Consider the following 68,582-nt stretch of genomic DNA (forward strand, 5'->3'; position numbering starts at 1 on the left):
TAATGTAACCAAGAGGAATTGCTGAAACCCAGGTGGGGACTGAGCATGATAGTGGGACAGGAGGAAAGTCAAGGGAAATAGAGGAAAGAGCTGGGAGGCAAAGGGCATTTATAGAGGTCTAGATAAAGACATGTATATGTACAAATATATTTATATATGAGGATGGGGAAATAGATGTATGTGCATACATTTATAGGTTTAGTATTGAGGTAGCAGAAGGACATTGGGGCTCCACTCAAGTACTCCCTCAATGCAAGAATACTTTCTTCTCTTAAATTGGCATTCTATGATGCTCACCTTCCTGGCACAACCGCTGAAGACAAAGCGGGTGAATAAGCAAATGTGGTGAAGAAAGCTGATGGTGCCCGGCTATCGAAAGATCTAGCGTCTGGGATCTTAAAAGCTTGAAGGTAAACAAGCGGCCATCTAGCTGAGAAGCAACAAAGCCCACATGGAAGAAGCACACTAGCCTGTGCTATCACAAAGTGCCAAAGGAATCAGTTATCAGGCATCAAAGAACAAAAAATCATAACATTGTATGCTTACCTCCATGACACGATTGCTGAGGACAAACGGGTGCATAAGCAAATGTGGCGAAGAAAACTGATGGTGCCAGGTTATCAAAAGATACAGCATCTGGGGTCTTAAAGGCTTGAAGGTAAACAAGTGGCTATTTAGCTCAGAAGCAACAAAGCCCACATGGAAGCAGCACACCAGCCTGTGCAATCACGAGGTGTTGAAGGGATCTGGTATCAGGCATCATCAGAACAAAAATTTTACCATAGTGAATGAGGGGGGGAGTGCAGAGTGGAGACCCAAAGCCCATTTGTAGGCCACTGGAGATCCCCTTGCAGAGGGGTATCGGGGAGGAGACGAGCCAGTCAGGGTGTGATGTAGCAACGATGAAAAATACAACTTTCCTCTAGTTCCTAAATGCTTCCTCCCCATGCACTATCAATTCTACCTTGCAAGTCTGGCTATAGCAACCAGGGGATGTACACTGGTACAGATAGGAACTGGACACACAGGGAATCCAGGGCGCACGATCCCTTCAGGACCAGTGGTGTGAGTGGCAATACTGGGAGGGTAGAGGGAGGGTGAGTTGGAAAGGGGGAACCGATTGCAAGGATCTACATGGGACTTCCTCCCTGGGGGACCAACAACAGAAAAGTGGGTGAAGGGAGATGTCGGACAGGGCAAGATATGACAAAATAATAATTTATAAATTATCAAGGGCTCATGGAGGGGGGACTGGGGCGGGAGGGGGAAAATGAGGACCTGATGCCAGAGGCTTAAGTGGAGAGCACATGTTCTGAGAAAGATGAGGGCAATGAACGCACAAATGTGCTTTACACAATTGATATATGTATGGATTGTGATAAGAGTTGCATGAGCTCCTAATAAAACTTTTTTTAATTACCTAAAAAAATTCTGTGATGATACATCAGGTTTCATTGGCTCGTTTTCAAAAGTAGATCACCAGGCCTTTCTTCTTAATCTGCCTTAGTTTACAATCTGCTGAAACCTGTCCACTATTGGTGACCATGCTAATACTTATTACTAGTGACACACAGCTTTAGCCTCGAACAACATGCAAGCCACCACAGTACAACCAACTGATATACGGGGGGTGGAGCTCGTTGCCAATCCAGAGTCAGGCCTTCTCTGACAACCTTTTACAAATTTGTAAACTCCATCCCTCTTATTCTGGTTTTTCAGTTCATGTATTTTATGTCTGCTCTTTCACTGATCCAAGCCAAGGAGTCCTGGTGCCAGTGAGTAAAGTGCTTGGCTGCTTACTGAAAGGTCAATGTTTCAACCCTACCAGATACGCTAGAGGAGCAATATATGGCTGGAACCATTCTACTTCTATGGGATTGCTTTGAGTCAAAATAGACTGAATAACAGTAAATTTTTTGGTTACCATCTATGGCTGTGGTTACCATATTGGACGTACAGGTATAGGCCATTTCCATCATTCCAGAAAATTTTAGTGGGTAAGGCAGTATTCCTAGAATGAGTCCTGTCTCAACCTCTGCCACAACCTTTCTGACTCAGATCATCACATGCTTCTAACTGGATTATTGCAGCAGCTTCCAGTCCTCCCTCCCCACACCCCGCCTCAACCACCACCCTCCTGCCTATCCCCAAGAATGTAACCAAACCATGTGACTTCTTTATTAAGCACCGTTCACAGGCTCCCATCACGTGATGATCTGGCCCCCAGTTCTGCTCTAATCTGTCTCAGTTTCTCCTTTCACTCCACTCTAGTCACACTACGGCTTGCATCCCTCTCCGTGGAACATTCTTGACCCCAATATCTGCATGGCTCACCCCTTCACATCTACTCACCAATGTCAGATTCTAAGACTACCCTTAGTAGATTCCACCCCACCTCCATCTCCCTTACCTTGGTTTTTCTTTCTTTTTTGTCTATGTTCTTTCACCACCAATCCAGAAGGTAAGCTTCTTAAAGCCAAGAACATCGTTTGGTTCAGTGCGGTATCTGTAAACCCAAACCAGCTCCCTTTGCTCAGAACTTATCTCCAAAGTAGAGATGTACTGGCTTTTGATTTTAGTTTCAGTCCTGCCAGCTCCCTTAAGCCTCTGTTTGATAAAGAACTTGGGAAATTGGAAGCTCGGGGACTCAAGAGAGGGACAGAAGACAATCAATGGTGTAAAAGGGAGCCCACAAGCTTTGAGAATCTTCTCTCAAAGAGGAGGAGCCCCTCAGAGGTTAGGGGTTCCACTAATCTCTATCTGACCAGAAGGCTGGTCTTTTTTCTTTTTGTTAGGATTTTGAGTTTTGTTCCAAATTTTTCTCCCATTCTACCCAGGGCTTTGTTCAATCAGAGAAGTTGTATTATATGAAGAAGCACATGTGTGGCACCAGGATTGGAGGAAGGCTTACTAACAACCTGCGATGTGTAGATGATACAATCTTGCTTGCTGAAGTGAACAGGAATTGAAGCACTTGCAGATGAACATCGAGGGTTGTAGCCTTCAGTATGAATTACAACTCATGTAAGGACGACCAAAGTCCTCACCAGTGAACCAATAGGTCACATCATGATCACTGGAGAAAAGGTTGAAGTTGCCAAGGATTTTGTCCGACTTAGATCCACAATTAACGCTCGTGGAAGCAGCAGTCAAGAGATCAAAAGATATTGCATAGGCACATCTGCTACACAAGACCTTTTTGGAGTGTTGAAGAGCAAGGCTGTTACTTTGAGGACTAAGATGTGCCTGACCCAAGCCATGGCATTCTCCATTGCCTCATGTGCCTGTGAAAGTTGGACACTGAATAAGGAAGACCGTAGAAGAGTCGATGAATTTGAATTGTGGTGCTGGAGACGACTACTCTAAGTACAACGCTAAAAGGATAACCCAAAATCTGTCTTGGAAGAAGTAGGGCCAGCGTGCTCCTTAGAAGCAAGGATAGTAAGACTTCATCTTTCATATTTTGGACATATTGTCAAGAGAGACCAATCCCTGTGAGGAGGAGATCATTTTTGGTAAAGTAGGAAGGCCCTCAGCGAGATGGATCGACACAGTGGCTGTATCGGTGGACTCAGGGACAGTAACCATTGAGAGGAACAACATGCAGGGCCAGGCAGTGTTTTGTTCTGTTGTGCACAGGGTCTCTATGGGTCTGAGCTGACCCAATGGCACCTAACAACAACATCTAGGACCTTCTATTGTGATCCCTTCCAAAGCACTCGGCAGTGGTAGCCGGGCACTATCTAGTTCTTCTGGCCTCAGGGTTATGGAGACTGGTGTCTCCATGCATCTTCAGTTTCCATCACTCTTCTTTCCTCTAGATAGGAAGACACTATGAGTCACAAGCTTTGAAGACCCCAGCTGGGACTCTCCAAAACAGGATACCGAACATTGCCATTTGGCTTAGATGCCCTCTTTTCTTCCACCCCTGACACCTGTTTTTTGAGAGTTAAACTGTGACTTAAGTGCTGTCCATGAAATGATTAATTCAAGCTTCTTGCCTTTATGAAAATTGTGCTTATATTGCAGATCAGGAAACTGAGGCAAAGAAAACTCAGTTGCTAAAGTCACATAGCTAGTCTGGGGTCCAAACCCAAACCTGCCCAATGCCATTGAGTTGATGCTGACTCACAGTGGCCCCATAGAGAGAGAACTGTTCCTTAGGGCTTCTGAGACTGTTATTTTAAAAAATCATTTTATTGATTAAATACTTGTACAATTCATCACAATCTATACGTCCATCAATTGTGTCAAGCACATTTGTATATCTGTTGCCACATCATCATTCTCAAAACATTTGCTTTCTACTTGAGCCCTTGGTATCAGCTCCTCATTTTTTCTCCTCCCTCCCCATTCCCTCCTCCTGCATGAACCCTTGATAATTTATAAATTATTATTATTTTGTCATCTCTTACACTGTCCAATGTCTCCCTTCACCCATTTTTCTGTTGTCCATCCCCCAGGGAGGAGGTTATATGTAGATCCTTGTAATCGGTTCCCCCTTTCCACCCCACCCTCTCTCCACCCTCCTGGTATCGCCACTCTCAGCACTGGTCCTACAGGGATCATCTGTCCTGAATTCCCTGTGTTTCCAGTTCCTATCTGTACCAGTGTACATCCTCTGGTCTAGCCAGATTTGCAAAGTAGAATTGGGATCATGATCGTGGGGGTGGGTGGAAGCATTGAGGAACTAGAGGAAAGTTGTATTTTTCATCGTTGCTGCCCTGCACCCTGACTGTTCATTCTTTATGGGAGAAAATAACCTCATCTTTCTCCCTCAGAACAGCCAGAGTGGCTGATGGCGTTGAACCTTGGAGTTTGTGGTTTGCAGCCTGATCATCACACAGTGCCCCCCAGGGCTCCTTTGAGCTCAAGCACACCCTGTGGCATCACGCTAGTTTGACTCACAGTGATCCTATAAGACAGAGTAGAACTGCTGTGTTGGGGTTTGAGACTTTAAGTCTTTGAAGGAGCAGACCACTAATCTTTCACCTGCAGTGACTGGTGGGTATGCAGTGTTGGCCTTGCCGTTAGCAGCTCTGTAAACTATGTGGAGGCCCTCTCTGACCTCCTCTGACTTCCCCATTGCCAGGGCCGAGGTCAGACAGGGCTCCACCCTCCATCTTCCTTTTGGCAATGACTAGTACACAGTGGGCTGCAATCGGTGTGGTCAGCAGTTCGAAACCACCAGCAACTGCAGGAGAAAAACTGGGCCTTCTATTCCCGTAAACAGTTCCAGTCTCGGAAACCCACTCTGAGTCCTCATTGACTTGACGGCAGTGAGTTCAGGTTCCTGCCACAGGAGCCCTGTTGGTGTCATGCTTATTTGGGGGGCTGTGATCCCAAAGGTCAGCAGTTCAAATCTAATAGCGGTAGAAAATGTTTGGGAAATGATGATGGCAACATAGGTACCAATATGTTTGATATAATTTTGATGTATGGAATATTATAAGAGCTTTAAGAGCCCCCAGTAAAATGATTTTACAAAAACAAAACAACAGCGGCTCCCTGGGAAAAAGATGGGGCTTACTACCCTGTCCCATAGGGTCACTAGGAGTCGGCATCGACTCCATGGCAGTGAGTTTGGAGCTTGGTTCCTGCCACAGCACTCTACTTTACTTCTGAATTCAACAGTTTAAACGTGAGTTGTCCTTCTATCCCCAGATAGGATCTCAGATACATTCACCAGCAAATTCTGGCACCATCTCCAGTATTTATTTGTCAATCCCGCCACCACCATCCCCCACCCCTTACAAACAGTGGAAGGCGTTATTGCCAGGGGCTCTGTTTTTGCCTCGTGTGGTCTGGGTGTGCCTCTAAGTATGAGTATGCTTATTTACAGATTCTCTCCAGCACAGTCTCGGGCTTGTGCACACAGAGTTTGTCTGTTTTGAAAACCAGTGGCTCATCTGGGAGAGGTGAGTAACACTGGTGCCCTGGAAGTGGCCCGGCGCCAGGGTGAAAGCATGTGGGTTTCCGGGACAGCCACCTGGTAGTTCAGGGGGGTTAGACAAGGCCTTTGCCTTTTTGTGCCTCACACACTTCATCTGCCCATTGAGAATCATGCCACCCAGGTGCTAGGAAGACAGCTAGAATTGTATGGGTCCACTTACACCCGGGACGTTTGGTCCTGTTTCTGCAGTGAGTTCAAGTGTTTGCAAATAGCTGCTAAAGGCACTGCTCATGCAGATGATCACCAGCACTCAGTGGACTCCTGACCCTTAAGCACAATGCAATAGCAACCCCGGCCAAACTCCCCCAACCACTGACTGCAGCAGCAACAGGAAAAATAAAATCTGCGTATACGTGGACCAGCCCACTTCAAACCCTTGCTGTTCAAGAAGTATCCATGTTTTCAGGATACCCAACAGCCCCCTGCCACTCTCATTACCCAAGCCCAGCCCCTCCGCCCCAGGACCCTACAGCCAATCACAGGGCTTCCTGGACGTGTGGGCCTGTGCCCAGGTGGGCATGAGGTCATCTGCAGCACAGAAAACAGTGTGTTTCTAGCATCTTGCCAAGAGGTGTCATGTTTCCGTCTTTTGAATACCCCCTCCGATTTGGATGCCCACTCCCTGTGGCCGAGTGCAGGGCAGGGTGGGGAGCGAGGGTCAGCACCGGAAACACTGCTCACTCTGCGGCTCTCAGCTGGTCGCTCACACCGTATCACCCTCCTCACGCTCTCTCCCCATGCTTCTTGCAAACACAACCGCACCTCACAGGTCATGAGGGACCCTTCGGGGACCCTCCATCCGCTCTCTCCCCCTTCCTTTGCTCCAACGCTGAAGTGTCCTGTTCCATTGAAAGGGAAAGATAATCGATAATTTCTGGATGGTCAAACGGATCTTGTTCAATAAAAGACGTGAATACCACCCAACCCGTGAGCAGTTACTCCTTGCCAGAGTCTTTACGCATCCAACTAACCCCCAAACAGTTGGTACTTCATGTTGCCCCGTCTTTGCTTGGTTAGTGCGTCTAAAGAAACAGCAGTCCTACATTAACCTGTAATTAATTAAAAGCTATTCAGGAGACTTATGGGAAGATGGCACCAGGAGAGAAAATCATCCGTTTTTTTGTCAGGATCCCTGTTAGACCAGTGACTATATGGTTTTTTGTTTGGGGTGTGTGTGTATTTATCTACACAAGATAGGCAGGTTAGGCAATCTCACAGAGACAGTGACTAGATCGACAGTTCCTGCAGGGCATGGGAAATGGCGGGTAGGAGGTGGGAAGTAAGCGGTGAGCCAGTAAGGATGGGTTCAGGGGAGTAGTAAGAGTTCTAGGGGATGTAGCTTTTCTGTTCATGTTTGATCAATCAAATTATATCTGAGAGAATTACTGAGAGGCGAACAATAGGTAAACATGATAGTGGGGCAGAAGGGAAAAAAATTAAAAATGTGTATAATTGTAAATATATAAATATATGTGTGTTTGTTTATATATGTATATATGCAAATGCAACAAGGAAGCAGATGGACTGGGCCTCTCCTTAAATCTTACCTCAGCACAAAAATGGTTTGTTCTAATAATGTGGCACTGTATGATACTCACCTTCCTGACATGATTGCTGAAGACAAAATGGATGCATCAGCAAATGTGAAGAAAGCTGATGGTGCCTGGCTACTAAAAGATATAGCATCTGGGGTCTTAAAGGCTTGTGGTTAAACAAGTGACCATCTATCAGGGAAGCAATAAATCCCACATGGAAGAAGCACACCAGCCTGTGTGATCATGAGATATCGATGGGAAAAGGTATCAGATGTTCAAAAACAAGCAACCAAGTTCATGTGAAGAGGTGTGGATGTAGTGGAGACCCAAAAACCCACCTGTAAGATAATTGGACAGTCCCTCACAGAAGGGTCACATGGAAGGCATGAAGAATTCAGGGTGCAGCATAGCACTGATGAAACACATAACTATCCTCTAATTCTTTAATAGTTCCTCCCCTTACTATTGTGGTTTTTACTTGTTTACCTCATTAATCATATTAGATTTGCATAGGTTCATTTATATATTTCAGATTTTAAAAAATAAGATCATTTGATACATGGAAGCCTAGATAGATAACCCTTCAGAAACAGTAACAGGAGTAACAGTTCCCTGGGCATATGGGAAGACGAGGTTGGGGGAAAGGAGGAATGGGGAGTTGATAGTATAGATGACTGTATAATCCCACTCGATGGGATCGAACAACAGAACTGTATGTGAATGGATATATTGGATGTGTAAGATATGGCAAGAAATAAATAAGGGTTCCTAGGGGTAAAGTGGGAGTGGGAGGGGATTAAGAGGAGCTGATATCAAGGAGTTCAAGAAGAAAGAAAATGTTGTGAAACTGCTTGTGATAATAGAACTATGGAATGTTATGATATCTGTAAGAGCTTCTGATAAAAAGTATTTTTAAAAACATTTTATTAGGGACTCATGCAACTCTTATCACAATCCATACATACATCAATTGTGTAAAGCACATCTGTAGAGTCTTTGCCCTAATCACTTTCAAAGAATTTGCTCTCCACTTAAGTCCTTGGCATCAAGTCCTCTTTTTACCCCTCCCTCCTCGCTCCCTCCTTCCTCATGCGCCCTTGATAATTTTTAAGTTATTATTTTGTCATATCTTGCCCTGTCTGATGTCTCCCTTCACCCCATTTTCTGTTGTCCATCCCCCAGGGAGGAGGTCACATGTAGATCCTTGTAATCGGTTCCCTCTTTCCAACCCACTCTCCCTCTACCCTCCCAGTATCGCCACTCATACATCTGGTCCTGAAAGGATCATCCACCCTGGATTCCCTGTGCCTCCAGCTCCTATCTGCACCAGTGTACATCCTCTGCTCTATCCAGGCTTACAAGATAGAATTCGGATCATGATAGGGGGGCGTAGGGAAGAAGCATTTAGGAACTAGAGGAAAGCTGTATTCTTCATCATTGCTACATCGCACCCTGACTGACTCATCTCCTCCCCTAGACCCCTCTGTGAGGGGATCTCCAGTGGCTGACAAATGGGCTTTGGGTCTCCACTCTGCACTTCCCCCTTCATTCACTATGGTAAGATTTTTTTTTCCTGATGATGCCTTATACCTGATCCCTTTGACACCTTGTGATCGCACAGGCTGGTATGCTTCTTCCATGTGGGCTTTGTTGCTTCTGAGCTAGATGGCCACTTGTTCACCTTCAAGCCTTTAAGACCCCAGACACTATCTCTTTTGATAGCCAAGCACCATCAGCTTTCTTCACCACATTTGCTTATGCATCTGTTTGTCCTCGGCAATCATATCATGGAGGTGTGCACTCAATATGATTTTTTGTTCTTTAATGCCTGATAACTGATCCCTTCGGAACCACGTGATCACAGGCTGGTGTATTTTTCCATGTGGGCTTTGTTGCTTCTGAGCTAGATGGCTGCTTGTTTATCTTCAAGCCTTTAAGACCCCAAACGCTATATCTTATGATAGCTGGGAACCATCAGCTTTCTTCACTACATTTACTTGTTCACCCGCTTTGGCTTCAGCAGTTGTGTCAGGAGGGTTAGCATCATAGAATGCCAATTTAATAGAAGAAAGTATTCATGCTTTGAGGGAGTGCTTGAGTAGAGGCCCAAGGTCCTTCCGCCACCTTAATACTAAACCTATAAATATAGGCACATAGATCTATTTCCCCATCCACATATATATTTGCATATGTACATGTCTTTGCCTAGACCTCTATAAATGCCCTTTACCTCCTAGCTCTTTCCTCTATTTCCCTTGACTTTCCTCCTGCCCCACTATCATGCTCCGTCCCCACCTGGGTTACAGCTATACCTCTTCGTTACGTTACCTTACCTAAAAGGACTTTTTAAAGAAGAAAACTAGACATTGCTCATGAAAAAATAAAGTGAAAAGATTATCTACAAAATAGAAGAAAATATTTGCAAATCATATGTCTGACAAGAATGTAGTATCCAAAATATGTAAAGAACTCTTACAACTCAACAACGAAATGGGGTAAGACTTGAATAAACATTTCCTCAAAGATGTCGTATAAATGGTCAATAAAAACATAGAAATATGCTCAATATCATTAGTGTACCTCCTACCCTTGGACCACCCCCAGTGATTAAGTCTTCCACATACATCCTCCTAACCATCCATTCACTCAAGCCCTCTGAATGTCAAGAGAGAGAGTAGCCCCAGATTTGGTCTCTAGAACCACCTCTCTGGACCGACAGCTCAGCCCTCCAGGTCTCCCACTCTAGGCCCCACAATTCCCCTGGTGATCATTCAGAAAGCATGGTGGCCCATCCAATGTCCTTTATTGGTTTTACATAAGGACTCCTGCATTCTTATACTGAGGCAAGAGTTCTTGGAGTTTGGGCCGAGGTGGTATAATACTTTGGACTATCCTCAGTGGAGGCAAGTGTTTTGAGGGTGCCCTAAAAATGGGGTAGCTAGTTTCAGTAGGCTTGTTAAGGTCAGACAAATTAAGGATCACAGACTTCATGCTGGAGGGCTTTCTCTTCTTGGACCGTTGAGGGATGAACATTGACCTTTGGCGAGGCTCCACCAGTAGCCGCACCAGGTCTTTCCGAAAGATATTCCAGCTGTTCTCCTGGAGGAAATGTTGGCATATTTCTTCATCACTAAAGGGCAGACACAGAGGCTTAAGGTCCCTTGCCAGTTCCTTTAGCCCCGGTCCCAACCAACCTAACCCGCCACTCTTTCTAATCCCAAGAGGCAGTGTGCTCTCTCTACCCACATGCCTTTCCCCAGACTCTTCTCTCTGCCTCCACAACTCTTCACCTCAATCTGCACCGGCCCATGCAGTGGCTGCGAGCCACCAGTGGCTACTGCCTTTGTCTCTTTAGAAAACCCTGTCTAATACAACCAGGAGCTGGTCTCCTGACACCATGTCCAAGGTATGTAAGACTCGCCATCCTTGCCTCTAAGGACCACTCTGGCCATACTTCTTCCAAGATGGATTGGTTCGCCCTTTTAGCAGTCCATGATACTTTCAATATTCTTCTTCGGTCTTCTTTATTCAATATTCATCTTTCATGTGCATATGAGGCAATGGAAAATACCATGGCTTGCGTCAGGCGCACCTTAGTTTTTGAAGTAAGAGCCTGGCATTTCAATACCCCAAAAAGATCTTGTGTGGCAGATGTACTTGTGCAGCAGGTTTCTTTTGGGGGATGATGAAAATGTTGTACAATTGATTGTAGTGATGGTTGCATGAGTCAAACATACTAAAAACCATTTAATTGTACACTTTAAATAGGTGGACTATATCAACAAAACCGTTGCTAAAAATTATGTATGTGGCTTACGTTATATTTCCAGTGGACCAAGTCACCCTAGAACCCGGGAGCTCATTAACCATGCAGAAACGTGCTGGATCTGAATCTGCATTTGAACAAGAGTCCCAGGTGAGACACAGATGATACATATCCAAGCCCCACCTGAATCCAGGTGAAAGACAGAGATAGCAGGATTCCTCCTAGACTTACTGAGTCAGAATCTGGGCACGAGGCTCTGGGATTTCTTTTTAGTAAGTGTCCCGATGGTCCATTCAGATCTCACATTCAACAAAGGCTTACACTAGCACCTGCCAGGTACTTCAGACAGTGTGGAAAACATAGACATGGTAGTGTAGGACGCCTATGTATTGTTTGGGAATCCTGATCAGCCACGTTCCAGTCATCCTTTATGTGCCAGCTTATGTATTAGATTTCTGGGAATCCTTTTCTAGGCTCTCACACGGCTATCTCCTCGTTATGAGGCCTTCAGGATTTGTACACAATACCTGGTCTTATATTTCTCGGTGGGGCATCCAGTCATGGTGACTTTTTTGCTGCTGTGACGCTGGAAGCTCCGCCTCTGGGATTTCACGTGCCAGCAGGGCCGCCATAGCAGACAAGTGTTGCAGAGCTTCCAGACGAAGAAGAGCTGGCGATCCACTTTTGAAAATTAGCCAATGAACCCTTACGGGTCACAACAGCACAGTATCCCATTGGCTTGCCTTGGGCCCATCATCAGAATGGGTCAATTTCTAGGAAGGTCTCATGGTTAGTGAAGTAGAGGGCCAACGGGGCATAGGAAAGTCTTGGTGCGATGGAGTGGTACAAGAGCCACAAGGATGGTACTCTAGCTCCACCTCAATCCCTTCCCTAGTCGCAGGGGAGGATGGTGAAAAGGGAGTGAAAACAGGCTCAGCACACATTGGCTTATTCCCTTCTGAGACTGCGGTAAAGGAAGGGGGCACCATACTCCCGCATCGAAGGAGGAAAGTCTAATACATTACTAACACATCAGAACATTCTTCAGGCGAAGTTGACCTGGACAAAGTCAACTTTGAGCCACAGAGATCAATTTAGAAAAGAATCCAGAGGTCAGAATGGACCACAAATAGTCTTCTGAATCTCGGTGGCACGCTGAAGCCACTTACTGCCAATGCACGAGAGCTGATTATTTGCATGGCATCTCTCTCAAATCCATGTCGATGGCATCATGTTGGTAACTTGAAATTGGCCATAATGGAGGTATTTATACCACACAAAAATCAGCAAGCATTACAAACGAGGCTTACCTACCACCCTCCTGGGCAACGCTGACCAGCACACCACTGGATAACCAAAAGCTCACTATCATGGAGCCAGTTCTGACTCATAGTAGGGCAGGGGTCAACTGCCTCTGCGGAGTGCCGAGACTGTGAGTCTCTGTGGGAGTCGAAAACCTCTCCCTTCTCCCTTGGAGCAGCTGCCCTTGAGGAGAGCAGGCCGATGTGTAGCCCCAGGACTCCATCGCTGGCTGGATCGCGTCCACTTAGAGAGTTCCCTGACACCTAATGTCTTACATGACAAATAACAACTCACTCTGACTTCACACGTACCACGTGCCAACTACGTGACACTCGTTCACTCGTTTAATCTTTAAAACCACCCCATTTTACAAGGCGGAAGCTTGGGTTCCAAAAGGTTAAGGAACTTGCCCAGGTCTCTGAGGGGGCACAACCGTGTGATTACATATTCTTAGGGGGTCATTTCTTTTTCTGAATAAAAATCCAAGTTAAGCAGGATAGGATGCCACACCACCTTCTGATGCTGATGGTCAGACTGACTGATTGTCTCCTGTTTCACCAGCTGCATGCAGGGGTCTCAGTGCCAGCACCATTCCTCACCTGAAAAGTTCATCTGTCCCTGAAGCCTTTAAAACTCCAGTCCATGATGCCCATTTAACCCTGGTCCTTCCACGTTTTCTGGTTTTCTGTGATGAGTATGCCCCATCATACATTCATTTGGCATTTATGGAGAAACTACCAGTAGACGTACAAGGTCCTGGTGATGAAAGGCAGAGAAAGCACAATTCCTGCCTTCAAGAGGCTATTAATCGTGTGTGGCCAAAGAGCGGCAGAAACAGGTAACTATGAATAGCAATACCCCTCTCAGGTGACATTTTGTGCTCTGGTTTTTAGGATCCTCTTCATGTTGGGTCCTCACGGACCTCCCTCCACTTCTAAGGAACTCGGCTGTCCATTAGATTTCACATGGTATTTATTACCTGTGCTTTGTAGAGGGCTGAATGTTTAGGCTACCCAGCTGTGTTGGACAGGGTTCTCTAGAGAGACAAACCAGATTGCTAGTAATTATATATAAATATATTTATAAAGATAGACATATAATATAAGAAATGAACCGTTAAATTATATACAGATAGATAATACAAGAAATTAACAGTTAAATTATAAAGCAGTGAGACACTAGCAGTCCTTTAAGGCTTGAGAGCCGCCAGTTGCCAGTCCCTTTCTGTAGAGAGAGCTGGGCTACATGTACCCAGGCAGCAAACAGCAAGGCAAATCACCAACTGTCACCAACTGTCGGTCCCCAGCTCCAGAGACAAACATTCCAATCCTGTGGGATTAAAGGGACCTCAACTTACAGCGACACAGTCCACAGGCTAGGCATCCTACAGGTAGTGTACCCCTTTAAATTGAGTACACAGAATAAGCAAGGCGAGGCTCACCGAGCCATTTATCCCTCCGCCCTTCAGTTAATTCTACTTGTGTTTATCGGCCAGGCCAGCCCATGATATTCACAGGACAGGTGATTCTGTGACTTTGAGTACGTCACCTCTCCTTTTCTGGACTTCAGCGTTCACATCTAAGATGTGAGGGATTTGAGTTAAATAGATGATGGATGTGTTTTCTGCTTGCCTTAGCAGTCTAGGAAAACCAGGAGTTCAACAATTAATGAATATGACAGAACTCCATCTGTTAGCATTATATATGATTGCAGCAAAGTGCTGACTGGGCAGCAAAGATGCCAAGTGCCCAAACATCTGCCACCCTCAAATCTATGTAAACCTTTTCAGAATCCCAAATCAACCAACATTAATTAAGACCCACCATGTGCCAGGCACGATGCAAGGAACAAGTCACCTTAATTTCTTTTGGTGCTCAGTGGGTGTAAGTAGTCATTTTCTGTATTGGTAGTACTTGGGGATTGAGAATCAGAGAACTGAAACATCTTTTAACTGGAAGGCACCCCTGGAATTTTCCATTTTTCTTTTCAAATGGTCTCAGTTTTGTCCGGATCCACATACCATTTGCTCTGTGATCTACTAATGATTTTTCTTTAAATTTGCTCAGTTTCTTTTACATCAATACTGACTTTAGCTTTGTACCAAGCAACAGGGTCTGTCCAACGGTGGCTTTGCTAAGTTGGTCATGCTGCTTTTGTAATTCACACCAGAATAAATAGCTGTTGAAACCAAAGGTGTGAATTGCATACCACCTAAAATAATCTTTTCAACTTTCTGTGGAATATATTCTAGACTTTGTAAAACACTGATTTAGCCTGATCTCCCTGTTCCACGCACTGAGGTCTGAAGCCCAGAGAGGAGAAATGACCTGGCCAAACTCACACAGAGCTCATCTCAAATGAGTTTATGTGCATGTTGGGCCTAGCGACAGTCGCCTGTCCGCCTGCTTGTCTTGACACCTGCTCTTTCTCGGTCACTGGAATCACTGCTTCCCTGCCCCGCCGGCAGCACCGTGTCTGATGCCTACCTCACCACAAAGACAGAAACAAAGGGGCACAGAAAGAACGGAGAAGGGGAGGACCCAAAGCCATATAATTAGTATGAGCCCCATTATGAAAGCCATAGAGACATGAATGAATCAGACATATTTGGTACCTGTCCACCCAGACACAGAAAAAAAAATACCGAAAGGAAATAAAAAGCTAACTGAGATGGCTGGAGGATTGCAGATGATTTTGGCTTTGACCTTTTTCGCTGTTCTGCATTTTCCAGCTTTCTGCGATGAGTATGCCCCATCATTCATTCATTCATTCATTCATTCATTCATTTGGCATTTATGGAGCAACGACCAGGAGACGTACAAAGTCTCGGCAGTGAAAGGCAGAGAAAGCACAATCCCTGCCTTCAAGAAGCTATTAACCGCGGGCGGCCAAGCAAGGAGCGGCAGAACCAGGTAACTATGAAACAACACGGAAGCAAGCGAATCTTAAGAGCAAGAATTACCAGTCGTTGGCTCACTTAAACCGTGGACACAAGAAGACCCAAGCCTACTGCCATCACTTCACTTCCGACTCTCAGAGGCCCTGTGCGCAGAGCAGACGGTCCTGTGGGTTTCCGGGGCTGTGAGTCTGTCTGGGAGCAGAGTTCACATCTTCTTCGGGGGAAACAGCTGGTGGTTCCCAGCTGCTGCCCTCTCGCTAGCAGTCCAATGTGCAGCCTACGGTGCCACCAGGAAAGACTGGCCCGGAGAAAGGGGCATGAGGTTTGGTTCAGGAGAGTCAGCGCAAACGAGGCAACTCTCAGGGAGATGAGTGGGCACGGTCGTCACAGCCGTGCGCTCGCAGACAGGTCACCGGGAAGAAGAGTGGGACAGGACCCCGATCCATTGCACACCAAGGGCCGGCAACCAACACGCACAAATGACCGATGAGAGGGCTGCCTACAGTGCTCGTCCCAGTCTGGAGTCGGACAGGGAAGGGCTTTCTGGGAGGGACGGATCTACCCTGGGCATTGCCATCAAGGTCACGAACCACAACACGTGCAAACTGTTTCCTGGAAAACGAGTCAGCTCTGTAAACTTTCACTGAGGCCACAATCAAGTTTTTTAAAAGAATGATGAGGAGCGAACCGGAAGAAAAGGGACACGATTAGGGGATGGCTTTCCAGGCAGAAAGGCCAACACGGACAGAGACAGTAAGTCTGTGCAGGGTCCCGGAGGGGATCTGCACAGGGTGCTAGAGGGGTGAGAGGTAGCAAGAGGAGTTGCAGGGGCGGTCTGGGGGGGGGGGCAACAAGCTTAAACCACGAGAAACCAGTGAAAGGCTGTCAGCAGGAGGTTAACATCGCCAGATTTGGGATTCGGCAAAATTACAGTGTGCCAGAAAGATCCAACAAAGAGGAGACGGAGGCAGGGGATAGGGGGTGAGGCTGTCCAGGAGTTGAGGCTGCAGGCCCCGAGGTGAGGAAGTGCACAGTAGCGTCCACTGAGCGGGCGGGAAAATGAATAGGGCTTCATTTATATTCCTCTACGCCTCGCTGCTTAAAGTCCAGTTTTGTATGTTTTCTAATCTACCAGGAGCCCTCGTGGCATGGGGGGGGGGGGTGTTCCACGCTGGGCTGCTAACTGTAGACCAAGAAGGGGGCCCTGGTGACATCATGGTCGCACACTGGGCTGTGTGATCTGCAAGACCAGCATTTCAAAATGACCAGTCATTCCTGCAGAGAAAGACGGGCTTTCTACTCCTGGGAAGAGGTGCAGTCTCGGAACCCCCCAGGGGCAGTTCTACCCTGTCCTGTAGAGTCACTTTGAGTCAGCTTGGACTCCGTGGCAGTCGGTGTGAATGAGTGAGTGATTATGAATGTGGCGGCTGTGAACATCTTAACAGAGTTCCCCGAATTTTGGTTGCATAAATTTCTAGAAACTAGATCACTGCCTCCAAGGACAGGAACAGTTTTACAGCACTTGAAACCTTGTACTAAAACGATCGATAGGTTTTAGGGAGGGAAAAAGAAAGGACATCATCCAACAACTACTCAGTTCATCTCCCTCTCATCAGCAAGAGGTATGATCACTTGTTTCCTACTTTTATCATTTGTTTCCTACTTTGACTAAACATCGGGGGAATAAATCTGTCATCTTGACAGAATGGGGTGTATGTACCTTTCCAGTACTGACCTGGGGTACTCCATATAGTTCCTTGCCAATTTTTCTCTGGTCTCATTGTCGATCAGTTCTTCAAATTTGTCTGTCTTCACCCGTATCACCTCAGCTCCCAGGCTCACCAGGATCAGGGTCCGATTGTCCCGGGTGATATTGGGGAGGGAGATCAGGTGAAGGCCCTAGAGAACGGAAGTTACAGAAAGTTAGATCCCAGAGACCAGCCCGTTCAATCGCCAGGTTTTCCAGATGGAAACAATGAAGTTCTAAACAGGAAGGGCATCCTTCTGGGGTCACTTCAGAAGGCTCAGAGGAGCTCAAGTAGAAAATGTTTTGGAAATGATGATATCAACCTATGTACAAGTGTGCTTGATGCAACTGATGTGTGGATTGTTAGCAGAGCTGTAGGACCCCACAATAAAATGATCTTAAAATATTTTTTTGTAAAGGCGGCAGCAGAGGCTCATACAGACATGGCCAGGACTGCTTTTGCTACCTGACATTGCAGCTGACTTCCTGAATTAGAAGACTTCCTAAGGCATTTTACCTACAGCCTACCTCCACAGGGCAGGCTCCACTCCAAGAACCTTACGCAAGCACTCTCCAGAAAACAGCATTTCACGCCTGTTTCCATTTCCTAGGGCTGCTACAATCCAGTACTCCACAACAAAAGGGATGTATCTCTCGGTTCTGGACACAAGCAGCCCAGAATCGGGTGTTGACAAGGCCACGCTCCCTGCAAAGATTCTAGGGGAGGACCCAGCTTCGGCAGCTCCCTCGTGGAATTCCTCGGTTGGTAGCAGCCATAATCCCTGCCTTTGCCATTGTTGTCATGTGGTTGTCTTCTTTTTGGGTGTGTATATCTCTGTGCTGCTTCTCTGTTGTTGTTTTTTTAATCATTTTATTGGGGGCTCGTACAACTCTTATCACAATCCATACAGCAATCGACTCAGGCATGTCTGTACATACGTTGCCCTCATTCTTTTCTAGACATTTACTTTCTATTGTCTTCTCTTTTTTTAAGGAAGGACATAAGTCATAGTGGATTAGGGCCCACCCTGCTCCAGTCAGCCGTCGTGCAGACTCATGACATCTGCAAAGACCCCGTTTCCAAAGAAGATCGTATTTCTATATCTCAGGGGCTAGGACTTCAACATATATTTTGGGGAAACACAAACTCAAAATAGGCTTTGCCCAATGTCCAATCTCAATGCTTCTGTGTCAGCCTATTTTCTCTTCCTTTGGGGCCTACAACACAATCGCACCACCTCGTCTTCCTCTTCTAGCCAATCTAGAGTCAGTTCTTACGCGGGGCAGCCCCGTGTGTGTCCCAGTGGAAGTGTGCCCCACAAGGCGCTCAATGGCTGACTTTTCAGACGGAAATGACCAGATCTTTCTTCCCAGGGGCCTTCAGGCAGACTTGAACCTCCAACTTTTCGGTTTGTAGCCAAGCTTGAGATCTGTTTGCCCAAGAAATCACCCAAAGATTTCTCCTTCTCTTTACACCCTCCCTTTTCCAGGTCTGCCTCCAGTCCCCCTTCTTTTCTGCAGGCCTTTGCTCACAAACAGGTATCTCCACTGAGCCTCAGTTCGCTCTCCATCCCTCAAAAACTTCGGCAGCCCCTGGCTCCCTTCTCCACAATTCATGCTGTTCCTTCACTCCTTGGCCTGGATTCCCACTCGTTAGAACGATGAAGGGTGCAGAGAGCCACAAGCATACCCATCTGTTTCACAGAGTTGATCTCTTTTAAGCAGCACCCAGAGATGAAGCAGAGCCAGGCTGAGAGCCCCTTGTTGCTGGACTACCAATCCAGAGCACCACCAACCTCGCAGTTATTGAGACTAGGGCAAGGAGGAAAGAGGCAGCTCGTGGTCCCAAACCTCTAATGTGCACCTGTGGACCCCCCTACACCTTCTTCACTTTGGCTCAGCTACTCATCTTCTAGGACACACGTGCCTCTGGCTTGGAACCTGTTGTTCAGAGTCTGGAGAACTATTGCCCCAGATCATTGCTCTTTTCATCATTCAGGTCCTAGGTTCAATGTCACCTCATCCGAGCAGCCTTCTAAGGAAGCTTACACCCAAGCCTGCTCTCTATACCATGTCTAGTGGCGATGCATACTTTTCTGCTTATGTGGTTATCAGTCACCCCCTGACCAGATTGTCAGTTCAGCGAGGACAGGAAGGATTTCAGCTTCCTGGCCCACCCTGGGGCCTCATGCCATGCCGGAAGCATGGTAGGTGATGAATGAGAATCGACATTGACAGCTGATCCAAGTGGATTTCCTCATTCTCTGGGGACACAGATGCAGAGAGGTGAGGTGACAGCCTCAAGCCTACTCAGCTAGCCAATCAGAAGCAAAGTGGGATGGAGATAGCCCACCTCCTCATGACTCTGGCTTGGACACCTGTCTCTCGTCTTGACCATCCCTGAAGCCCTTAGCCTGTCTGCTCCCTGGACAAGGCTGGCTCCTCTTTACCTCCTGGCTCAAAATGTGGGTCTATCTACTTTCAGTCCCAACTTTTACTGGGTCTAGCACTGATCCAGCTCCACTTACTAGCTCCTAAAGGCAGGGAAAATGTGTTCTACCTGCTGCTGGTCACGGGTGACTGTGCATTTCCCCCCACAAACGAAGCCAGCTCCTGGAAACCATTAGTGAAGACATGTCATGGAGACCGCCACTGATATTTTCTCCAGAGGTGTAGTGTCGATACTTGCTGAGAGGCTTCTACGTGGCAGGTCCTGTGCGGTGAATGACACAGCCAGGTTCTTGCCCTGAAGCATCCTTCTAGGGTTGCCCAAGCCCTACAGAAGCACGTCCAAACCCCGTGCTGGCGTCCCAGGCCCTGTTACACAGCCCTGCCTGTCAGTACTGCTCCATCGTACACCATCTACCAAATTGAGCAGCTCCATCCCTGCCCACGACTCTGCCCGGCACACCTCAGCCTCCTCAGCTCCTCCACCTTGCAAGACAGGAGACTTCCACGCTGGGGCCACGTGCCTGTCCCCGGGCATCACAGTTCCGTTCTGTAACTGGAACGAGGTAGACCGGAGAAAGCTGGAAACTACATCACATGAGAGCAACTGAATGCTCACAGGATGTTTTGCCTGAACAGGAAAACAAGTAATGGGATATTGGCCCTTTGCCTGGTTCCCTAAGTTCTGAATGAGAGAAGACAGCATTCTTCAAATATCTCCGGGCATCACATGGCAAAGAAATTAGTTCTTGTTTGTTCAGGGGGTGGGGGGTTGAAGGGAGGGGAGAGGGGAGCTGGCTCCAAGCTGCAGGAGGCAGAGTGTGACTGACCAAAAGGGATAACTTCAATTAGCTCTGACTAATTGAAGGCCAGGCTAGGGTGTGGGGGTCCCAGAGGGCCTTCCTGCCTCTGCAGACACACAGTCCAGGGCGGCAGGCGTGTGGAGACTCACAGTCCAGACAGAGGACCATACGGAAACCACGGGAAGGGCCTGGGTGAGAAAGCAGGCTGCCAGAGGCAGGATGACAACAGGGAGGGCGGAAAAAGGACGGCCCTCCCTGGAGCACACAGAGCCCCATTTCCATTTGGTAGGAAATCTCCCTGCCCCCCACCTCTGCTGACTGCCATCTGCTCACCCAGTCAGGCCCAGCCCCCGTCAGCCAGCTTCAGTTATCACGGCCAAGTTTGTCTCAGCCGTACTTACCTTTCACTACTGGGTTATCTATGTGGGTTTTGTTTTTTTTAATCACTTTGTTGGGGGCTCTTCCAGCTCTTATCATCATCCATCCATCTATCCATCGTGTCAAGCACCTTTGTACATATGTTGCCAGCATCGTTTTCAGAACATTTTCTTTCTACCTGAGCCCTTGATAGCAGCTCATTTGTCCCCCCTCCCCTCCCCTTATCTATGTATTTTTAATGGACTTTATTTTTCAAATGTTTTAGATTTACAAAAAATTTTCACTTTCACCAAATGTATTTTTTCTGTATTGGGATCCTACCCAGGATCCCACATGGCACTAAGTCGCCATATCTCTTTAAGCCCTGCTTGTGGGGCTTTCTCAGACGGCCCTGTGCCTGTGACTGCTGAGAGGTGTCAGGTGTTTGGTAGGAGGCAGCTCGACTAGAACTTGTCCAGTGGTTTTCTCAGGAAAAGACTGGGCTTAGAGCAGTGGTTCTCAACCTTCCTAATGCCACGACCCTTTCATACAGTGCCTCATGATGTGATGACCACCACTACCCCCCCCAATCATAACATCATTTTCATTACTACTTCATCACTGTCATTCGCTACTGTGATGAATCGGGAGACCCCTGGGAGACCTGCTGGCTTAGAGGCTGTTGTCATTGGTGGGGAAATCACAGAGGCAAAGGGCCATTCTTAGGAGGTCACATCAAGGGTACATACTACCAACATGATGTATTTACTTATTACCTGTTTTATTGTGAATTAGGTGGAAGTGTACAGAGCCAATTCCACTGATACTCCTCCATCGTAATTCCCTCGATGATTCATGCCTGCTGGTGTTGACCTTGACACAGCCGCCTGAGGAAGTGTGTGTCAGGTTCACCCACTGTAACGAGACCTTTCTATACTGCACCCTTCGGGAGGAAGTCACGATGGAGGAGTGAGTCATGCTTCCGCTCCTTGAGGACAGAGTAGCTATGGAAACCATTTAGAGTTCTTGCATGGGAGATGTGTCTCTTCTCGCTAATTTATTAATGCATTCAATAATTTACTCAAGTCAGTAGGGACTCATGGTTATTTTACACTTGGGGCAGAGCCCAATTCTTCTAGGGACAAAGATGAGGCCTTCGACTCCTGTGAAGAGTGGCGGTCTCCAGGCCCCCGGGGCAGGGCCACTCTGTCCTCCAGGGTGGCTTAGCCTCAGCACTGACAGCATGCCCCTGGTGGCAGTGAGCCGAGAGAGTGACAACCCAACACTAGCTGATTCTGTTGCTCAATGTGTTCTCGTTGCTTCCTGGGCCTTTGGGCACACTCCCAGCAATGTTTGTCTGTTTGTTGAGCACATGTTACTTTCTGATCCACAAACTACTCCAAGTTCATCCTGAGTATTTCCTGAAGCCTTCCTGGACAGGGAACCCGGCATTGTTTGCTTGGGCACCGGTATTAGCAACCGAGATCTGGGCCCTAAACGTACTCCTTGTTACTAGAAAGTCACTTGCTTAAGGCCCCCTCAGCTGATGGAACAAAAAGCACACATGTTCACTCTATACACAAATCCACAAACATTTCTATATGTAACAATCTGTATCTCTATTCAGCTAAACATGGGTTCAAGCTGATGCCTCTCACACGAATCTGTCATCCTATGAATCATTCTAGTTTCCTACCCCAATTTATCTGTGAATTTATACTCCAAAAGTGAGCAATCCGGTTCCCACCATCTGTCATACATTTGTTTAACTGATCCATTCTGGAACGTATAGACAGCGTATCAGGATTGCTAACTTGCATGCACGGTGGACACAATTTTATCAACCAGAGCACGATGTTTATGTGGCTTCTCTTCTGTCCATACTCTCACAGACCCGACTCGTTCTCAAAGTGACTCAGGCCGGCATCCCTCTCTTTCCTCACTGTCCGTGAGATGCTTCGTGCATTTGTACTACAGAGAGATTCTCCTGTTAGACCTCATTCATTCCTGACATTCTCCAGCCCAACCTCCTAAGAGATTTATTTATTTTCCAAAGTCACATTCATTAAGGTTAGCCTTTTGTGCTATATCGTGCTACGGGTTTTGACCATGCATAATGTCTTGTGTCCACCATGACAGTGGACAGAAACGAGTTACATTCCCCAAAGTCCCTGGAATGCTACCGATTCATCCCAAACCCTGCCTGAACCCCCAGATCCTAGAAGCCACTGGTCGTTCTCTCTAGTTTGGCCTCTTCCAGAATGTCGAAGCAGAGGCAGCCTTTCCAGGTCAGCTTCTTCCACTCAACAGTGTTCATTTACACTTCCTCCATGCCTGTTGGGGGCCCGTTCCTTTTAATTGCTGAAGAATACGCAATTATTTGGAGGTACCACAGTCTGTCTCTCCACTCCACTTTCCATGTGAACTTTGAAATCAGTTGATCGGTAGTCACAGAGCAGCTTGCTAGGATTTGATTGGCAGTCACTGAGTCTACGAACAAGGCGGGAAGAAGTGCCATCATAACAAAATTGGGTTTTTAATGCGTGAACATGGGAAGCTTCATTTAATAAGATTTTCTGTGATTTCTTAGCACTTTATAAGTGTCTTCAAATGGATCTGTACGTATTTTATAAGATTTCTGCTGCACTTACGTATTTACACTTTTGTGCGATCATAGATGATGTTGTATTTTTAATTTAGAAAGCCAATTGTTTGTTGCTGGTTTAGAGAAAAACAATCGACTTTTGAAATGTGAACTTTGTCTCCTGAGAGCTTGCGGTACCATTTAGTAGTTCCAGGAGCTTTTCCGGTCAATTTTGAGGGTTTTTTTATATAGACATTCGTGTTATTTGCAAACAAAGGCACTTTTCCTCCTTTTTACTCAATCTGTGTGGCTTTTATTTTCTGAATGTACTACCTAGGCTGTGCAGTACGACGCTGGACAGGAATGATGGCCCCGATTACTTTAAAGCACATCCTTGAGATCGTGTCATTGTGTCTGTCAATATTCTCATTGTAGCTTCTAATGCAAACACGCTTCTCTAAAAACAGAACCACAATATCGTTAGCACCTCTGAACAAGTTAAGAATGTTCTTGAGATCAAAGAGAGAGAAGGGGTGTTTCTAAACCCTTCCTCTCATCCCCGAGCACCCCAGCCTTTTCACACGACATCAGGACCCAGGTTCTCCGGATGTGCACTTACCACGATCTCGCCTTGCTCCACATTGTGGATCTTCATGTAGGCCCCCACACAAGCCTCCTTGACAAGCCGACCAGTTGTGGGATCAATCACCGGACATTGAACCGGATGATCATTCTTACATCTGCAATGTGACAGCTTGTTAGAGAGCACTCATCTGTAACACAGTCAGCCCCCACTCTTGCACCCTTCGACCTTGCTATAATTGCTTATTAGTTCCAGGTAATGCCTCCCACAGTCTTGCCCTCTTTAGGGAATGTGCACCTCCCCACAAAATGAGGAAGTTCAAAATCAAGCCCTGGAAGAGCCTGCCTGTGGTAGGAACTGGAGAGGTTAAATAGGGAGCAAACTCCAGAAGGTGGAGCTCTGGCCCCTTTAAATATGAGGATGGCTGACAGGTCCCATGCCGGTCCTGATGAGTGAGAAGCCGGGCTAGCAGAATTAAGCTCAGCAAGAAAAGAGAATTTCAAATACAAATGGAACAGATGTGGGGTTTTTTTTCTTTTTTTTCTGGCCAAAGACTGGGTTTGTGCCTTCAGGTACCCAGCAGACGCTGGGGCTCTTGTCAGGAAGACAGAGAGGAGGAGGAGGAAGTCATACATTCATTTTTACAAACAGCCTTCCTTCCTGCCCTTTCGTTCCTGTCGAAGGTATTCTCTGGTGCCTTCTCTGCTCTCTATCCCGGTATAAGGAAGGGATCTACTATTGGGAGCAGGGTTGGGTCCAGGATTATCTATTGGCTGAGCATGCTGCTGGACTCGCTCATAGATGACGGTCACCTTAATTCCCACCCCATCGGATGCGGGCCTTTATTTTCCACTTCTGGGTCTAAGCGCTCTCTCCTCCTGCATTGAGCCCCACAGACACACTGGGCACCAGGCCTGTGCTCACTCCAGCTCAGAATAACTGCAATTGCGTCGTCAAGGCCTGGATTCCTTAGAAATAATACCCCGGCGGGGGAAACAGACAACTCGGACGACCTGAGATGCTCATTATGAGGCGGGTGTCACTGGCCAGAGAGCACTAGCACTACATGGGGATGGAGACAGTGATGCTAGTATTAGGATCGTTAGGATAGTTCCACTTCAAATTTCATAGGATGGGGTCGGGCTGCTTTGGCCACAACACTGAGCTGTCCCTAGACTGGTCCCCGTGGGTGTCCTTTCTGGCTCCCTGGCCTCTCCAGGAAGGGCAAAAGAGCAGCCTTTTATGTGCACCTGCTCCGGGCCAGTCATGGCAGTCATACCAAGCAACACGACCGAGCACTGACGTGCTGCTGGGCGTGACTCCTGGCTCTGCCACTTTCTACCTGTGTGACCTTGAGCAAACAATCTCTCAGCGTATCTTGGTTTTCTCTCTTGAGACATAGTGTTAATAACAGGAGCTGGCTTGGGGGATGGTCTAGGATAGGTGCGGGGCTGATTGTACAATTGCCCTGGACACGGTCGAACGATTGAATTATTCAGTTGTATGATATGTAAACGTGTGCCCCAAAAAAGGTTGAAAAAGAAATAAAGAATAGTACCTAGCTCTCACTCCAAATCAGCAGCTACTCCTACAAGAATGATAATAATAATAATTAGAAGAAGAAGAAGCAGTAGCAGCAGTAGCAGCAGCTGCAGCAACAAACCTTCCTGGAAATCCAACTCAAGATGGGGGAGGGGGCCTATCTGTCTCAGAGAAGGCGATCACATTACTGTTGGTGGGTAAATCAGAAGGAGCAACTTCCCACTGGGAAAAAGTGCTTGACAAGACTTACAGAGAACCTAAGGGGAGAAGATACCTGGTATGACACTCCTCATTGGATACTTTTAACCTAGTTTCTATCCAGCCCTGGGTGACCTAGGCCATACGCGATACATGACTGGGACTTTAGACGCTGTCCTTTCAAGCCACTCAGCATCACTTCATAGACCACACCAGAAGGATTCGATGTGGAGCTGGGCTTTACCTCAAAAGCACCTGTAGCATATTTATGGAACTGACACACACTCTTGGACTTAAGGCTCAAATTCCCTTGTGTAAGTAGAAGCAGGTGACTGCACTCCCAAGGTTAAAGGATGGGCAGCCATTGGGTTTTGGTTCAAATCCCATGCTTTGAGGGTGTCAAATGCATACTTGCTTGGGACCACCATATCTTTATTATTTTAATGCCTCCTTGTTTTCTTATGATTTTCTTATGCTTACATTAATCTAGTAGGTATAATTCTGCCTTTTTGAATGAATGTTATTGGATGTTCTGCCCATCACCAACTCCTATTGTGTGTGTAAATAGTCACTTAAGAGTTTAATCTATATAAGTCAACAATTCATGTATTGCAGTCTGAAGCTGACCTATACTTGTGTAATTCCCTTTTCTCAACCATGTTTTAAATTCAATACCATTGGCTAAATTAATGATGCTATTGATAGAATTATTTTATGCTCCAGAAGGATGATTTAAAATGGTCTCTATCATAAAGTAGTAATGATGTATCTAAAATGAACCAGACACATATATAAACCATAGATATATAAATGGATTTGGGGCTGACATTTAATTATAGTCCAAATCTAAGAACAGCTCATTGCTATGATATGGCCCTGCTTAATGCTCACCCTCATGAAGAGATCACTGAAGCCATAAGGGTGTTATAGCTATCAGAAAGAATAGTGTCTGATATGATATGCATATTAATTATAAAAGAGATGAGCAAAAAAAGGAAAGAAAGAATACATAGTGTCTGGGGTCTTGAAAGGTTTGTCTTCAAACAAGCAGTAAGTGAGGCATCACTGTGTCCAAATAAAATTACACTTGCTTATGTGATATAAGGATTATAAGTAATAAACCCAAATCCAAAAGAAGGAATGTTATCAAAGCTTAAATTCTGGGCACCTGGTTTGCAGAAGGCTATGGATGACAGTGGAAGCCCACAATCCATGTGCAGGACCCTCATACGAATCAAGTCCCCAGTAAATCCCCTCTGCCCATACTCAAGGGTGTGAATGTCTTTGCTGCCAGACAGAGAGCATTGTATAGTCGATTGAGGCAGTTACGTTAAAATGCAATACCTTATCAGTTTAAAGCTAAGTTTTTAATATGTCCTGCCTTCCCATTGATAGAGGTTTTTTCTATTTTAATATTTTGTCTAGTTGTTTGTTTGTTTTGTATGATTTCATGTGATTGTGTTTTGTTTTGCCTGGCTTTCTTGAAATCCAGGAGAGGGGGATCTACAGAGACAGGAAGCAGAGAGGGAGACAGCAAAGGATGATGGAGAAAACGGGGAGCTAACAGTGAGCATGAGAAGAAAGTTTTCTGAAATCAATTGTGGTGACGACTGCAAAACTCTTTCTAATATGACGAATTCAGTTGTGTGATCTGTGACGCGTATGCCAATAAAGCTATTTTTAAAAAATAGTATCTATCTCGCAGGATTCTTGTGAGGGTTAAGCTAGATCATTCTGTATGCACCAGGCACAGAGGAGTATTCGACATGTACAGCAGTGCTCACCACTGTCCTGCCTAATGGCCAGCTTGAAGCAGCCATGAGACGTAAGAGGCTCGTTCCTTGCAGGTTAGGAAACTAAGGCTGAGAGAAGTCAAACCCAAGGGCAGAGAACGAAAGTAAGGTGCCAGGTCAAGGTCTGAATGTGAGTGGAGTGACCCCAAAGCCGAGGCTCTTAGCTTCTGGGCTCTTACGGCCTCTCTTTGATGGGTAGAATTTTCTGAAGAAGCTCCGAGTCCGAGGGGCCAGTGATAAATACAGACGGTGTTTCAGAGCTGGAAGATCCATCTAGTTCTATCTTCCCAAATGGGATGCTCAGACCCTAGCAAAGGAAGCATCTGGCTCTGTGAGTTTGTGAGGTCCCAAGTGGTAAACCTACGTCCTCTCTAGGCTGCCTTATGCCCACACCCCATCCTTTGAGGCTGACCTGGGTCATCCCTCTGCCCCCTGAAATTCTGACCTTTAAGTCACAGTCCCCTTCCCAGGCAGAATCAGCACCACTTATCTGCCAAGAGCTGAGCTTACATGATTTTTGAGCCAAAGGTCTTTGGAAGATCAGTCATTGAAGTTGCATTCATCCCGATATTGGTTCCCTGTTTCTGCTGGGCTTTCTGGAGATGCAGAAGCTTCAAAGCACTGAAGTCCTGCACAGGATAGGATTTGATCTGAAATTCCTTAAATCTCTCCATGGGAGAGGGTTCTGTTAGGAGAAGCACAGGAAAACGCCTTCGTGAGTTAGTGCATATGTCAGGTGGGGTCGGGGGGGTGGAGACAAATTACAGTTGTCAGGCCTGGCTAGTCTGGGGAGGGAACAAAGAAAAATGAACAAGAAAAGGCTCCGGCCTCCGTGCACTGTCCTGTGGCAGCAGGCCCTGTGCTAGAGTGTTTACATTCATGGCATCCAGACATACGTGAGTAGCCCAGTTAAGAGATTAGACGAGAGTTCAAGTGAAGTAGGAAAGGGGTGAAGCTTGAATTTGAACTCATGTCTATTCGATTTGACGCGCCTGTCTTTCCACCAATAGTTTATGTCAATCTGGACTTTCAAACTAGAATGGGGGGACAGCAACAAAAGGTAGTAAGGGGAGCCAGTCGTAGAACATTGAAAAAGTCACCAAGTCTCTTGGAACCTTCCTAGAACTGCTGTGAGAACTACAGTGGCAGGTCCTTTAGGAGAGCTATTAAGATCTCCAAAGGAACACTAGAAATGAGAAAGAGGAAACTACTGGAAAACACGATTCCAGGAATGAAAGCATCTAAGAAGCCAGAAATAGAAGTATAAATTGTATATGTACAGCAAGCAAATGCACAGACACAAAGGTTTATTCCTGGTTACCAGGAACAGTGGGGCAGAGAGCGTGAGCGCTATTGCTGAAGGGTACTGAGTTTCTATTCGGGTGGTGGAGAACTTTTGGAAATGGCCAGTGGTAGTGGTAGAACAACATGGTGAATGTCAGCAATGTCACTGGAGTTACACTAAAAGGAGTTAACATGGCACGCTTTGTTATATGTATTTTATCATGTTTAAAAACAAGAGTATATAGAGTAGGATTCCATTGATATGAAACCCTTGGAAAAAATGAATCTAACTTATAATATTAGAAAGAAGATCAGTGTTGCCTGCAGACATGGGGAAGAAGGGGATGGAGTGGGAAGAGGCATAGGAGAACCTTCTAGGTTGATGAAAATATTACCTAACTTAATTGTACTGGTGGTTACATAGAGCATAGATTTGCCCAAACTCGTCAGACTATGCAGTTAAAATGTGTATGCTAAATTTTATGAAATCATACTTCGATATTGATTTTTAAAATAGCTCTCTATTCAATTCAATGATTAGCTGTTGAGTACCCACTCAACGATGCCATGCCTGGTACTAGAAACTGGGACTACAAAGCCCTTAGAGAGGTAGCCAACAAATATAAAGAAATGCTCACGATTATTAGCCACCAGAACGTTTCAAGTTCAAAACACGAGATCTCATCTCACCTCAGCACGAATAGCAAAGTTAAAAGCAGAAAGCAACAAATGCTGAAGAGAGTGGGGGAGAGACCAGGACCCTCATCCACTACCTGGATTGTAAAATGGCGCAATCAAGGTGGAAGATGGTCTGGTGCATCCTTAAAAGCTAAAAATAAAAAAAATGTCTTCCCTGGCTGTTTAAATATTGATGGTGGTCTTTTCTTGCTTGCTTGTTATTTGTAACTTTATCTTCATATTATTATGATGTGATTTTATTTTGCTTTTTGTTGTTTCTGTTAGTGAAGCGCAGGAGGAGTGGATGCACAGAGATAAGAACTGATGCAATGGTTGATGGGGGACGTGGTGGGCGGGACAGGGAGTGGGAGGGGATTTGGGGAGCAAACAATGAATGCAGGAGGTGGGAGGGAGCACTAGAACTGATTGTGATTATGTATCTACAACTCATTTTAAAAGCAGTTTAACCATGGAAGTGTGTGATATGTTAATACTGTATCAAGAAAACCAGGAGGCAAAGAAGAAAAAGAAAGAAAGAAAGAAAGAAAGAAAGAAAGAAAGAAAGAAAGAAAGAAACCAAACTTGGCCAATGGTTCCCACGGGCGAAGGTGAAAGAGTGGTTGCGTGGGGTGTTGAGTTTCTGTCATGGCAGCAGAACAAATTGGAAAAGGCTGCCAATCATGGTTGTACAACACAAAGAGTATCATCAAAGGCACTGAGTGATACAAGTAGAAACTGTGGAACTGGAGAATGTTGTGGTGTGTATATTTTTGCCACAATTGGGGAAAAAATTAATTACATGAATAACAATGACCACAAGGAGGAAGAAAATATTCTAGAGTTGAATTGAATGTGATGACAATTGTCGACCTTCCTTGATATGATTGAATTATTGAATTGTATGACCTTTGGATGAAGTGGTAATAAAACCGGTAAAAAAAAAGTGGAAAATAGAACTACTATGTGATACAGCAATCCCTCTGTTTGGTAGATGGTCTAGAGCAGTGGATCTCAACCTTCCTAATGCCTTCACCCTTGCATACAGTTCCTCATGCTGTGGTGACCCCAACCATGACAGTATTTTAGATGCTACTCCATCACTCTAATTTTGTTACTGTTATGAATCGGGCAGCCCCTGTGAAAGAGTCACTTGATCCCCCAAAGGGGTCACGACCCACAGGTTGAGAACCACGGGTCTAGAGAACTAAGCGCCATGACATAGATAGATATACTCATCCCCATTTTTGTGGCAGTACCGCTTACAAGAGCAAACACATGGGAACAACCTAAACATGCCCATCCGTGGGAGAATGGATAAACAGCACATGAAGAAATCACATGCAAGGTTGAAGAGTGACGATGAATCCACGGAACTCCTCCTGACAAGGATGAGCCTGGAGGACATGACAAAACACCAACTACTGCATGAGCCGAAAAGGGTTCCACACTAAAAGAAACGACCTTTGATGGGTAACACCGGCTTGGCAGAGGACATTTTACATGGGTGTTATCTTTCCTACAAGCATATCCATGTATGTAATGGAACATATTGGTGGCAAGATCATGACAAATTCTTGGACATAACCAAACCCTTAGAGGGAATGAGTCGCTGGGTCTGTAGGATCAGGAGGTCACCAAAGTCGATCGCGTGGCATAGTCCAGGCGGACAATGTTCGATTCTCCTACTTTGGTGAGTAGCAGCTGGGGTGTTAAACTCATGAGAAGCCATGTAAGGCAGTGGTTCTCAATCTGTGGATCGACCCCTTTGGGGGCTGAAAGACCCTTTCATAGGGGCCGCCCGATTTATAACGATAGCAAAATTACAGTCATGAAATAGCACCGAAAATAATTTTATGGTTGGCGGAGGGGCGGGGGTCACCACAACATGAGGAACCATATGAAAGGATTGAGGCATTAGGAAGGTTGGGAACTGCTGCTCTAAGGTGTGGCTGTTGGTCTCTCCCGTGGGGAGAAAGAAGAGTGATGAAAATTGAAAGGCAGTGGAAACAATTAACCCAGTGGACTAACGGACCAGCTGACCACCGCCTGAGCCAGAGGACTAGAAGGTAGCCTGCCCCACTACCAACTGCCCTGCGAGATCACAGTAGAAGGTCCTGAATAGAGTGTGTGTGGGGGGGGGAATATGAAACAAAACTCAAAATCATTAAAAAACTCAAATCGTAAATAATTTTTCATATATATATAAAAGCCAGTCCTCCTAGTGGCACCTGAGACTATAGCCTTTCAGGTTTGCAGACGAACTCATCCTCATGGCTCACTTTTCAGCCAAACAAGAGATCCGCTTCTAGAGAGCATGAACACTCGCTAGCTATGCACCCCTGAGAATGCTGGGAGGTCACAAAGGCAGCATTGGTCCCAGGCCAAATCGGAGGGTTAGGAAAGGAGGAAGAACGAATGCAGGGAACCCTGGGAGGAAGTGAGGAAAGAGACCTCTCATGGTGGGAAGTGCAGTCAGTCAATGAGAGAAAACATAATGCATGTGGATTGTTGGACATGAAACTGGTCCACTCTTGGGTGAATCTTCACCCAAATCACAAGAATTGCCCTTTCAAACTCAATTATATTATTTCATGGCCTTAGCTGTCACAGTTTTCTCTGAATGGTGTACATAATTAACATGCTCAACTGCTAAAAAAACAAAATGAAACAGGGGCTAGTGGCCCAAACCCACAGAGAAAGGCCTGGGGATCCACTTCTCAGAAAGAAACAAAAACCCAACAAAGCACGAATTTACTCGGACACCCAAGGGGAGACCGTGGGTGAGAACCGACTCGGTGCCAGCTGGAAAAAGACAACAAAACAGGGTACTGGGAAGAAAGTAGAGGGAACTTCAAAAAGTTTGTGAAATTTTCCTACTTTTTAAAAATTAAAACATCGTTTTAATGGGGGCTCTTACAACTCTTATAACAACCCATGCATGCATTGTATCAAGCATATTTGCTCATGATTCTCTTCTGGCCATTCACTTTCCATTGAGCCCCGGGTATCAGCTCCCCCACTTTCTTTTCCTTACATTCTCCAGACTTTTTTGAAACTCCCTGGTGTCATGAGAGATGGAGGATGGCGCTCTATCATGGAAGAGGAGGGAGGTTTCTATTTTTTATCTGAAATAGAGCAACATGTGCAAAGTCCCAAGACACGGAGTGAATGTCCATATTCACTCCCAAAGAACCGAGGGGAAAGGCTCGGCAGGACAAAGCTGGAGGAGCCGGCAGGAGACTCACCTCGGGGCCTTGGCTTCTAGGTTTCTACAGTTGGTAGAGGGAGATCAAACCATATTTCCTGCCAAGACCTTTGAGCCCTAGATTTCTGTGATTACCTTGGAACTGGAAACGAGATGAGACTGAATAACCCAGCCATGTGCCAGCGGCCAGGCATGGACCTGCAGCTTACCGAAGACTGGGGTCTTCAGAGGTTTGTTGTACTGGAATTCCAGATGCTGCCAGATCCACTTATAGTAGGAAAAGGATTTTCCAAGGTCTATCAGTCGCAGGATTTCACAGCTGCCCTGCCGTGTCAAGGGCATAAACAACAGGGTTAGTCCCAGCAGTTCCAGGACTCTTGGCTTTGAAGATAAGTTCTCTTTGTTACCTGTTAGACTGTTTGGTTTTACTTGCTAAGTGAAAGAGCTTTTTAAGTTCTTTGGACATGGCATCAGGAGAGACCAGCCCCTGAAGAAGGACAGCATGCTTGATCAAGGAGAATGGCACTGAAAAGGAAGACAGACTCTGGACCAGATGGACTGGCGCTGTGGTTGCAGCAACGCGCTCAGACCCAACAGTGGTGAGGACGGAGCAGGACCAGGCAGTGTTTTGTTAGGTTGTGCATCGGGTCCCTATGGATCAGAACAATAATAACAACAACAATAATGTGGTTCACAGTGGAAGCCCTAAATCCAACTTTGAGTTTCCACATACAGTCAGCCTCCATCTTTCTGACCCGTGACCTGCAGCGGATAAAGCTTTGCCAGCTCGGGTAGAGTGCTTGAAAGTAGCGATTACTCCCTTAGCCAGCCCAGGGTATGCTCTTGATGGACAGTGGGTGCTGGGATTTCAGTCACAAGTCATACCCTAACTACCTTGGCCAGAGAACCCTGAGCAATCCTGTAAGTTCTCGGCAGCAAGAGTGGCCTTTCCCACTTCCACAGGCCCTCCCACGGCGGTGGTGGACGGATCCGCTGCCACGGGTTTGTGAGCTTCCTGGGTTCTCCCTATTCGACCCAAGTGGCTGGATTTCTGTTTATCTTTGGGTGATGGCCTCCCTTGGCTGGATGAGTAGTCTTTGTCCTGTTTAAGATTTAATAACTGTGTATCTGTAAATGATATGGAAGTGTGTGGCCACTTTTCTCCCCCAGAGCAACAATGTGTATAAAATTGTTCATAAATGAGTCCATTCATATAAAACAGGCTCTTGCAAACTTTTAAATTCGATGCTCCATCAAGGACATCTCTTTTATTCTTTTGTAAAAAATGAATCATTTTATTGGGGGGCTCTTACAAATCTTTTAACAATCCACCACTCAATTGCATGAAGCACACTTGTATATATGGTGCCATTAACATTTCCTAAGCATTTTCTTTCTACTTGAGCTCTAAGGACATCTTTTCATGCCAAACAATATAGCTCTATTTAACTTTTTAAATAATTCATTCTATTGTATAGCATAATATTAAAAATAAACATTCACACACACAAAAGGAATGTCATGTCTTTTGAAACACTCCGTGGGGGACATTTTGGTGAGAGAGCAATATTTTTGTCCTATAGAATGCTCTTTCCTCACTTGACCTTGGCCACTTGGTCCCAACGGCCCACATTCCCACCCACCCCTCTCCCTGTTCCAGGCCTCTGGGGAGTGGGAGTGTGGTGGGGTGGGGAGTGCCAGCAATGCAGCACTCGTCTATAATAAAGACCTGTGGGCTCTCAAAGAGCATCTTTACTAAAGTTTTTATACAGCCTCAAATAGTTTTTTTTAACATTCTATTAGGGGCTCATACAACTCTTATCACAGTCCATACATATACATACATCAATTGTATAAAGCACATCCGTACATTCCTTGCCCTAATCACTCTCAAAGCATTTGCTCTCCACTTAAGCCCTCTGCATTAGTTTTTTTTTTTAAAGGACAAAAATGGCAACGCTTACAGCAAAAAATATATAAATAAATGGGCATTCACTTGATCAAAAGAAGTCATACATAAATAGCACATACTGTATGATTCATGTTACATGAAGTTCTGGACCAGGCAAAGTAATCCGTAGGGACAGAAATCAGGAGAGTGATCACCTTGGTGTGTGTGTGTGGGGGGGGGTGGATTTGTCTGGGAAGGAGTACAAGGGAGGCTTCTGGGTGCTAGAAATGTTTTTATCGTGATTTGGATGATAAATACAAGCATATAGGTATATAGAGATGTCAAAATCCTTCAAAGCGTAGGTTTGCGTTCTCTACCGCATAGGTTACATCTCAATAAAACATTTTGAAAGATGTATTAGAGTTTAAATTCTAAACTCTAGATTTGCAGAAGGGTATGGTGTGTAACAGGAGCCCTAGATCCATTTTTGGATCTTCAGGTCTTCACAAGGATTTTCCCTCCAGTTGAATTCTTGCTGACCACTGACCAGCAATGTACAAAGTTATAAAACAAAAAAAAGTTTACCCCAGGTAAGCCAATTGGGCGTGTTGTGATTCTCTCGGCCTGTCCCTGGTGGCCCACTCTAGACCTCTGGAACGTGCCTGGCATGCCCTTGAGGGAACTGGGGGTATCGGGGCTCCCGCTCCATGGTCATGAGTTGTACCCTGACCAAGGTTGTCAGAGGACCTGAGCCAACCTTGTAAGTTGTGCTTATCTGCAACAGTGTATGGACTCCAGCCATGGTCCCTTCCCCATTTCTGTAGTCCTGCCTGCCACGAGGATAAACGGATCTGCCACAACTCCTCACCGTGTGACAGTTGGCTTTGTGTTCCATTTCCTATTTCAGTAGCTGTGTGGCTGTGCCTCCCTGGGCGCCATGCTGCCCTCCTGCTGAGCATCTTGCTCATCTGGGTGATTCGGTTTTGCCTTTGTCCTCTCCAAGGCTTCATAAATGGGCCGCTAGGACTTATATTTAAACTTGACGTCTCTAGTTTCCCTTGCAAAGGAGCCCTGGGGGGTTATGTGTTAGGCTGCCAACTGCAAGATCAGCAGTTCGAACTCACGCAAGAAAGATGAAGCTTTATGCTCCCGGAAGGACTGACAGCTTCAGAAACCTACAGGGGCAGTTACTCTGTCCTACAAGGTCACCCTGAGACGGACTTGACTCCATGACAGTGAAAGGTGTCGTTTGGTTTTAGTGTTGCCTCTGTAACAAAGATCAATGTTTCGTTATTTCTAGTTTGTTAGTGTTATATACGCACATGGCTGATTTTGTCTGGCCAACACAGATTCTACATAAAAACAAAAACAAAAAACCACCACCTTCCTAGACTCTACTGCAGCGGATAGCAGAGACCCAGTTCTGTCCAGTGAGGTTAATTGGGAAAATGCTGCCTAAAACACCCAGAGAAGCCATTACTCCCCTCTCTCTTCCCTCTGCCCCAAGCTCAGCCATGACAGTTGGAGGGACAACAACCAAACTGCAACCACCAGAGTGAAGCCATAGGCTATGGTGATCAGGAAGAAGCGAGAAGGCGCCGGGTCCTTGACGATTTCCCAAAACGTCTTTCACGGCCCTGGGCTGCTCAATCCGACTCTGGGCTTCCTGAGAAAAGAAGTCTCTGGTTTTCCACAGCTTGCAGGGCAGAGCAGTTCTCACGAACGTTCTCCTACATACCTCCACGTGCTGACAGTACACAGATACCAAGCTCTCCTCCCAGGCATCTGGCAAGATTGTACTTTCCCACCTTTAAATTCAACACGGCCTTCTAACTTGCTTTAGCCAATGACATATCAGCAAAGTGACTTGCAACACTGGACAAAGCTTTCAAAGCCAGCATTAGATTTTCCACTTCCCGCGCTCTCCTCTCCCCCTCTGATCATGGAAGCGTGGGCCGAGGCCGTGTCTAGTGGCCGTGGTCCCAGTGACCATCAGGAGCAAGGCCCCTCTGCTCACATGCTATGATCAAACCGTGTGAGATTTGAGAATTGTTTATCATTGCAGCAGCATCTAGTTTTATGCAACCATATATCCATGTCTGAGTATCTCTTTGGGAGGCGTTCCTAGAGGTAGGCAGGCTTGAACTTCCGATACACTTGCCAAACTGCCCTCCAGAAATGTCCGTGTACATGCTGCAAGCAGGTATGACAGCGCCTGTCACACTTGGACTTCCTTGCCGACACTGGGCTTCACAGTCCTTTCTTTCTTTGCTAATGTGATGAGCAAGAAAGAGAAATTATTTTTCCTTTTGACTTCCGGCTTTTATAAACTCGTCCATCATTGTGAGGGGCAGCGCTGAGAGACACATTATCGAGGGGCCGCGCTCACAGCACACACTGCTGAAGAGGAAAGAGAAGGACATTGTGCTAGGGGCGCTACACAGCACGCACCCAGCAACATTCCCTCATGAAACAGGAACTACCGCAGACAAGAACAGTTCCCTCTTGGAAAGTCTCTCTAATTACCGCTGGATCTGGGGAGAAAACAGCTGAACCGTGTGCCCGCAGATGATAAACTGTTCAAAATGCACTGATTTATGGACATTAATGATTTCTATTTGTGATGTCAGTGGGTATCTTGTTTACCGATTTGGGGGGGCCATGAGTAAGGAAGGCCAGCGAATAACTAATTAGGGTGTTGGAGAAGAACACTGACAGGATGGTGACCTGCCGGAAGAATAAATAAACCTGTCTTAGAGAACGTCCAGCCAGAATGCTCCTTAGAAGCAATGATGGAGAGGCTCAGCTCGCATGCTTTGGAAGTAGCAGCGTCAGGGAAAAAGAAAACCCTCGATGAGATAATTGACAGCGAGACTGAAACAATGAGCCCAAATGTGACAACAATTAGGAGGATGGCTGAGGCCTGGGAAAAGCTTCCTTCTGTTGTCACTAACAGTATGAGCTGAAATGAAGACACCTGGAGACAGCGACAAAAGATCCCCCAAGCAACCCTGGTGGTGAGTGGTTCGAACCCAACCAACCTGTGCAACAGGAAGATGGGCTCTCCGTTTCCATGAAAATTCACAGCCTTGAAAACCCTTTGGGGCAGTTCTCTTTTGTCCTATAGAATCGCTGGGAGTCAGAATAGACTCCAAGATGCTGTGTCTTTGCAAAGGGAGCCTCATCGCCCTCTAGTGTTCACATGCGTACACTGCAGGCATCAGGACCACTGGCCTGACTAGCAGAGGGGGATCTCCAATGGTTGGACCAGGGGGACAATAAAAATCAGGGGCTAGAAGAGGAGCTACAGCAAGTGCTCTTGCGCTCCAGCCAGAGGGGCTGCACCAGGATGCAACCTGGTGTTGCCCGACCTCCTGAAATTTCAAGACAAGCCAGAAATTGGAAGTTGTACGTAAAATCTTTACATTAACTCTTCAATCGGGGATAAACCACATCTATCTGCATTCTCACTGAAGCTCATGACTAGCTGCTGCTCTGTGGCATCTGTGTTGGTTGTTGGGTTTTGTTTTTTTTGAGGGGGGGTTGGTTGTCATCCCCACCCCCTCTCCCTCCAAGGAAGTCTGAGGAGTACTTCTACAGTCCATTCATCAGGGACCCTTCTTCAAACGCAGATTTCAGAGTTAAGGATCAATCAGGATCTCCGAGATGAATCAGGAATCTGCCTTTTGAAGAAGCACCTTCAGAGGTTTGTAGACCTGCTAGCTTGATTAGGAGTTTTCCCATCATTGAGTCCAGTGCTTGTCACAGCGGCTACTGGGCCCTCCCCACCACCTCCCCCACCCCTCAGAGTTTTGGATTTAACAGGGCATGATGGGCCTGCAAATCTGCACTTGAAATGAATTGCTAGGAGATACTGATGGAGAGAGCTTCATAATGGGGTCACATCACTTTCACATCTTAAAGGTTATACTTTTTTCCCCCCAAGTGATCTGGCATCAATGAGTCAGGAGCCAAATGCACACTTTAATCGGCATGTTGTGTAGGTAAATAAAAACATGCATGAGCCCTGGGGGAGGTACTCCTCTGCCTTCTTTCTAATATCATCGCTTATGTTTACAGTAACACTCTAAAGCAAGCAGATCAAAACATATCATTTGTGTTTTATTTAGTGTTACAGAAGCTAAATTCAAAAACATTAAAACAAGGTTTACTTTAAGAAATTATCCTATATGCATATCCAAAACTCAAAATCCACGTCCATCAAAATAATTTATCACTATCCTATAGGTCAGAGTAGAACTGTCTCTTTGGGTTTCTGAGACACTGAATCTTTATGAGAGCAGAAAGCCTCATCTTTCTCCCAAAGAGAAACTGGTGGGTTCAAACCACTGACCTTGTGGCTCAAGGGTGTGATTTTGATTGTGATTTAATGGTCTGATTCCAGAAAAAGCAATGGGCTCAAAGTCAGTCAGTTCACTGAGACTTATAAAAAGACCATCTTGGGAGTATGACACCATTGGTAATCTTCAGCATGATTGGTTGAATCCTACCCTCTCCTTTAACTGGTCAAGACGTGGTACCAGATCACCTTTTATTGATAACTGATCAAGAGGTGATCTCAAACCCTCCACCCCACTTCAGTTATGGCTTTCAAAACCCAAATTTACTAAGCTGGGATTCAAAAGGGAAAGATAAGATTGGTAACTCTGGGTGAAAAGAGAGCTGCTGGTAAAACGCATCAGGGCCAGGAGTTTCTTTCCAGTGCATATTTGGTTTCGTGGTCAAGAAACATTTTACATGAAAATAAAATGTCTGTTATTACTTATTCATGTTGATGATAGCTAGTCCGGCCTCAGGCCATCATCGCAGGCTCAGCCTCCTGTTTCACCCCCTCCCAGCCAGACCTCTCACCTTGCAGACGAACACGATGGTGGCAGACTCTATAAAGTCTTTTGAGATCAGCTGACCACAGGAGAACTTCTCCACCTTCCCGAAGCCAACCAGCCGCCAGAGCTTCTCTTCAGGCCAGGACTTAAATAGGTCCATCTTCCTGCGGGGGGGGGGGGGGGGGCGGGGAATGGGGGGGGGCTGCTGCAGTTCCTCACCCTATGTTACTGTCACTTGGCTCCTCTGCCTCTTTTGTCCTTGAAACTGTCAGGGCTGGAAGATCTCACACACTTTCCCCCATGGCCTAGACCGTCCTCGCGTTCTTATCCCGCCTTTGCTCCCTCTGTCTACCCTTTCCCTCCAGGCTCTCCCCTCTCTTTGCTGCTCCTCAAGCACACTGGGCAAGATCCAGCCTCTCTGCTCTTCTCTCCCCTGCCCCATCCCAGCCCTCCCTGGACCTGGTGGCTCTCTGACTACTCTCATTCCAAGGGAGGGCCTGGCAGTTCCCTCTTCTGCTTCCACTTCTGCTGTGTTCCATCCTCCAACTCACAGCCCTGGGCTTGCCTTTGGTTTGGGGAGTTCATTCCAGAGCCTGCCTCCCCTGGCCTATTGGCTTCACGTCCCCACCTCTAAGCCCCGAGGCTGGGGGACCTACACTCCTCCTTTGACCTGTTGGTCCCTGTCAGCTCAAGGCCCACTCCGTGCTGGCCATGCCCCTTCCTCTGGCCTCGTGCACCTCCAGTGATGGGTTTGCCTTCCCTCTCCAAACTCAGGGGTGTCAGGCCATACCATGGGCACTGAGTTCTGTTCAGGGGCCCAGGGGGACCACCATGTCCAGAGGAGAAGAGTCTGGGACCACAGGAAGGATAACTCAGAAGAGGTGCCCACTGGGTATGAAGCTTCAAACCGGTTCATTCTGGTTCTCACTGAGAATACCCCTTTTCCACTGAATTGAAATAAATGCACATGTAACAGGACTCTCATGTGCACACAGCATCACTTTGGGAATCTTATTAAACTGTAGATTCAGTACTGTGCATATAGGGCAGAAAGGCCATTTCTCAGAGGTGGGTCGCACCAGCATGACCCCGTTCAAAGTCCTGTGGGCCACACCTTCCCCCAATCGTCTCACTCATGATGACTGTGACCTTGGAAGACAGGTATTGTTACCCCAACTTTCAGAGCAGGAGACTGAGGCTTGGAGAAATGAAGTGCCATCTCAGCTCACATCGTCTGTAAGCCTGGGGGACTGGACCTAAGTCTATTTTCCACTGAATGAAAAACATGAACTACTCCTCCCATTGGATGAACTCTCCTCCCCACCCCCCACCCCCAATCTCCTTGATGGCACCTTCTGTCTCAGAGCTAGCCCACAGGGACCAGAGACCGCTGCCTGCCGCCCAGCTCGCCCCTCGCAGCTCAGGTCTCAATGCCAGCACAGACACTTCACTTGACTTTCATTCTCCTCCAGAGTAACTCAGAATAATTCAAAGAGATTTCACTTCCCTACCCTTCCTTACATGGCTTTTCATGTAAAGAAAGTACGCTGAGCCTGCGTACACACACACACACACACACACACACACACACACACACACACACCTGCTCTACCTGAATTCTGCTCTTCGGTTCATTACATACGGCACCTAGTTAAAGTGCTATGCTCTCACGACAGCGGTTGCGATTGTCTATGTCCTGTCAATCATTTCTTCACTATTTATGTGTTGAGCACGTCCACGGTCTGGCACTGTGGGGACAGGGGGACTACAGTGGTGAAGAAGGCAGGCTGCCACTTTATTGCTTATTAGCTGACGGGCCAGGAGTACAGAAATGACTGTATCATCAGGAATACAGTTTGCTGAAGAACATGATTATCTACAAAGGGGCTTCAAAAATTCACGGAAAAGTTCCATTATCTTCTAATTCCATATGTTTACCAAAAGGTATATACATACAGCTTGGGTAGGACTCTAAAGAAAACACAGGATGCTCTGGAAGCATGTGATTGACAGCGCTCTGTGCTGGGGTGGGCCTGGTTGGTAAGGTGGGGTGGGATGCCGAGGGCTCAGGGGCTTCTGAATCAGACATTTCGGGCACAGGTCCTGTTGTCACCCCACCTGAGCCAGGTGTCTTCCAACTATGCACTGGGGGAACAAGTAAAAGCTCCTCCCATGGTTGAAGGCGACATTAGATGAGACATATCTTACCAAGTGCTTAGCGCCCTGCCCGGCCCAGTGAGTGTTCAATAAAGGGTAGCTCTTCTGTGGCGCTCACAAGGACGGGCTATTTGGGCTGAGCCCCAGAGGGATCACCGGAGTTGGTTAGATGGAGATGGGATGGGGATGGAAGAAAATTCCAAGCAATAGAACAGCACCTAGTATGTGTCCCGCCAAGCCAGGGCCAAGTCCAACAAACACTTCATAAACAACAAGGCGGGGCTGATGATAGTTACCGAAAAAATTGAAACCGATACTGGGCATCCTTTTCAAGTTCCACATCCAGCTTATTAGCAAAGAAGTCCTCCTTGTCGACAACCAAGAACTCTGCTTCCTCCAGACAGACCACGGTGGCTTTCCTCACGGAAGAACTCAGAAGGGCTACTTCCTGTCAAGTGAACAAGGGCAGGGGTGCATGAGAGGCCACCCAGCTTTCTGCACCACACCTCCTCATGCATTCCTGGCTCCCATTTTCCCTGTGGTCTCTTCGCGCCAGGTTGTAAGTCCCCAGACCACCTCCCCTGGCCCTTCCTTCTGTAGACCACTCTCCTCCCTCTTAATTTGCTGCTTGAGGAAAAGAGGTCACAGCGAAACCCATCTGCAAACTCTCAGGTCAGACGAAGCCTCTGCCAGATCCCCCGTAGCCACAGGCAAGAGACTTGAACAGCCTTACTATCAGATGGAGATGATTGTGAACTTGAGCATGGTGGATGGAAGCAGGCCCATCAGTATCAGCTAATGATACTTGATCAGTTGACCTCCCTCTTGCCCCAACCTGAATTTGCTCTAGGCCAAAGTATTTCTCACCTGTTCCAGGAAATAAATTTCTTCTCTGGCCTTTTAAATACTGATGGAGACCTTTTCTTTATTAAGCTTTATTTGTAATTTTATCTTTGTATTGTTATTCGTTTCTTCTTGCCATTTTGTTTTGCTTTTGTTTCTTATAGTTTCTGTTGGGTTTCCCGGTTTGTGAAGCACAGGAGGAGTGGATGCACAGAGACAATAACCGAGGCAAGGGTTTGTCAGGGACGTGGAGGGGGCTTGTGGGCGTGAGGGGCTAAGGGGAGCAAAAAATGAACAGGAGTGGTAAAGGAACACTAGAACTGATTGTGATGATGTGTACACAACTGTTTCAAAGGCGATTATGCCATGCAGGTGTGTGCTATGCGAATATTTTATCAAGGAAACTAAACTTGACCACTGGCTCCTAAGGGTGAAGGAGAAAGAGTTGTTGCTTTGGGGCATTAAGTTTATGTTCATGGTGGTGGAATAACTTGGAAAAGGAGACCAAGAATGGTTGTGCACCACTGCTACGATAAGAGCCCCCAACACAAGGAATCCAGGATGGATAAGCCCCTCAGGGTCAACTATGAGAGTAGAGATACCAGGAGAACTAGGGGCAGGTGGGGGGAGAAAAGGGGACTCAATCACAAGGATCAACCTATAATTCCCTCCCCAAGGGGACAAATAGCAGAAAAGTGGGTAAGGGGTGACAGAGGATGATGTAAGATATGGAAATAATAATCTATAACTTATCAAGGGCTTGTGGGGTGGGGGGAGGGAGGAAGAGGGAAGAAATGGGGAGTTGATATCAGGGGCTCAAGTGGGAAGAGAATGCTTTGAAAGGATGATGGCGGCATATGTGCAAAGGTGTTTGAGACCCTGGAGGAATGTATGGATTGTGATAGGAGATGAAAGAGCCCCAGTCAAAGTATTGAAAGAGAGAGAGAATGGTTGTGAACATAAAGAGCATCGTCAATGGCACTGAATTATACATGTAGAGGTTGGGGAACTGGAGAATGTGTTGAGGTGTAAATTTTTGCCACAATCAGAAAATAATAATTATGAGACTAACAGTGAGTACAAAGAAGAAGTAGTTCTAAATTGATTGTGGTGATAATTGGACAGCTCTTGTTGAGATGATTGAGTTATTGAATTTTATGACACATGTATAAAGTGCTAGTAAAACTGTTAGAAAGAAAGAAAAGAGAACTAGGAGGTAAAGGGCATTTATAGAGGTCTAAATACAGGCATGTACATATGCAAATATATTTATATATGGTGATGTGGAAATAGATCTATGTGCATATAGATTTAGTACTAAGATAGCAGATGGACATTGGGCTTCTACTCAAGTACTCCCTCAATGCAAGAACACTTTGTTCTATTAAACTGGCATTCCATGATGCTCACCTTCCTGACATGATTGCTGAAGATAAAGTGGGTGCATAAGCAAATGTGGAGAAGAAAGATGATGGTGCCTGGCTATTAAAAGATATAGTGTCTTGGGTCTTAAAGGCTTAAAGATAAACAAGCAGCCATCTAGCTGAGAAGCAATAAACCCCACATGGAAGAAGCACACCAGCCTGTGTGATCATGAGGTGTTGATAGGATCAGGTATCAGACATCAAAGAACAAAAAGTCATATCATTGTGAATGAGGGGGAATGCAGAGTGGAGACCTAAAGTCCATCTGTGGGTAACTGGACATTCCCTTACATAAGGGTAGCAGGGAGGAGACGAGCCAGTCAGGTTGCAGTGTAGCAATGATGAAACATACAACTTTCCTCTAGTTCTTTAATGCTTCCTGCCCCGCCCCCACTATCATTATCCCAATTCTATCTTACAAATCTGGCTAGACCAGAGCATGTACACAGGTACAGATCAGAACTGGAAACACAGAGAATCCAGGACAGATAACCCCCTCAGGATCAATAATAAGAGTAGCGATACTAGGAGGGAAAGGGGAAGGTAGAGGGAACCTATCAAAAGAATCTACATGTAACCCTCTCCCTGGGGGACGGACAATAGAAAAGTGGGTTAAGGAAGACATTAGTCAGTCAGAAAAAAATAATAATTTATAAATTACCAAGGGTTCATGAGAGAGGGGGCCAGGGAGGGAGGGAGGGGGGAAATGAGGAGCTGATACCAAGGGTTCAAGTAGAAAGCAAATGTTTTGAGAATGATGATAGCAACAAATGTACAAATGTGCTTGACACCATGGATGGATGGATGAATGAATTGTGATAAGAGTTGTATGAGCCCCAAATAAAATGATTTTTTAAAAGAAAGAAAGAAAGAAAGGAGAGAGGCCACCGGCCTGAATGAGTCGAAGGAGAGGAAGCAACTTGAAGGGGCCCTGTCGCTGTCATGGGCCCTCTAGTTGATTCAAACCCTTGCAATCCCCTCTGACAGAGCAGCACTGCCCCCACCGGGCTGACCAAGTCCTTATCTTCCTGCGGTCAGGTCACCAGGTCTGTGTCCGCAGAGCCAATGGGTGGACTTGAACCACCAACCTTTCCATTAGCAGCTGCACACGTAACCACCACACCACCAGTGCTACTTCTATGGGATTATCTGGGGAAGAGACTCCTTAAATCATCATAGATGAAGAGATCAGCCATGGCCCTCACCTGGGCTGATGCCACCGGCGTTTGAGGTAAGGACTCTGGGTGTCACAGTGAGGGGGACCATGATGTGCAGAGTGGGAAGGAGCTTCTGGGCAGAAGTCGGCCACTGTGCCCTCCCCACCCCAGCAAGCCGGCTCTTCCCTGTGCTTACCCCAAAAGAGCGGCCCTTTCCCAACAAGGTTGGGTGGGGATCCAGGAAAGCACTGCTGCCGTCCTCATCATCCGTGATTGCGACCTTGCCCAGGTAGATGAAATAAAAGCTGTTGCCCCTCTGTCCCTTCTTGATGATCACACGTCTGCGGCCAAACCTGTAACGAGGTCCATGGCCGGTCAATCTGGTTGTAACACAGAGGCTGGGCCGGGCCAGGAAGAGATCTGAACTGGTTGTGCTCTTGGCTCTGGCGTGACTTCTCAGCCAGGATTTTTTTCTGCCCAGGACAGCCCAACCCAGCGACCCAGAAGGACCCCCCCCGCCCCCCACCCCCGCACTGACCGTTCAAAGCGCATCACTTTGGCCAGAAGCACCTGCAGGGTCTCATTGTAGCTCCGGAAGCTGTCCAGGGCCTGCAGGATGTTGCACAGGTCTTGGATCTCTTCCTTTGTTCTCCAAGCAGGCTTCTTCAGTGTGATCTTGATGGCACTGGGAGGAAAGTGCCCCTGGGGAGAGAGCAAAAGGGACATGCGGGTGACAGCAAGCAACTCCCCACATGCTTGCTTTGATGCTGTCCCCTCCCAGGCAATAGTGGCTGGCCTGAGTGTCCCCCAAGGGCCAGGCACCGGCATGGGCCTCCTCGTGTAGTTGCACTGCTCAAGAACTGAAGCACAATTCCTCTCCCCACTCTGGCAGACGAGGAAACTCAGACAGCACAGTCCAGATCTGCCACCTGCCAAAACCTGCATCTCCAACCACCGGGACCCTCCGCCTCTGTTCTGTAAGTAAACCTCCTAGACCAGGGGGGCTCACACTTTTTCAGCATGCGAGCTACTTATAAGATGATCACCTCAAAATGATCTACCAACTGCAAAAATGCTAAACATATATTTATTTTAATTTATTTATTACATTTATTCATAAATGCATTGAGAATTCTTTATATGTGCAATGTATGCTTATGTACCTTGCATAACCGCATGAGTCCATATTGCACAACACAACACAATGAACTATGTACGTTTTCGGTCATGACCTGCGTTGACTCTGATGACTTGCACTGAATGGAATGCGCCAGGGACGCATAGTCCGGACAGTAGCTGCTGACAGCCAGCCTCAAGCACACTTCCAACTGACCATCAGTCATGGCGGAACAGTACTGGGACTTCATGATCTTTATGTGGGAAAAGGCTGACTCACATAAATAAGCAGAGGCGAATAACGCAGTCAAGGAGGTAGCGCATTGTCTCATGTTTGGGTACTTTCCCTCTGCGAGTAAGTTCCAGACCTGTTCCTGCGCGTGGACTTCAGCTGAAGGTCGGCTTGTAGTGTCAACATCTCCCATTCCGTATAAAAGTGATACGTTTTTGTCTTCTTACTTGGTCCAACTCCCTCACTTATTTTAATACCCTTTCTTACGTTAAGAAGAAAAAAAAAAACAAGGTCTAAAAATTGGCGATAACTTAGCTTGTCAGTTTTGCTGCACTTAGCGCAGTTCTTTGCGCATGCGCTTGGCACCTACGATTGCATCTGATTGGCTGCGCTGTATATCAAGCGATGAGATTGATGATAGGCTTACATCTTTTTTTTTTTTTTAACGCTTTGCGATGCACCCACACTGCATTTGGGATCGACTAGTAGATGGAGATCAGCGTATTGAGGACCCCAGCGTATTGAGGTCTAGATAATACCGAGCATTTCTGTGGACTTCAGAAACCCTGCCGCGTCCCGAGTCGTTCCCTTTCCCTTCGCATGCTACGAGACCGCGAAGCCAAGGCCTACCAGAGAGTTAGCAAAATATTTTCTTCCCAAGTAAACCAGGCACACATCAGCCAGCTGGCTGGCAGATCTGCTCATTACTCTTTCTCAGTCGCCATCTCTCAACCCAGCAACTCTATTACCCCAAACGGACGCAGCCCCCAGCTTTCATTCATGCACGGACATTGTTGAGGCCCTGGCTTCCCGGAGACAGGATTTAGGGACCAGTCTCCTCTGAAGCTGATGTTACTCTGTTGGTAGACGGAAACTCAAGCGTAGACACTCAGGGCCGCCGGCGAGCCTCACGTGCAGTAGTTTGGCTCACTGACGTGGTGGAGGCCGCTTGCTTGCCAGAAGGACCAACTTCCCCAAAAGCCGAGCTCATCACCCGAACCTGAGCTCAACACATAGCCAAAGGAAAATCAGCCAATATGTTTACTGACTCCAGGTATACCTTGTTGATTGCTCACTGCCACAAAGCAAAATGGAAGAACAGGGGTTCCTAGCTGCTAAAGCAGCGGTTCTCAACCTGTGAGTCGTGAGCCTTGTGGGGGGCCGAACAACCCTTTCATGGGGTTTCCCTAAAACCATCGGAAAACACATATTTCTGAGGTCTAAGGAACAAGACTCCACTCCTCTGTCTCCAGGCAGGTCTGCCCACATACAGATATGCCCACAGAAGCACCCTGCGTGATGCCATTGAATATTTACATGACAATTCCTAACAGTAGCAAAATTACAGTGAAGTAGTAGCTACGAAAATAATTTTATGGTTGGGGTCACCACAACACGAGGAACTATATTAAAGGGTCGTGGCATTAGAAAGGTTGAGAACCACTGTACTAAAGGCTCCCCCATTATTAATGCTAAATTCATTGCCAATCTTCTTCTAAAATAGCTTTCAGTTATTTGCTTTTATTTTTTACTTGTCCTTTCAAAGCAAGATGTTCTTAAAGTATTTTTCTTCTATTTAAAATGTGTGTGTGTATATATATATGCATATATATTTTAAAATTATATTAACTTTACCAAGTGGAGCCAAGTCATACTGTTTTTGAGTCCATTACGAAAACCACAATGATTAAAGTGTAGCATTTTGGGGTGGTAGAAATAGATGAAATGGCTTAGTATATTCTAGACTACTTAACAAAAACCACCTTAAGAACTGAGTTGACATGGGTCTGTGTGTGTGTGTTTGTGTGGGGAGGGCGTTTGGGGGGAAGGTTGGAAAAAATAAAAAGAACTGAGTTGAAAGTCATGGCATGGGCTGAAAAGCAAGAGGGAGAACAGAATGATTGGCAATAGGTTTTTGTGTTTTGTTTTGTTTTGTTTTAAAGAGGGCAGAAGAGAGTAGTTTGTCTTGAAGTAGAATGTCTGGCTGTGCCAGAACATGAAAGATAGTAAAACTAAACTTGAGGAGTAAGCTGCAGAAGCTTTGAGGGGAAACGAACTCTAATTGCCTTGGTTTACAATACCAGCAAATAATGCATTTGAAAAAAAAGTGATGAGATGTTTTGAAAATTTTACAAAGTAGATCGAGCTGTGGTGGACTTATTCACAGGAGAGTAAAAAAGGCTGGTCCGAAGGTGATGAGATCTCACAACGATTGCTTACAATTACTGGTCAACCTATTTGTCTAACCCCCACCCCCAATCCTCATGAGGCTCCCTACGTTTGTCAGGTTTTGGAACCCACTCGAATACGCCTTAGTCGTAGTCTTAACCCTGCAAAGGATGGGTGAAACCCATAACTCTTATGTGTGGCGCTCTGAATTAAAAGAAACCTACACTTCGCAACTGAAACAACTCATCCTATCAGCCAGAAAGACTGCTCTCTCCAAGGGTGCCAAAGTGAGCTTGTCATTCCCCTCAGTTCTAAGGCAGTCACAACTCATTATAGAGCATTTGTCTGCTTCCTATATGACCAAAAACAGGCCCCCTGTCCGGTTGTGGCCTGAGCAGTATGGTGGGTGTCCACACTGGTCATGTACAATGCACGACGCATACAACGGACGAGTACCTACCGATTCAACCCTTTTTATTCAGGATGGAACATTCCACCTCCTTATTTCTGATCCTTGGAACCAGAGGTGGGTGGAGGGAGTCACAGGCAAACTGTACAGCTCTCAATACAGCCCAGTGCCTTCAGGCAGTCTTTGCATTTACAGGGAATACGTTTTAGCCTCTCAAGCCCAGGTGCAAGTCTCCGCCACCATTCTCCAGGCAGAACAAATACCTCACAAACCTCAGACTAGCGTCATGGCCTCGTGATCCAGATGATCCAACACACTCTACTCTTCCTTAATCGAACCCATGTGCTCAAAGATGTCGCTCATTGCTTCCTGTGCACCTCCCTCCAAAGGCCTCGCTGGCCGCCGCCCCATCACCTTTGGTAGGCTCGCTCCCAAAAAGGGACCCCCAATAGAATGTACCCCTCCACTGAGTCAGGTTCCACTGTGGGAGCCAGAGGAAGTGAATCAGACCCAGCCACAGTGAGTCTGCTCCTTCACAGATCAGAATGTAGATGGCTTTTCTCTGCATGGAATTTGCAAACATAATACAACTGTGAACACTCAGATGTTCTCCAATCTGGGACAAATCTTTTGGTGAGATGGAACTTTAACTAAATGTGTAAATTCTTCTGCAGCAGGACCTTGTTTTCCAGTTACCGTAGTGCCTCAGCTCACCCTCTCTGGTCAGTCTGAGTGAGCATGGTTACTCTCTGTCCAAAGGTCAAGGAGAGTGTCATTCCTTCCTCTAATGGGGGGTATAAGCCTCTTCAGAAGCAGCATCTGGAATAGCTGGAGGCGCACTCAGCCACTCTATTATCTCAGCACAAGCTTTTGAAGACCGATTACAGATCACCTTGGAGTCCACCTCAGCCTCCTTAGCCTCACTGCAGTGCCAGATCACCTCTCTGACCCAAGTTGCCCTACAAAACTGACAGGCCTTGGATTTTTAACCACTGAAAAAGGGGGTACCTGCCTCTTCTCAGGTAAGAGTGCTGCTATTACATCAATGAATCGGGGCTCATAGAGAAAAACATAGAAACGCTGACCCACCTAAGCGAAGACCTCTGCGGTCACAGAAGGAAAAATTACTCCCCGTTTGACTGGTTGCAATCCCGTTTAGCCTCCTGGCTGCTGCCCTTACTAGGGCCACTAATCCTTATCTCCTTATTTTTTCTCAGCCCCATGTTTCTCAGATTTATCCAGCGCCACATACAAGACCTGTCTAGGGTCACAGTGAATCAGCTTCTTCTCTATGTGTATACCCACTTGCCCACCAGCCCTCCTTCTGCCTGCTTCAGTGTCTAAGCCCCACAACGCCCCCTTACCAGCAGGAAGCAGCCAGACAGGCTACAACGCCGCTTATCACCAAAATGGCTGGACTGTTAGGCACAAACGGTAACTGGTGGGGCTGGCAAGTGGAGCAAGACCCTGATGGACAGTGCTCAAACGGTGCCCAACTACTACTGATGATGGCCTTTAAAGCCCTAATGCAGATGGATGGTGTGCTAGTCTGGGTAGACTAGAGAGAAACAAATTCATAAACACATATATAAGGGAGAGGTTTATATACAAGAGCAATTGAACATTGAGAAAACATCCCAGCCCAGTTCAGATCAAGTCCATAAGTCTGATATTAGCCCATATGTCTGATACCAATCTATAAAGTCCTCTTCAGACTCATGAAACACATGCAATGAAGCCAAATGTAAGATGAGCACAAGCCAGTGGGTAGAAATTCTTTGGGTCCAGTGGTGTTGCCAGCATCTCAGTGCTGGCAGGGGTCTCTCTGTGGCTTCTCTGGTCTCAGAGGTCTGGTTCCGTCCATGTGGCTTATCTTCTGCAATGTCTCCCCAGAGAGTAGCAGAGAGAGAACAGTGTCTTCCTCATTCAAGGAGGAAGTACCAGATTTCCCAGAATTCTCAGGAGAAGGCCATGCCCACACAGAGGTCTCATTGGCTATCTCCAGATTGTCAGCCTAGACTCCACCCCTACATTCTTAATCCTTAAATTGACACCAGATTAGGTGACTACCACAGATGGCAGCTCCAGCATTGTTACATTGTTTCTGTGTTACTAACTGCTCACCTTGCAAAACAGCCAAACTGCAATGGAAAATTCCTCAACTACCTTTACCTCAGACCAGTACTATAAAACCCCTCCCCTCCATCCCAGGCAGTGCGACTTCAAGGGCCTCCAACTGGGGACCCATGAACCTCACTCGGGAGCTCCGACATAAACCTTTAAAACTATTTTCTGCCTTTACCTTCTTTCTTTCTTTCCCTCTGTCACCAAAACTCTCTTACAGAATCACGATAAAGACTCTGTTTGCCTTTTGTATTTCTCCAGAATAGCGTGGCACTCAGTAAAAGGAGTCTTTATGGAAAGAATGAATGAATTCTGGTGTCCTTACATTACAGTAATTATCATGAAACAAAATGGCATGGGAAGCATGAGGAAGCAGTCTGAACACCAGAAAAGCAGATGAGACGCCTCACCTATTCACTCTGAAAGGCAACCTAGTTTAGTGAGGCAGCAAAGCTTGGTGACCAGAAGCACGTGAGGCTGTGGGGAAGCACCAGAGCTCTGGTGCCTGATGCTGGGTCTGACCTTGGCTCTGCTACTCCCTGTGTAGTCCTGGGGCGTGGGGCTGCTCCTTGAATTTGTTTCCCTGTTTGACATCAGCAGAACTGGCCTGCATCAGTGTTGTCGAGTGGATTCCCACTCACAGAGCCCCCATGTGACAGAGGAGAACTGCCCCAGGTGGGTTTCTTGGCTGGCATCTTTATAGAAGCAGGTCTTTCTCCCACAGAGTGGCTGGGTTAGTTTGAGCTGACAGCCTACGGTTAGTGGCTGATTGCTTAATTGTTGTGCCACCAGAGGATAGCAGACTCAATCTATGCTGGGCACCATTGTGATGACCTGAATTTGAGCCACCCTTTCTACTTGTCCAATTCCATCTTGCTATCAATGACCTGTCGGGATTTCTGACACAGGGTTGATTTATGACAAAACACAGATGTCTGCAGCCTCCACAAGCCAAAGTGATTTGTTGGGTCCCTATGAGGCCTTACTTCCTTCAGGAAATTTTTCACAACATCCCAGCCCTTAGAGACTCCCAACTCTGGATTCCTAAGGAACTGTTATTTAGCTTTCAGGGTAAATTTCATCACCTTATTTCCTAATTGGCTCCCTAAGGGTTAGATGAAGTTATTTCACAACTGCTGCAGAGCTGAACCAACCAGAGGAGCTACCAAAAAAAATTTTTTAAACTACCTTAAGGCAGGGCGGGTGGGACTGGAGGAGGAAGTGCAATTCCCACAGGGTCCTTGGAGACTTCCTGGACTTGCTTCATGGGATTTCCCCTTCTCTACTACCTGACAGTCCCTAGCACGCAGCAGAGGAGCAAGAAGAATAGTGGCTGTCCATAATCCTACCACCACCAGAATTAGCCACTAGCACTGGGCATATCTGTTTTCTGTCTCTTTTTCTATGTATACTTTAAAAAAAAAACTTTTATTGAGGATTGAGTTAGTCTGGGTAGATTAGAGAAACAAAACTCATAAATACTCATATTTTATGAGAGTTTTATATAAAGGGTAATTGTACATTAAGCATCCCAACCCAGTCCAGTCCAAGACCATAAGCCCGACATTAGCCCATATGCCCAATATCAACCTACAACATCCTCCTCAAACTCACAAAACACATGTAATAACACTGAAAGCAAGAGCAAAGCTGAATCAGTGAGTGTGTAAGCTTCTCAGTGCTGGAAGGGGTCTCCACAGGATTTCTCTAGCACCCAGGTCTGCATCAGGGTAGGTCCATGTGGCTTCTCCTCAGGGATGACTTGCAGGTAGTGAGACTTGTCAGCCGAGGCAGAGAACTAGCTAAGGCAGCCGCAACTGGTCTGACCATTAGAGAGCAAGAGACAATACAGGCGAGGCTCACTAAGCCATTTATCTCTCCACCCTTCAATTAATCCCACATGTGTTCATTGGCCAGGTTAGCACAATAAACGTTAACTATCACAGGGACTCTTACAGCTCTTATCACAATTCATACATATATCCATTGTGTCAAGAACATTTGTGCACATGTCATTATCATTTTCTTTCATCATTTTCTTTCTACTTGAGCCCTTGGTATCAGCTCCTCATTTTTCCCCTTCCTCCCCACACTCCCTCATTCATGAACCCTTGATAAATTGTAAATTATTATTTGCATATCTTACATTGTCCACTGTCTCCCTTCACCCACTTTTCTGTTGTTCATCTCCCTGGGAGGGAGGGGATTGTATGTCTATCCTTATGATCAATTCCCCCTTTCTCCCCCCACCTTCCCCTTACCCTCCTGGTATCTCTATTCTCATTATTGGTCCTGAGGGGTTTATATGTCTGGATTCTCTGTGTTTCAGGCTCTTATCTGTAGCAGTGTATATACAGCCTGGTCTAGTCAGATTTGTAAAGTAGAACTGGAGTCATGATAGTAGGGAGGGAGGAAGCATTAAAGAATTAGAGTTGTATGTTTCATTGGTGCTATACGGCGCCCTGAATGGCTCCTCTCTTCCTTGTGACCCTTCTGTAAGGGGATGTCCAATTGTCTTCAGATAGGCTTTGGGTCTCCACTCCACATGTGTCTGCACCCCGCACCCCCATTCACATTGGTATAATTTTTGTTCTGGGGTATACTAACTTGTTTATATCTACCTTTGTATATTGAAGGTGTGGTGTGGTGTGGTGTGTGTGTAGTGGTGTAGTGGTTACACATTGGGCTTCTAACCACAAGGTCAGCAGATGGAAGCCACCAGCCACTCAGCAAGAGAAAAATGGGACTTTCTACTCCCATAAAGAGTTATAGTCTTGGAGGGGAGGGTGGGGACAGAAAGGGGGAATCGATCACAAGGATCAATCTATAATCCCCTCCCAGAGGGACAAATAACAGAAATGTAGGTAAGGGATGACGGAGGACAATGTAAGATATGAAAATAATCATCTATAACTTATCAAGGGTTTGTGAGGGAGGGTGGAAGGAGGGAAGAAGGGGAAGAAATAGGGAGCAGATATCAGGGGTTTAGTGGGAAGAGAATGCTTTGAAAATGATGGTGGTGGCATATGTACAAATATGCTCGACACACTGGAGGACTTGTGATAAGAGCTGTAAGAGCCCCCAATAAAAGTACAGGGAGAGGACCTGATGCAAAGGGCTTAAGTGGAGAGCAAATGCTTTGAGAATGATTGGGGCAGGGAATGTATGGATGTGCTTTATACAATTGATATATGTATATGTATGGATTGTGATAAGAATTGTATGAGCCCCTAATAAAATGTAAAAATAAATAAATAAATAAAAGTACAGGTAAAAAATAAAATAATTTTTTTAAAAAAGAATTACAGTCTTGGAAACTCACAGGGGAAGTTCTACATTGTCTTATAGGTTCTCTGAGCGTCCGAATCGATTCGATGACAGTGAGTTCCTTTGTTTTTATACATACTTCCATATGAGCCCTGGTGATGTAGTGAGTTACATGTTAGGCTGCTCACCACAATGTCAGCAATTCAAAACCCCCAATGACTCTGAAAGAGAAAGATGAAGTTTTCTACTCCCATAAAGAGTTACAGTCTCAGAATCCCACAGGGCCAGTTCTACCCTGTCTTCTAGGGTCACTATGAGTTGGAAATGACTTGAAGGCAGTTAGATATTTTTGTTTGGGTGTTTTGTTTTGTTTTGTCTTTTATAGAATGGGAACCTACACTGCTGTATGAACCTTTACCAAAAAACACAAAGAAATATTATTTTTTAATTTCATATATATAAAGGTTTCCATCAGGTTGATTCCAACCTGTAATGATGCTATAAGATGGAGTAGCACCGCCCCTTGGGGTTCCCAGGGTTGTCAATCCACATGGAAGCAGGTGGTCACTGCTCTCTCCACTGACCTGCACACCTTTCTGCGGGCTTGAATCACTGCACCACCTTGCCCTCATTTTCACAGTACAATCGAGTGGTAGGAATTGTAGTCACACGATTGTACAACCATCACCACAATGTGTTCATTGATCCAAATTAAAACTTTCCATTAATGATTACCAACTCTCCCCTCCCCCCAGCCCATGGTAACCACTGCTCCCCATGCTGTCTCTACATCATTTAGGAATGTGGGGGGGGGGAATGCCAGCCCCCCACAACTAATCACAGGTTTGATAGGTGCAATTGTATGCTTAAGATATATAAAGATTATAATAAAGTCATCAAGATAGAAGAGAGACTGAAATAATGGAGTAAGACACATTTCATGGTAGCATGCTCACCTCAGCCCCGCTTGGTTGTCCATGTGGAGATAGAGAGAGGGGAAGGAGGACAAGGGGAAAGGGAACAGGGGAGCAAGGATGGGAGAGAAGGGGAGCCGATGAGAGCCCAATGGGGGAGCCCAAGAGCGCTCTATATTGCTAACCCAGGCCTATCTATCTTTGGGGGGAGTGCAAGCCCACTAATTACAGGTAAAGACATACGTCACAGGAAGGGGTTGCACTATAGGTTATACAGCAATGAGAGGGGGACAATCTAGGGATATACACGCAATAGGAAGAGGAGGGATTGGGGGTATATATGTGACAAGATGGGCGGATCTTAGATTCAGGATAGCAGCCTAACTTTGGATGTCACTATGCTGGTTTGACCTGGTCTCTGGATCGCCATAGAAACCATTATCAGTAGGGTATAAACCCACCATCCATGGACCAAACTGATGACCTCAAGTCTTTAGGGAGAAGTAGCCCATTGTCCTTTAACATCAGGGAGCAGGGCCTACCTCTGGTGGGACCAGACAGTAGTCTGGCAACTGACTGCCTTCAGGGAGGATGTCTCTAAGTATCTGACCTCCCACCATGTGCTGGCAAAAAGCCCCTAATGTTTGTCATATCTTTGGGGGAGACAAAGCTGGGGAAAAGTCTCTTTATAACCCCACAGGAATGGTGGGTTTTAAAATCAGGCCTCCCCCCTGGCTGCCTCTATACTGGCCCATTCAAGAGCCTGGAGACCTGGCCTATCAACCATTTGTTCCCTTGTGTGTGTGTGTCTCCCTCAACTGAGATGCTCAGCATTGCCTTCTACTCTAGCATTCCTGGACGCTCAGAGTAAACCCTCGTTTCTCCTACATGGACCTTCAAGGCCCAGTGTCAGACAACTGAAACCACATCGTGTTCTGGATGCCAATTATAATGCTATTATGTTCTTTTCTCCCATTTTTCTTGAGCGAAATCCCAACATGAGTCAGATCTTCCCTATCAATTGGCAGGTTCCTTTTAATTGCTCATGTATTTGTAAGTTTTCATTTCAGAGCCAGGCTTGGGTGAGGAGAAGCCCAGGAAGATGATAAAGATACCTGCGATGCAGAAAACAGGTCAAACAAGCAAAGCTACAAAGGTCATTCCTCATCAGAGCAAAGAGATGCTTCCGGGTCATCTGATCCCACTGCCTCATCTCACAACCAAATGAGGGACAGGCATGTCCAGGACTCATGAAGAGACAGGGACAGAGGCAGAGTTCACGTGCAGAGACCTGGTCAGATCCAGGCCAGGACTTCCCCACCCTCTTGATTCTTTCTCCGCCGTCTAAGGCGCTCATACCCTCTGCTTTGCCTGCCACCTCTTCCCCAAGGGTCCAAGCCCAGGCATTCCCGGCTGGCTCTGCTCAGCCATAAAATGACACCTGCCTTAGAAGGCCTCAGCTGAAAGGGGAAGTTGAGGTCAGCCCTTCTCTAGGCAAGGAAGCTCAGTGGCTCGCTCAGGGTGACACACTGGGTGGGTTGGTGGCAGAACCCGGCCAGAACTAGTTCTCCCAGTGCTTCTTCCAGGACACGATGCACTGAGAAACCCCAGCAGCAAGACCATACCTCCTCGGCCACGAAGGTCATGGTGTCGAATGTGATCCGGCCCTGCTTCTTTTTCTGCAAAAGAGGAAGGGAGGGAAAAGAATCAGCAAGATGGGCCCCTAGGATCTTGCATCCCCAACACGTTTGTGGTGCCCTGGGGAACATCCTCCCTGCTGGTCCTCTAATTGCTACCTCTGCTTAAAGGGGTCCTGGGGGTGAGGGTGAAGGTGAGGGAGGAGCTGATATCAAGGACTCAAATAGAAAGAAAATGTTTAGAACACGATGATGGCAACATACGTACAAATGTGCTTGATACAATCGATGTATGGAATGTTATAAGAGCTGTAAGAGCCCCCAATGATTACCAAAAATAAGTCCCAGCTCAGCCTTAGGATTGCATACAGCCACGTGGCATTACCATTGCAAAGTCAGAGAAGCGCGTGGGGGGGGGGGTGAAGGTCAAGGGAAAGGAGAGTGGAGGGAAAATAAAGAAGGAAGGAGGGAAAGAAGAAACAAATGGGAAAGTGTAGAGGAAAAGGGACAAAACTGAATAAATAAAGAAGGAGGACCCAGTAACTTAAGCCAGCCCATTGGTAGATGTCCTGGCAGCCCCAGGGGTGCAGAGGACAACTGCTTCCTATGGTTTTCAAGGGTGTGACCTTTGGAAGCAGACCACCAGACCTGCCTTCTGTGGCTTCTCTAGGTGGCTTCCAACCATGACCTTTAGGCCAGAGGTAGAGCCCTTAACCGTCTGCACCACCTCTAGCCCGCCCACGTTTATTAACGCAAAGAATGACGCAGGACACCGTGCATCTTCCTTCTCCCCCAGGACAAAACAGATACCAAGTCCTGTCTCGAACCTGAATGGAGCCAAAGAACTTGCCCCACTCCCACCCTACCCAACGGCATGGAGCTGACTCCCACTCCCAGGGGGCCTGTCAGATGGAGTAGAACTGGCCCAGGAGGTCTCCATGCTGTGGTAACCTTTCTGGAGGCAGAGTGTCACATCTTTCTCCCATGGAGCTGGCGAGTTTTAAGCAATGACCGGCTTGGCGCTTAACCACTTCGCCACCATGGCCTGCTCCTTCCAGGGGTCACACACCCAATGTTGCACCTGGTATCCACACCCACAGGTTCAGGTTCCATGGTCCATGTCTAAAGTATCGTCGGAGGGCAAGGATGTACAAGATCCCAGGGACGAATAAATCCAACCCATCGTGGGAAGACACGTGACTGACTCCTGGGTTTCTTCTGGTGGGGCTGATAGCCTGGAAGGCGTTCTTACTTCCCACATGGAGAGAGTTATTTTAATAGGGTCCTGCTAGCCTCTCTCCTGCACACTGAGGAGTAACTGAAGTTCTCTGGTAAGTTTAGGCGGGACAAATCGGCCATCCCTTTCTCCTTCCCTCTGAACTCTCACCTGGCTCTCGCCTCCCTCCGCCCAGCGTTTAGGGCAGCAGGGCCCGCCGTGCAGTGAGGGCCCCTTGGTCCTGTGCTGTGTGTGCACGTGCGTTTATAGAAAACCAAACCATTCTGGGACTGATTGTGGGGATGACTGTACAACTCGGCTTGTGGGATTGCATGACCTGTGAATTATATGCCAATAAAACTATTGGAGGGGAGGGAGTGACAAACCCACTACCCTAGCTAGTGTTTCCAAGGATGTCGGTCTTTCTGGGAGTGAATAGCCTCATCTTTCTCCAGGGTTTGCAGCCCCAACCTTACTCAACAGTGTCACCTAAGCTTCTGTCTGGGTGGGTGACAAGAACCACCACTGCTGACGCATAGCGACCTTCTATGGGTTTCCAAGACTGCAATTGTTTATGAGAGTAGAAAACCCAGTCTTTCGCATGAGGGGCTGCTGGTGGTTTTGAACTATTGACCATGAGGATCACAGACCAATGTGTAACCCCTGCGCTACCACAGCTCCTCTGGGTGTATAAGGCTGTCTAAATGCTAAGGGTCAGTACTCTTGCCTGATGGCATTCTTGCTGGATGACACAAGGCACTCTTTCTGGTTTCAGTCTTATAATTACTAAAAGTAACAGTTGGGTGCCTCATCTGCTTCGTCCTTTATCTTCTGTTTTAAATTGATTAAGAGCTTGGACTAGGAAGTGGGGTGCTATTTATTGGACACACCACCCGCCCCCTGCCCTCTTCCTCAGACCCTCGTAATCCTGCAGATCCCAGCTACTTACGTCCCAGAAGGAAAAGATCGGGTGTTTTCTGTGACCAGTCTCAATGATTTGATATTCCCGGAATCCCCCGAGGCTTCGGCGGAACATTTTACACACTCGGATCATCACAATGATATCCCTGGTGAGCTGGTACAATCCCTGTGGAGACAAAGCAAAAGAGACCATTGGAAATCATGCTGAGCAAGGTGAAGTTTCACAGGGTTAAAGGCAGTAGTGTGGTGGAGTGATGTTTACACTGTCAGGAAACTTTCTAGTCTGCTGGAATCACACTGAAACTTGAGCTTGACATTGGCCATGGCGGGAGCATTTACACCACAGAAATCAGCAACTACAGCAAACAAGGGCAACATTGTACCCGAGAGCTGGCTGTTATATATTTGCCAGCATACCACTAGTTTCAGGGGAAGTGCTTCCCAGGAGAAAGACCAAGCCTTCCAGTCCTGTGAGTTACACGCCAGGGCAGTTCTAGTCGGTGTCTACTGGGTGGCAGTGAGCTACAAAAGGATTCGTGATGGCGCTGTCAGGTAAGTATTGAACTGCTAACATCCAGGTTGGAGGTTCAAGCCCACCAGGCACTTCGCAGGAAAATGAGGTTCTCTGCTCCTATAAAGATTTACAGTCTCAGAAGCCCTATGTGTCGCTGTGAGTCAGAACTGACTCAATGGCAGTGGGTGGGTTTGTATCCCAATATGAACTTGGAAGTAAGAACAGCCTATGTCTCCCGGCCACGTAAACATGTGACATAGGAAAACAAGTTAAATACCTCCACGAGAAAGTAACGGACAAATGCAGAGTGTGGAGCAACCTTCAAAAAGTCAGTTTCATGAGACATTTTAAAAACAACAGGGTGGGTGCTGCTCTAGATTTAAGAAAGGTGCAAGAGATTGGAAGCAAATGCAAAATACGACCATCCTAAGATCTTGTTCAGAACCTAGCTATAACATACATTTGAGAGACAGATAAGGAGACTGACCATGACTTCGACGATATTAGGGAATTGATATTGATTTTCTTAGTGTCATAGAGACGTTGTGGTTACGTAGAATAATGTGATAGGAAGTAGAAAAAAGCACAAAATATGTTATTAGGCCAATTAACTGGATGTTACAAGACACCATGATCCCAAACCTCCTAACAACAAAAAATCAAACCCCCTGAGGTTGGTAGATGTAAATACGCAAGCTTAGCAGCTACTCATTTCTGGACGTGTGCCATTGTTGTAAATGTATCTATCACACAACTTTTGCTAATTAACAAGTGTACAATTTATTGACAGCCACTCCAATTATCAGCGGGGTCCCGTCACCCTTAATTAATGCAATATTTCCATCCCTAATGACTCCCTTTCCCCTCCTTCCTGCCCTAAAAACCAAGCCAACTGCTGCTGACAATTATGGGTCAATTATGACCCGTAACCACTCTATAGGACAGAGCATAACTGCTCCACAGGGTCTGTGAGACTGTAAATCTTCCTGGGAGCAGGCAGCTTCTTCCCACAAAGCAGCTGGTGGGTTTGAACCATCAACCTGTGGTCAGCAGCTCAGTGCTTAACCAGTTGTACCACCAGGAATCTTTCTCCTGTCCCGGCAACCACTAATAAACTTCACACTCTCTCTCTCTATTTGCCTTTTCCTGTCTTTTTGTATAAGTGAGATGATTCTCCACTGTCCTTTCATCCAGCTCCATCCATACTGCAGCCGTATCGTGCCTCCATTGTCTGTATGCACTACGTTTTGTCTCCTCATCCCTCTGTTGATGGGCACTTTGGACACTGGCAACTGTGCTGCAGTAAACACTGGCGCACGAGTGTTGGTTTCAGTCTCTGCTCTCCAGTCTTTGGGTATAAACATAGGCACATATTTGAATTCCATTTTTGAGGAACTGCCAGTTTTCCATAACAGCTATACCATTTTGCATTCCGGCGATGGATAAGGGTCCAATTCCCCCACATTCTCACCAAACATGTTCTTTCTTTCTTTTCTCTTTTAAAAGCCTAACTAGCAGGCTGCTTAGAAGCAGGGGTGTCAAGACTTGGTCTTAGAGGTATGCTGTGTATAAGTTCCCAGAGAGACCAGTCTCTGGAGAAGGACATCGAGTCTGGTCAAGTGGAAGGTCATCAAAAGGAGAAAGATCCTCAAGGAGCTGGACCGACACAGGTGCTACAGCGACAAGCTCAGACACAGCAATACTGTCAGCACGGCAAAAGCCCCGGCAGGGTTTCCCTCTGCTTCACCCAAGGGTGCTATGCTCCAGGACTGACTCCATGGCTGCTGACAGCAACAGCTTCCTAGTGGGAGCAAAATGGCATCGCATTGTGATTTTCATTCGCATCTCTCTAATAGCTAATGACACTGACCATCTTTTCCTGATTGGTGCCATTTGAATGTCCTCTTTGGTTAAATGTTTATTCAGGTTATTCGCCCATATTGGGATGGGCTATTTGTCTTCGTGTTATCACGTTCTATGGGGTTGTCAATGGCTGGTTTTTTGGAAGTTCCGTAGATATCTAGGCCTTTCTTTGAGGTACTTCCCGGTTGACTGAAACCTCCAACCTTTCCATTGGCAGCTGCAGACATGAGCCATCTGCATAACCCAGGGACACTGCATCAGCTCAGTGGGCAACCTGAAAAGTAGGCTTCACCGTCAAGGAGTTGTAGACACTTGACAGACACATTAAAGAAATGCTCACACTGGGCCTGAGGCAATAGCCATCTGGATGATCAGGGCAGCTTTGTTTCTAACTGTGAAAGGCTGAGAGAAACCTCAGAGTCGGTCAACAGGGAAAGGAATCAAGACATGATCACGGTACTGAACTTAGCACTGCGATCATCCATCAAGGCGGATAAAGCTCAAACATCACTTTGAGTGAGGAAAAAAAACCCGAAATGCAATTTTTTCCCTTTCCAACAGTTTTATTGGAACATAATTTATACATCATACAATCCAATAGTTGAATCACATCAATAAACGTTGTACAATCATCATCCCCATCCATTAGTTTCCCCTTTCCCTCCAGCATCCCCTGCCAGACCTCCAAGGAGCCACGGATCCAGTTCCTGTCTCTATAGATTTACCTGTCCTGGATTTCGTATCGAGAACACATTAAACAAACAAACAAACAAAAAAACCATACGAACAACAAAGTAAAATAGATAAAACCTCCATTGAAAACAAAGCAGAATGAGCCCCTAATAAAATGATTTTTTAAAAGAAAATATTAAAAACGAGAACACATTTAAATGGATCATAAGGAAGATCAATTTATTGGGTGCTAAATTGTAACGTAACTCCATCTACAACCGTTCATTCTCCACTGCATCGCGCATGTTAGCAAGGCTGTTCACAACCTTCGTCCATGTTCAGAGGGAATTCACCAGGGGCTTACTATCCACGTGTACTTCCCCTTCATTTTCTTTTAACTGAAAAAGTCTTAAATGAGTCTAAAGAGAGAGCAAATGACATTCCATTTTGAACTGTGTCTGCCATAATCCGTTTTACAGTGCTCTCTGTTGATAACAGGGTATCCACATCCCTTAGCTACAGTCAGAGGACTAACTAGAAGCTTAATCCATGTGTGGACCCTGTAAAGGGCTCTCGGGTTTCCACTGTCGTCTATAGCCTTCGGAAACCAGGTGTTCACAATAAGCTCTGATGCCCCCCCCCCTTTAGATTTGGATTTTATTATTTAATAATAATAATAATATGTGGGACACAGGCTGGTGTGCTTCTTCTATTAGTCAGTGTTCCACTGAGATGACTGTTTGCTGAAAGCAAACCTTTACGACCCCCAGATGCTATTCTTCCTGATGCCTGGGCACCATTTCTTCACCACACTTTGCTATGGCGCCCATAGCTTCAGTGACCTCTTCGTGAGGATGCCCCCTTTTTAAAGTACCACCTATTAGATACGGGTTAGGGATATGCACATGTAATGAAATTGGGAGGGAAACAGAGGTAGGAACAGTGCACACTAACCTCAGGAAAGTGATCACCGGGGCAACAGAGAGAGAGAGGCACAGACAGAGCTTCTCCTTTAACTGTAATGTTCTATAGCGTTTTAAAATAAAGGAAATTCAGGGGGGAAGCACTTTCTTAATATTAATATTTATTGAGTGCAATTTACTAATGTCAAGCATTATTCTAAATAAGCCTTTCATATGTATTAACTCATTTAAGCCACAACAATAAATCTGTTCAGTAAGTACCAATATTATCATCACTTTTCGGCAGAGCAGAAAACAAAGGCATAGAAATTTAAGTAGTGTGAGGGGCAATACTGAGCGGGTAGAGGGAGAGTGGGTTGGAAAGAGGGAACCGATTACAAGGATCTACATGTGACCTCCTCCCTGGGGGATGGACAACAGAAAAGGGGGTAAAGGGAGATGCCGGATAGGGAAAGATATGACAATAATTTATAAATTATCAAGGGCTCATGAGGGAGGGGGGAGTGGGGAGGGAGGGGGAAAAAGAGGACTTAATGCAAAGGGCTTAAGTGGAGAGCAAATGCTTTGAAAATGATGAGGGCAAAGAATGTACAGATGTGCTTTATACAATTGATGTATGTATGTATTGTGATAAGAGTTGTATGAGTCCCTAATAAAATGTTTTTTAAAAATTTGTACTTCATAAAATTGATGCCTCAAAATAAAATATATCTCAAAATCAAATACCAAAAAAAGAAATTTAAGTAACTGACTTACCTAGAGATGTACAACTAAGTGACAGAAATTTGAACTCAGGCAGCTCAACTTCAGAGCCCATAAGCTTAAAACCTAACCCTGATGTTCTGGTGGTCTCTTATGATAGAATTAAGGTTGTGTACAGACTAGGAATCAGGGGTTTGGAATGTGGCATAGACTTGCCCGGGTCAGAATCCAGTTTTTCTGAAGCTTCATCTGATGTTCTTTCCTTTGGGCTCTGCTGTGACTCCAAAGGGCACAGGGAGTGAGGTGTGACCATCATTTGTCTGAGGTCCCCACCTCACACACCTGTTTCTTCCTCAAGATGCAGGTCCAATCGTCTGCTTTTGCCTCCCAGGACTGTTGATACTACTGGCCGTGGATTGAAATGTGTCTTCCACTGTGTGAGTCCTGGGGGACTAGAGAAACAAATCCATAGACACTCATATGTGTATAAGAAAGAGCTTTATCACCTTCCTGACACAATCGCTGAAGACAATGCGGATGCATAAGCAAATGTGGTGAAGAAAGCTGATGTTTCCCAGCTATCAAAAGATATAGCGTCTGGGGTCTTAAAGGCTTGAAGATAAACAAGCAGCCATCTAGCTGAGAAACAACAAAGCCCACATGGAAGAAGCACACCAATCTGTGTGATCACAAGGTGTCGATGGGATTAGGTATCAGGCATCAAAGAACAAAAAAATCATATCATTGTGAATGAGGGGGGAGTGAAGAGTGGGGACCCAAAACCCATCTGTAGGCAACTGGACATCCCCTTGCAGAAGGGTCTCAGGGAGGAGATGAACCAGTCAGGGTGCAGTGTAGCACCAATGAAACACAACTTTCCTCCAGTTCTTTAATACTTCCTCCCCGCTCCAACTATCATAATCCCAATTCTACCTTACAATTCTGGCTAGACCAAAGGATGTACACTGGTACAGATCTGAGCTGGGAATCCAGGACAGATGAATCCCTCATGACCAGTGATCAAAGTGGTAATACTGGGAGGGTGGAGGGAAGGTGGGATAGAAAGGGGGAAATCACAACCATCTACATATAACCCCCTCCCTGGGGGACAGACAACGGGGGAAAAGTGGATGAAGGGAGATGTCAGACAGTGCAAGACATGAAAAAATAATAATTTATAAATTATCAAGGGTTTGTGAGGGAGGGGGTCAGGGAGGGAGGGAAAAATGAGGAGCTGATACCAAGGGCTCAAGTAGAAAGAAAATGTTTTGAAAATGATGATGGCAACAAATGTACAAATGTGCTTGACACAATGGATGTATGTCTGGATTGTGATAAGAGTTGTACGAGCCCCCAATAAAATATTTTTTAAAAGAAAGAGCTTTATATACAAGAGCAGTTGAATCTTGAGAAAACAACCTAGCCCAGTCCAGATCAAGTCCATAAGTCCAATATCAGCCCATATGTCCGACACCATTTTATAAAGTCCTCTTCTGACTCACAAAACACATGCAATGATGCCGAATGTAGGAAGATCACAGGCCAGTGGGTTTGGAAGTCTTCTGAATCCAGTCGTGTTATAAGCATCTCAGCACTGGCAGGGGTTTCCACATAGCTTCTCTGGCTCCAGAAGTCTTGTTGTATCAGGGTAGGTCCATGTGGCTTCTCGCAGGGAGTCAGCCTTGTCAGTAGAGTCTTCAAGGGAGTGAGTCGTGAGAGAAGAAGGGCCTCCCGCCTCCAAGGAGGAAATCCAGGAGTTCCCAGAATTCTCAGGAGTAGGCCGTGCCCACAAAGAGGCCTCATTGGCTATGACCCGATTGACAGACTAGACCACCCCTTCACTCTTAATCCTCTCAAGTCCCAAATTGACCACAGATTATGTAACTACCATCCCACCCCCAGCCCCCAGTATGTGTCAATTTGGCCAGGCCAACATTTCCAGAAGTGCATTGCTGCTGCCATTTTGTGATGTGCTATAGATGTAGATCTTAGGCTCTATATGCCTGTGGTTGTGGTCCCGAACTGTCATTATGATAATGAGAATTATTGTTGTTAGGTGCCACCCACAACCACCCTCTGCACAACAGAAGGGAACACTGCCCGGACCTGCGCCATCCTCACGGTGGTTCCTCCTGGGCCCACTGTTATGGTCACGGGGTCAGTCCATGTTCTCGAGGGCCTTCCACTCTTCCGCTGACCCTCCACGTTACCAAGCATGCTGTCCTTCTCCAGGGTCGGATCTCTTCTGAAAACATGCCCAAAGTAGATCTTGCCAAATTGTCTTGCCACCTGGCCTCTAAGAACACGGTGGCCTGCCTTCTTTCAAGAGGGATTGCTATGTTCTTTTAGCCCTCGGTGGTACTTTCAGTGGTACTTTCTCCAGCATCCCAATTCAAATGCATTGATTCTTCTGTCTTCCTTATTCAATATCCAACCTTCACATGCATAGGAGGCAAGGGCTGCAAGTGTTAATGAAGATTTGCTTATATCTGTTATGGTAATGAGGTAGGATTAGGGAGGGATGTATCTTCAGTAACCTTTCTCCAATGACCTCATTCACTGCCATTAAGTTTATCCTGATTCATAATGACCTTATAGGGCAGGGTAGAACTGCCCCTGTGTGTTTCTGAGACTATAACCTTTACAGGGAGTTTCAAACTGCTCATCTTGAGGCTAGCAGCCTAAGCTAGAACCCCTGCACCACCAGGCTACTAAGACATTAAATCAGAGAGAGAAGCAAGCAGAGACAGGGAGGGTCCAATAAGATTTGGACCTGGAGTTCCTGTGCTGAGAAACTCCTAGACCAAGGGAAAGTCTGACGACAAGGCCCTTGCCCCGTAATTAAAAGTAATTAAAAGCAAAGAAAGCCTTCCCTGAGAGCTCGCACCATGAAGACAGACTTCTAGCCTCCTGAGCTATGATAGAATGAATACAAGCCAAAACCAAACAAACTCATTGGCTATTGAGTCGATGCCAACCTATAGCAACCCTATAGGACAGGGTAGAACTGCCCCTGTGTTTCCAAGACTGTTTTGGGGTTGTTGTTGTTTTTTAAGTCATTTTATTGGGGGCTCTTACAGCTCTTATCACAATCCCTCCATCCATCCATTGTGTCAAGCACATTTGTACATATGTTGTCATCATCATCCTTTTCAAAACATTTTCGACTGTAACTGTTTACAGGCGTAGGGAGCCCTGTCTTCCTCCTGCAAGCAGCCGGTGGTTTTGCGCTTCAGATGTAGCGGTTCGGTAGCTAGATTTAGGGACCCATGGGTGGTCCCGCCCATGCCTGCAAAGGCCCCCATCGAAGAGGTTGGAAAGCAGGCAACCATTGAACATCTCTGAAGACCCCAAAGTGAGCATGCACAGACACAAGCCCCTTAGGCCCAGGTAAAGCCAATGTCTCGGATACGCCCACCTTGGGAACATCATACAGGTGGGCCTAATGTAGCCAATGGGCTCAACCAATACCACACACCACGCCTCCCCAGTCCGAGGTCTGAAATATCCTGGCTGTGGAAGGCTTGCTCTGGGCTTGTGGCAGGTCAGAGGGTGGGGGCACACATGCGCTGCCCGGGGTGGCTCCTACAAGGCCCGCTCCTGGCCTGCTAGGGGGGGGGGGGGCACATGCACTTGGGCGCATGGCCTCGTGCCCTCTCGCCCCCTTGCTCACTCTTACTCTGCGCCTGGTCAGAGCAGGTGGAGGGGAGGGTGAGGGTCTCCCTCCCCACGCAGGGGCACACGCGCCGAGGGCCCACAGCCTCCTGGCCCACATGTTCTGGGCCTCTGGGCCCCCATGCTCTTAGCCTCTAGGGGCTTCTAGCCTCCCGGATCCCCCACCCACGCCCCCACGTTCCACACGTGTGGGTGCTTTTTAAGCCCAGCGGGGCTTCTGCGCAGCCTGTCCTCTTTTGAGACTCTTCACACCTGACACTCGTCCTTCATGAAAAACCCCACGGGGATCACACACCGCCCTTGGGCGTGAATTCTTTCAGCGTGCGATGCAAAGAACCGGACCCTCACGTGCCCCCACCCCCCCACCCACAGCCCAGGACGCGGCCGAGACCCCGCTCACCGTCTCCTTCTTCAGGAGCAGCAGACCGCGGGTTGCTCTGTGGCTCCACATGGGTGCCCGCCGGGTGGCACCGCTGGACACGCCGTCGGAAACTTGCGCTCCTCCCTGGGAGTCCAGTCCGAGGTCCTGCGAGGCAAGTGAGCAGTCGCTCCCCGTGGCTCGTGCTCTGCCAACCGGGCCCTGGGAAGATCTGGTTCTTAGAATCTCTCACGTCACAAGCAAGGATTCTGGAAGCAGGAGGTGGAATCCCCAACTCGAACATGTATGAAGCTCCCATAGGCCGGCTGTTGATCCCGTAGGTGCCCTCCGTACACGAGATGGCGTCTCAGCGGTTCAAGGACACCCAAGGGCGGGGAGTCGTGTTAAAGAAAGAAGGGGGTTGTGGGCTGGGGGCGGGGGCATCCAAGGCCTCTGTTCAGAGACGGCTTAGGACGTAAACAGATCCGGCACGTGGGCCAATGGCCGTCCCATAAATTGTGTGAAACAGAGATGCTCAGGAAAACGCAGAGATGCGTAGACTACAACCAAAGGGGTACCCAGTGTGGAGAGGAAATTGTGCCTGGGAGAAAGCCACTCTGGGGTCCTTTTCAAATCAGAGACAACAAAAAAAACTTTTTCTTTCTTTTTGGTACGGGAGTGGTTTCTAGATTAAAAATGACTATAAAATCAATCTGTTATTCATCAGAGTCCTTAGTACAAACAAAACAAAAAGAGAAAACAACAGACTTTTAAATGTCTGATCTGTCATTTCTCTCCAGCTAGGTCTATCTGCCAACCCCTCTCACATGTGGTTAAATAGAAGGTCAATGACAGCCGACCTTGCCCAGCTGGG

At 46.6% G+C, this 68,582-nt stretch overlaps 1 protein-coding gene across 1 annotated transcript; it reads right to left on the bottom strand.

Annotated features, from left to right (window-relative positions):
• Positions 1 to 10,299: 10,299 nt before the first annotated feature.
• On the bottom strand, positions 10,300 to 59,325 carry CNBD2 (cyclic nucleotide binding domain containing 2). Its single transcript, XM_075527939.1, has 12 exons — positions 59,266 to 59,325; positions 59,030 to 59,167; positions 56,853 to 56,906; positions 45,535 to 45,698; positions 45,193 to 45,349; positions 41,869 to 42,020; positions 39,441 to 39,579; positions 32,887 to 33,001; positions 28,021 to 28,195; positions 24,014 to 24,134; positions 17,191 to 17,354; positions 10,300 to 10,618 (listed from the first exon to the last, which is right to left on the bottom strand). The coding sequence occupies exons 1-12, from the start codon at positions 59,323 to 59,325 to the stop codon at positions 10,300 to 10,302; spliced, it is 1,758 nt and encodes a 585-aa protein (XP_075384054.1).
• Positions 59,326 to 68,582: the final 9,257 nt, after the last annotated feature.

This window comes from Tenrec ecaudatus, chromosome 12 (assembly GCF_050624435.1).
Source record: "Tenrec ecaudatus isolate mTenEca1 chromosome 12, mTenEca1.hap1, whole genome shotgun sequence".
NCBI classification, from domain to species: Eukaryota; Metazoa; Chordata; class Mammalia; order Afrosoricida; family Tenrecidae; genus Tenrec; species Tenrec ecaudatus.

Coding starts and splice junctions, on each gene's coding strand:
- CNBD2 (XM_075527939.1), bottom strand. CDS start 59,325: ATGGCCAATGTCAAGCTCAAGTTTCAGTGTGATTCCAGCAGACTAGAA. Junction 56,907..59,029: donor CGATCTTTTCCTTCTGGGAC/GTAAGTAGCTGG, acceptor CCTCTTTTGCAG/AAAAAGAAGCAGGGCCGGAT. Junction 24,135..28,020: donor ACCTTTGGCTCAAAAATCAT/GTAAGCTCAGCT, acceptor GTCACATTGCAG/ATGTAAGAATGATCATCCGG.